The 72089-nt window shown below is 50.2% G+C and overlaps 1 long non-coding RNA gene across 1 annotated transcript; it reads right to left on the bottom strand.

Annotated features, from left to right (window-relative positions):
- Window positions 1-30581: 30581 nt before the first annotated feature.
- Window positions 30582-56018, bottom strand: LOC141161667 (uncharacterized). Its single transcript, XR_012250669.1, has 3 exons — window positions 55817-56018; window positions 55063-55155; window positions 30582-31064 (listed from the first exon to the last, which is right to left on the bottom strand). It is a non-coding gene; the product is annotated as an uncharacterized lncRNA (long non-coding RNA).
- Between the last annotated feature and the right edge of the window lie 16071 nt (window positions 56019-72089).

The raw sequence follows: 72089 nt of genomic DNA, 5'->3' as shown, positions 1-72089 counted from the left end.
CATCACACAGCCACCCCTTTATTACTGGGGTCACAAAAACACACACACCCCTTCAGTGCTGGGGATACAAACACAAACCCCATTAGTGCAGGGACACACAAACCATCACACAGCCATCCCTTTATTGCTGGGGTCACAGACACACATCCCTTTAGTGCTGGGGTCACACAAACCATCACACAGGCACCCCTTTATTGCTGGGGTCACAGACACACACACACACTCCTTCAGTGCTTGGGACACAAACACACCCCATTAATGCAGGGACACACAAACCATCACACAGCCACCCCTTTATTGCTGGGATCACAGACCCACATCCCTTTAGTGCTGGGGTCACATAAACCATCACACAGCCACCCCTTTATTGCTGGGGTCACAGACACACATCCCTTTAGTGCTGGGGTCACACAAACACACACCCCTTCAGTGCTGGGGACGCAAACACACACCCCATTAGTGCAGGGACACACAAACCATCACACAGCCACCCCTTTATTGCTGGGGTCACAGACACACATCCCTTTAGTGCTGGGGTCACACAAACCATCGCACAGCCACCCCTTTATTACTGGGGTCACAAAAACACACACACCCCTTCAGTGCTGGGGATACAAACACACACCCTATTAGTGCAGGGACACACAAACCATCACACAGCCACCCCTTTATTGCTGGGGTCACAGACACACATCCCTTTAGTGCTGGGGTCACAAAAACCATCACACAGGCACCCCTTTATTGCTGGGGTCACAGACACACATCCCTTTAGTGCTGGAGTCACACAAACCATCACACAGCCACCCCTTTATTGCTGGGGTCACAGACACATCCCTTTAGTGCTGGGGTCACACAAACCATCACACAGCCACCCCTTTATTGCTGGGGTCACAGACACACATCCCTTTAGTGCTGGGGTCACACAAACCATCACACAGCCACCCCTTTATTGCTGGGGTCACAGACACACATCCCTTTAGTGCTGGGGTCACACAAACCATCACACAGCCACCCCTTTATTGCTGGGGTCACAGACACACATCCCTTTAGTGCTGGGGTCACACAAACCATCACACAGCCACCCCTTTATTGCTGGGGTCACAGACACACATCCCTTTAGTGCTGGGGTCACACAAACCATCACACAGCCACCCCTTTATTGCTGGGGTCATAGACACACATCCCTTTAGTGCTGGGGTCACACAAACCATCACACAGCCATCCCTTTATTACTGGGGTCACAGACACACATCCCTTTAGTGCTGGGGTCACACAAACACACACCCCTTCAGTGCTGGGGACTCAAACACACACCCCATTAGTGCAGGGACACACAAACCATCACACAGCCACCCCTTTATTGCTGGGATCACAGACCCACATCCCTTTAGTGCTGGGGTCACACAAACCATCACACAGCCACCCCTTTATTGGTGGGGTCACAGACACACATCCTTTTAGTGCTGGGGACACAAACACACACCCCATTAGCGCAGGGACACACAAACCATCACACAGCCACCCCTATATTGCTGGGGTCACAGACACATCCCTTTAGTGCTGGGTTCACACAAACCATCACACAGCCACCCCTTTATTGCTGGGGTCACAGACACATATCCCTTTAGTGCTAGGGTCACACAAACACACACCCCTTCAGTGCTGGGGACTCAAACACACAACCCATTAATGCAAAGACACACAAACCATCACACAGCCACCCCTTTATTGCTGGGGTCACACACACACCCCTTCAGTGATGGGGACGCAAACACACACCCCATTAGTGCAGGGACACACAAACCATCACACAGCCAGCCCTTTATTGCTGGGGTCACAGACACACATCCCTTTAGTGCTGGGTTCACACAAACCATCACACAGCCACCCCTTTATTGCTGGGGTCACAGACACACAAACCATCACACAGCCACCCCTTTATTGCTGGGGTCACAGACACACATCCCTTTAGTGCTGGGGTCACACAAACCATCACACAGCCACCCCTTTATTGCTGGGGTCACAGACACACATCCCTTTAGTGCTGGGGTCACACAAACCATCACACAGCCACCCCTTTATTGCTGGGGTCACAGACACACATCCCTTTAGTGCTGGGGTCACACAAACCATCACACAGCCACCCCTTTATTGCTGGGGTCACAGACACACATCCCTTTAGTGCTGGGGTCACACAAACCATCACACAGCCACCCCTTTATTGCTGGGGTCACAGACACACATCCCTTTTAATGCTGGGGTCACACACACAGCCCTTCAGTGGTGCATTTCAGGGGACATGTACACGTATGCCCAAACACACTCACACACACATGCACGCCCACCTACCTTCTATGCAGGACCCCAAGAAGTCTTCTCACTTGATAATTGGAGGCCCTATGATAGTTTATCCACAGATCTCAGAACAGCCCTGGGGAAGGTCAGGAAGAAGAAAAACAAAACAATGCAGCTAATAATCATCTTCCTGGTCCTGCTGTGCTGTTTGTGCTGTGCACAATGCTGTGCAGCGAGTCCTCCTCCCTCTCCGATGTGACCCGATCCTCAGCGTTCAGTGAAGAGCTACCTACCTGGACTCGTCCTCTTCAAGCTGTGACACAAGATGGTTCAGGACTAGAACACTGTTCATTCTATAGCGATTGTGATGTCACGTGAGGTCTATGATATCAAGCACTCTGTGATGTCATGTGCCTTATGATGTCATCATAACTGACACTGTTGTCTTTTCTATCACGTTTACAACTTCAGAAAATAAAAAAATAAAAATCACTGACTGCAAATAACTATTTATTTATTTTACTCATATAGCACCATTAATTTCACAGCACTTTACAGTCAATGTGCAGACATCACTGTCTCCATAGGGAATCTAGATTGTGAGCCCCTATCAGTATGTCTTTGGAGTGTGGGAGGAAACTCACACAAATATGGGGAGAACATAAAAACTCCTTGCAGATGTTGTTTTTGGTGAGATTGGAACCCAGGACCCCAGCGCTGAAAACTTACAGAGCTAATCACTAATCACTGCCAATCACGTTCATGATACCTATTTCAACTTAAAGTTTTTATTGTCCAAATAACTCACATATTAAAGGCTGCTTTATCCTCCGGATCGCAGCCGGGACCTCCAATACAGTCAGTATAACACAACCTCATTGCCGTGGGCGACTGCACCGCCGTGTTACTCAAGGTGCATCAGGTACGTTGCCTTCACAGGCCTGTGTTCATCTTCACACAGGCTGGTAGTGCAGAGCCTCCTATTCTGCTGCTAGCAAACACCACACTGTCACACCCAAAATCTAGGCTGCAGGTTTTTAAATGGAATCTGTGGCCATGAGTCAATTGTAAGACTTGGCTGGAGGGAGTGACCTGCCCCACTTCCACTCCCAAAATAAAAGCCCATACCAGATTTCCTTAACTCCAACTTTGCCAAATAGTTTGACCATGTCCAAACTTTATTTTTATTTTGCACTGCAACCACAGCTGTTTCTGTGATTGCAATGCACTCCAGCGGGTTCAATATGCGTCTATGCGCATCCCGGGGGATACATACCGTCCCTCGCCTATAATTCCCCTCACTATCTCACAGAGTGTATATACAGTACAGACCAAAAGTTTGGACACACCTTCTCATTTAAAGGTTTTTCTGTATTTTCATGGCTATGAAAATTGTACATTCACACTGAAGGCATCAAAACTATGAATTAACACATGTGGAATTATATACTTAACAAAAAGGTGTGAAACAACTGAAAATATGTCTTATATTCTAGGTTCTTCAAAGTAGCCACCTTTTGCTTTGATGACTGCTTTGCACACTCTTGGCATTCTCTTCTTCCAACAATCTTGAAGGAGTTCCCACAGATGCTTAGCACTTGTTGGCCCCTTTGCCTTCACTCTGTGGTCCAGCTCACCCCAAACCATCTCCATTGGGTTCAGGTCTGGTAACTGTGGAGGCCAGGTCATCTGGCGTAGCACCCCATCACTCTCCTTCTTGGTCAAATAGCCCTTACAGAGCCTGGAGATGTGTTTGGGGTCATTGTCCTGTTGAAAAATGAATGATGGTCCAACTAAACTCAAACCGGATGGAATAGCATGCCGTTGCAAGATGCTGTAGTAGCCATGCTGGTTCAGTATGCCTTCAATTTTGAATAAATCCCCAACAGAGTCACCAGCAAAGCACCCCCACACCATCACACCTCCTCCTCCATGCTTCACGGTGGGAACCAGGCATGTAGAGTCCATCCGTTCACCTTTTCTGCGTCGCACAAAGACACGGTGGTTGGAACCAAAGATCTCAAATTTGGACTCATCAGTCCAAAGCACAGATTTCCACCGGTCTAATGTCCATTCCTTGTGTTCTTTAGCCCAAACAAGTCTCTTCTGCTTGTTGCCTGTCCTTAGCAGTGGTTTCCTAACAGCTATTTTACCATGTAGGCCTGCTGCACAAAGTCTCCTCTTAACAGTTGTTGTAGAGATGTGTCTGCTGCTAGAACTCTGTGTGGCATTGACCTGGTCTCTAATCTGAGCTGCTGTTAACCTGCGATTTCTGAGGCTGGTGACTCGGATAAACTTATCCTCAGAAGCAGAGGTGACTCTTGGTCTTCCTTTCCCTGGGGCGGTCCTCATGTGAGCCAGTTTCTTTGTAGCGCTTGATGGTTTTTGCAACTGCACTTGGGGACACATTATTAAAATAAGGAACTCTGGGTCGGATTTTCTAGGAAAATTTCTATTGCAAATCTATGGAAATTTCCAGGGAAATCCACAACACCAAATTTGCACAAATTTGTGCAAATTTTGCTGTGGATTGTAAAAGATGATCAACTAAAATAAAAAGCTTTAATTTTTCTACTCCTGTGACCATGTTTTATTGGTCCCCCAATAGGTCTCCGTTTAGCTACTGCAATGATGTGACTTCATATTTGCTTCATATAACACTGCCATTGACGCGCCCCCTGGGCCGCGTGTGTGTGGGGATACCCGGAACCGGACCTTTTGTGGATTCTGGGGGTGGTAGTCTCGGTGGCGGCGATCCGGTCCGTGCCCAGGGCGGTCAAACCAAATGGCAGTCTATATGCTGAATGTCCGACTACACCACCCGTGGATTGCAGTCAAAGTGAACCGTCGCTGCAGGGCAGACCGCTGAGGCTGGTGTTGTGGGTGCAGCAGACGATAGTATTACTCCCCACGGGAGGAGTATAGCCTCAGGGCAGCAAGTGAGGATGTTGGGGGTGATGGTGTGCGGGAGCAGCAGTAACAACACATAGTCCTGTAATGCAGTCCAGGGTATTTACTCACAGTTCTTTATCCACCTTACTACAGCTGGTCATAACATCCCACGTCGCACTTTGGAGCGTTTCACAGGACCCCCTTTGTGTGTCCTTTCTCTGGCCTGTCATACCCCGCCAGTGACCTCGCTTCTGTCCGGCTGCCTCGGGCCTTCTCTGGTAAACCTTGGCTCCAGTTTCCCTGACCCTATGTGGTGCCTTCCTAGCGGGTGTAGCGAGGGGCTGCGCCACATGAAATGTCACAGCCTCCGGTTTCTAGCTGAGGGTAGTTCCCCGCCTCCACTAGTTTCAGGGACCGGTCTCCCCCTTTGGCCTGACCCTTCTACGCAGGTAGATTCGGGTGTGCGGTGGCGACTCGCCAGTCCACACCCCTGGGGTCCCTTCGTTCCTTGTTCCTGGAGCCTCCTCCGCTCCTCTTCCTTCCTTCTCCTTCCTTCTCCTTCCTCCAGGCTCCGGCAGCCCTCTCCGGCCTGCCTGCGGAGCAGAGCCCATGCAGAGCCTCTGCTCCCAGCCTCCTTCTCTCCCAACTACTGAACTGACTGACTTCACATAGAACTAAGATGGTGCCCACCTTTTATACCTCCCTCTAGGTGTACCCAGGAACTGCCCTCTCCCTCCTATGCACTACAGGGTCCCCCCTTCCTCGGTGTTCCCTCCCCCCCACTCCAGCCAGGGACAGGGACTGTCGTGCTCTACTTGGAGCATATCGGTCGCCCTGCCCCCCGGAAATGTGGTGTAATGCATGCAGGTGTCGGGGTCCTGACTCACACTCCATCCTTACCTGGAAGTGAGATATCGCACATCTGGATGAGATGCAATACCTCTGTGGCGCCCCTGAGGGTTCGACCGCCACAGGAACACTTCTTCAATGGAGTGTGGTGTTCCTCCTCTGAGGTAAGGCCAGTGTGATGGTTGTGACCTAACCTTTTGCATCCAACACCACATTTCCACCAGAGGGAGCTAGTATGCACTAGGTGCTGCTCACCTGGTTACAGGGAGACTGGGGAACACAAAGTGGTAGGAACCAGTTAGTGGGTGTGGGTGGAGGAACACTAGTTAGTTACACTTCAAATTTCATATTTAATAGAATGCCATCTTTGATCTTGTTTCTGTTCTGTCCTTGGTCTCTGGCAGTCTGTCGGCTGTCACTGTGCTGTCAAACTACTGTGTGTAATGTGACTTCCCTCCGGGAGCGCAGATCCTGTGTAGGCCTGCACCGGCATGGGACACAGCCCTCGTACCCCGATCTTTGGGACGAGAGGTAGGTTGCAGACAAGGAATGTCTCAACCCGGCCGAGGACCAGGACCAAGAAGGCCCGGGAGCTTTAGAGTGTGGCTCCCTAGCAAATGGGTCCCGGGGAGGATGCAGACGGAGCGGAGCACGCCACCTGTCCTCGCCTACCTGATCTATTCAGAGGGATTCCGGCTGCAAGAGGGGTACCGGCCCCCGACACCCGACCTTGTACTCCACGTCCAGGACGGGAAAGCCTGGTTAGGCCCTGAGGATCCCGTCGGGCGTCGGATGGAGAGGAATTGCCACCCGAGCCCTACACCTGAGAGGAGCTCAGAGGGAGACCCGGCCTATCTACACACGCACAGACGGGAAAGGGTGAAGTCTGTAGTGCAGGAACACTCTGGTGTAGGGTCGCTACCGAACACTGGACTACCTCGGAGGTAGTCGGACCCCCGTTCCTGGTGGCCACAGGACTACGCGAGGAGCAAGGAGTCGCCTTCCCGCTAACATCTCTGAGTGAGTAAAGCTTTGGAAGTTCACCCCTATTGCCTCCGGACTGTTCATTACGCGCCATACCATGCGACGTGGTGCCCGTACTCTCCGCGCTACTGCTTCCCCCCTTCGTCCTGCCTTGCCTGCCCTGAGGCCTTGCTCCGCCTGTGGGGAGCAGTAATAACTTTAGCCGCCATGACATCGGGCCTCTGCGGACTGCTAGCAGCGCTGGCGGCCCTTCACCAAACACCACAGGTGGCGTAGTTGTAAAAATCAGCCACTCAACCCGGAATAACCCACACCATCTATTTCTAATGTGACGGCCCTGAGCACGGGTCAGGCCCTGGCCACGGCTGCATCCCATCTCTTCAACGCAGGGCCCGACACCGAGTCCCCCAACACCCAGGGTAAAACAAGGGCTTTCTGAGTAGAGGCGTCACAACCTGGCGTAGTCGGCAGGATATCGTGCCCGCAGCAACGGAGAAGAGTGCCCTTTGCTATCGGGTACTGTGTGCCTTACACCTTGAACTGTTATTTTACACTTAAAATGGCGCCCTCCCAAGAAGAACAGGCGCCATAATGCTGTGAAAAGACTGTCTTTGAACGCCTCCCATCTTGGGCTGGGCTCCCGCTTGGCGCCAAAAATGTCGACTGCCCCTTCCATCAGAGACTGTCCGCGGGGTAATGCCCGTCAAACTGGATGGGCTGAACGAAGGCGGGCTTGTCAGCATGCCACCCAGGAACCGCCCCAAAAGAGGAGGAAGAAGAAAAGCAACAAGGTGCGGCCATAGCAGTCGGAGCTTGGCAGTCAACGGAGGCAGACATGGATGCCTCTGGGGAACAAGACCATGCGTCTACTGAACCCGTTTCAGGCCCTTCACCCGGCAGAGAGCAAGGCGGCAGCGTATTGACCCCGGGAGATATTGAATTTCTCCATCAAGAAGCTCCAGAACTCCTAAGAAGGCAGAAAGAGGCCCAGGAGGCGGCGACGGCAGCGTGGCGGGAGGAGATGCTGCTGCGTATCAGAGACCGCCGCCAAGGAGTAGAGGTTCCAGGACCAGTCGACTCGGTGACAGAGGTCGAGGGTGACCTCGTGGCGGGTGAGTGTGCAACCCCTGCCCCGGCTGCAGAGCCAACTGAGACTATTCTGGACCTCATGGTGGAGTACTTAGTTCCCCACGCGGTCACCTGGGAGCAAGCGTTAGCTCCTGAGCTGCAATCGGCAGCCATCGGTGGGGACCTGCGATGCCGCCCAAATTCTGATACGGAGGTGCCTGAAGCTGCGGAGGAAGCTACCGGCTCCAACCCGGACTGGTCCGCATCTACCGAGGACTCGCAGCAACCCGTCCTCACCCCGCTACCCGTCCCAGCAGTAACCTGGCCCGAGGCTGAGGAGTGGGCCTGGGAAAACCAGGGGGGCGACCTAATGGGCTTCCCTCGGGAGACCCGGTCTGAAGCGCGAAGGAGGAGCCAGTGGTGCAGCGACCAGATCTTCCAGCTCGCAAGGGAACAGCGACGGCGGGAGCAGCGCCGCGAGCGCCTCGAAGTCAGGACCAAAGCTGCAAAGACTCGGGCGCGTCAGGAGGAGGCCACCCGTCCCAGTCCCTGGTACGAAGGCCAAATCGTCCGATTTCATCATGAGGCGGGGTGGGGGTTCATCCGGTGTCCCCTGTTCCTGGACGATGTGTTCGTCAGCCGGCGGGACGTTGAGCCGCGCCTCAAGAAGGGACACCCCGGTCGGAACCTCCTCCCGGGCGACACGATGACTTTCTCTCGCCACCAGGGGGAGCGTGGGTGGTATGCCCTGGACGTCCCCAAAGTGTCTGGCAGCGACGCCACCCCGCCCTCAGCCTCAGGTGACCGGCTAGCCTCCGTCGGGAGGAATGAGCCTTTCCCAAGACGCGAGCCTGAAGTCTAAGGCAGCCCCCGGCTGCTGCTGTTGTTAAAGTTTTAAGTTGAATGCTTCTATTTTATGTTTTTCCCCCTTTTTCAGAGACTTTGATCCCTGCGGACTATGGCAGGCGGCGGACTGTGTGTGTATATAGTGTGAGGCAGTGACAGGGATCATATACGAGGGACGTTATATATCCCCCAGAATGTGTACAGAGACCTATTAAATCCATTGGAGTGCATTGCAGTCACAGACACAGCTGCGGCTGCAATGCAGGAATAAAGGTGAGCAATCACCTGGTCAGACTACCTGGCCAAGGCAGATTAAGTAAAACCCAGCAGGGCCTTCATTTCTTGGAGGAGGTCTCAGGAGGCAGTGGGGCGGCCTCCTCCCTCCAACTCGGATTTTCCAGTGGCTCTTGCCACAGGTTCCTTGGCATCCTTGGGTATTACCGCCGGTTTATACCTAATTTTGCTGGGCGAACGGCGGCCCTGACCGATCTCTTGAAGGGAAAAAAATCGGTAATGGTTCGGTGGAACCCTCAGGCAGAAGAAGCTTTTTAGTCCATGAAGTTGGCCCTGTGTGGACAGCCGGTCCTCATCAGCCCCAACTTCAATGAAACCTTCATTGTACAGACAGATGCCTCGGAGGTAGGCTTAGGGGCGGTATTGTCGCAAAAAGTGAATGGTGAAGAGCACCCGGTCACCTACTTGAGTAGAAAACTTGTCCCGGCAGAGAAAAACTATAGCGTGGTAGAGAAGGAGTGTTTGGCTATTAAGTGGGCCTTGGAATCACTACGCTATTATTTACTCGGGAGTCAGTTCTGCTTGGTGACAGACCACTCACCCTTGGTATGGATGAGGAATGCTAAGGAGAGGAATGCACGAGTCACTAGGTGGTTCCTGTCACTGCAAAATTTCAGTTTCTCGGTAGAACATCGCCCTGGGAAGTCGCAGGGAAACGCGGATGCCCTGTCCCGTGCACCCTGTATGGTGGCAAATGTTCAACCCCACAAGTTTGAACAGAGGGGGGGGATATGTTAGGCAGTGACGGGGATCATATAAGAGGGACGTTATATATCCCCCAGAATGTGTACAGAGACCTATTAAATCCATTGGAGTGCATTGCAGTCACAGACACAGCTGCGGCTGCAATGCAGGAATGAAGGTGAGCAATCACCTGGTCAGACTACCTGGCCAAGGCAGATTAAGTAAAACCCGGCAGGGCCTTCATTTCTTGGAGGAGGTCTCAGGAGGCAGTGGGGCGGCCTCCTCCCTCCAACCCGGATTTTCCAGTGGCTCTTGCCACAGGTCCTTTAAAACTCCTTCACTAAGGTTTAGTGTTGTTCTATGTTGCAACCTGCTAGGAGCACAGCAGGTTAGCTCAGCAGGACTGAGTGTGGCTGAACCACCGCCTAGGAAGGCTCTGCACCTGTCAGGCTCTGCGCAGTCCGGTGTGGCCGTTGTCCCCGGCAACCGTTGTTTATGGACTCATGTTAACCCGGCTGCGAACCGGAGGACTTTCTGTTTAACCGTGAGTTGCTGAATAAAAGCTGTTTAAGTTGGACTTGCTTGGGTCACTGCCTCAGTTACTGCACGGTGTGAACACCGCCGCCTTACAGCTTGGTGGAGAATGCGGGCGTAGTGACTTAGGCATACCCCACAGGCCGCTGCATGACCACAATCCGGCCTGCCACCTTTCAGTTCCGCTCCATGGACAAAATGGAGGAGCTATTAAAGCAGCTCGCACTCGCCCAGCAGCAGCTGCTGCAGTCTCAGCGGCAACAGCAGGAGCAGCACCTGAGTCTCCAGCGGCAACAGCAGGAGCAGCACCTGAGTCTCCAACGGCAACAGCAGGAGCGGGAACAGCAGCTGCTGCAGTCTCAGCGGCAACAGCAGGAGCGGGAACAGCAGCACAATCAGCAGCAGCAGCTACTGTACCAGCAGCAGCAAAAAACAAATGAACTGATGAAGCAACAGATTGCTGCCCTGCGGGAGACACCGACAGCATCAGCCCCGGAACGTCGAGACGCCCGGGACAAGGTTCGATCAGCGTTGAGGAAGATGGGACCGGAGGACGATGTGGAAGCCTTCCTTACCATCTACGAATGCACAGCAGAGCAGGAAAACCTACCAGCTGACCAGTGGGCGGAATTGGTGGCTCCATTTTTGGTTGGCGATGCCCAGAAGGCCTGTTTCGACCTCAGTCAGGAGGACGCCTGGGACTACCAGAGGCTCAAAGGTGAGATCCTTGCCCAGCTGGGGGTCAATACATACGTGAGGGCTCAGCGTGTGTTTTCGTGGGCCTATGTGGAGACCCGACCCGCTCGGTCTCAGGCTTATGACCTCCTGCAGCTGGTAAAGAGGTGGCTCCAACCTGAGACTTTGTCCCCAGCCCAGATAATGGAGAGGGTGGTGGTTGACCGGCTGGTCAGGACTCTGCCAGTCGCTATCCAGCGTTGGGTGGGGCAAGGGGACCCCGGCACCCTCGACCAGGTGGTCAGTTTGGTCGAGCGCTACTCAACTACTCAGGACTTAACTCGAGACTCCGCCCCCTCTCGGCTGTCACGCCGATCCCTGCCAACACAGGAGTCGGGGAAGGGGTCCCGTCCCTCTGCTGGGGACAGTCAGCACCGTGCCCGTGCTGAAGGGGAACCCCGGAGTGAGAGCGGCAGGAGACTGGTTCCCTCCCAAACTGCCATAAGACCTAACAGTACCTCCACCCTTAGGTGCTGGCGGTGTCAGGGGCCGGGACATGTGATTGCTAATTGTCCCCTGACTACAGAACCCATGGACTGCGGATATAGCCGCCGTGTCTCAATGTACTCCCAGACCGTCTGCACAGCGAGCCCCGAACCCCGGGACAATGAACTCCAAATATGTCAGGTACTGATTAATGGGTACCCCACGGAGGCTCTCCTGGACTCAGGGAGCCTCGTGACTCTGGTACATGGGTCGCTGGTGGCAGGAGACAACCCCGGTGGACGGCCAGTCTGGGTTGTGTGTATCCATGGGGACCTCCGAGAGTACCCAACTGAGGAGGTAGTCTTGTCCACGCCGTGTGGAGACATAAAACATGTGGTGGGAGTGGTAAAAACTCTTCCCTATGGGACTGTGTTGGGAAGAGACTTGCCCCTGTTCTGGACTCTGTGGAAAAACAAAATCCACTCTCCCCCGGTAAACTGTATTACAGACACTGTACCCGACGAACCTGCCGTAGGGGTGTCCAACCTAGGGACAGAGTGTGAACCCGATAGGTTTCCCTTAGAGGTGCTGGCAGGAGAGGTCGAGGAGACCCCATCGATCCCTGAGCTGGAAGTGTCCCGGGACACGTTTGGGACGGCTCAGCTACAGGATCCCACCCTGACTCAGGCGCGGGAAAGGGTGTAAGAGGTAAACGGCGTAGCCCAACAGCCCAATGCAGATACTGTATTTCCACGCATGGTAGTCAACGGTGAGTTGCTCTATAGGATAGATAAGATAAGGGACGAGGTCGTGGAACAGTTGGTGGTACCTCAGTCGTACCGTTGGGTGGTTCTAGATTTGGCACACACACACTTGCTGAGTGGACACTTAGGGGTAAAGAAAACGCAAGAACGTCTCTTGCAGCGGTTCTTTTGGCCGGGGGTTTATGCGGAGGTCAAAAGGTACTGCGAATCCTGTCCCGAATGTCAGTTGACCTCACCCACTGCAAGTTTCCGTAGTCCATTGGTACCCCTGCCAGTGATAGAGGTACCTTTTGAACGGATTGCAATGGATTTGGTAGGGCCCATTGTAAAATCCGCCCGTGGCCACCAACATATACTGGTGGTCGTCGACTATGCCACCCGGTATCCGGAGGCTATAACACTACGCCACACATCAGCAAAACTGATTGCACAGGAGCTGTTTGCTATGTTCTGTCGCCTTGGACTACCTAAGGAGATCCTGACAGATCAAGGGACCCCTTTTATGTCCAAAGTGACAAGGGAACTGTGCAAATGACTAAAAATTAAACAATTGCGCACCTCGGTGTACCACCCTCAAACCGACGGGCTAGTAGAAAAGGTTCAATAAAACCCTCAAATCCATGTTAAAAAAGGTGGTTTCTAAGGACGGGAGGGATTGGAACATGTTGCTACCCTATCTGATGTTCGCCGTCCGTGAGGTACCCCAGGCTTCCACAGGGTTCTCTCCCTTTGAGTTATTGTACGGCAGACACCCTAGGGGTCTGTTGGACGTAGCCAAAGAGACATGGGAACAAGAGCCGACTCCACATAGGAGTATAATTGAACACGTGGCTAGTATGCAGGACCGGATCGCAGCGGTCATGCCCATCGTGAAAGAACATCTGTTAGATGCCCAGGCAGCCCAGAGGCGCACATATAATAAAAGAGCCAGAGTCAGGTCTTTTAACAAGGGCGATCGGGTGTTAGTTCTGGTACCCACAACCGAGAGTAAACTCATGGCCAAGTGGCAAGGGCCATATGAGGTTCGAGAAAAAGTGGGGGAGGTAAATTACCGGGTGTATCAGCCCGGAAGGAGGAAACCTGAGCAGCTTTACCATGTAAACCTGCTAAAACCTTGGAAAGACAGAGAGTGTTTAGTTACAGACGTCACCCCGGGCGTATCACCAGAGAGTTCTCTACCTTCAGCCAGGGAAGCATACGAGGGGGAGGTCAGGATAAGTGACGCCCTCACTAAACAGCAGCGACGGGAGGCTCGCTCGCTGGTGCAGCACAATACCGACGTGTTCTCAGAGCTACCAGGTAGGACTACGGTTATCAAACATGACATTGTCACCGAACCTGGGGTAAGGGTACGAATAAGACCGTACCGGGTACCCGAGGCCCGGAGGCAAGCCATCACGGCTGAGGTAAAACAAATGCTTCAGTTAGACGTCATAGAGGAATCAGGGAGTGAGTGGGCTAGCCCCATCGTACTGATCCCAAAACCAGACGGATCGTTACGCTTCTGAAACGATTTCCGGAAATTGAATGAAGTGTCAAAGTTTGACCTTTATCCAATGCCCCGGGTGGACGAGCTGATTGAGAGACTGGGGCAGGCCCAGTACTTTACCACGCTCGATCTTACCAAGGGTTACTGGCAGGTACCTCTCACAGATTCAGCGAAGGAAAAGACCGCCTTCGTAACTCCAGAGGGTCTATATCACTATGTGGTCTTACCTTTTGGGTTACATGAGGCCCCGGCTACATTCCAGAGGTTGATGGACATAGTGCTCAAGCCTCATCAGGAGTACGCGTCCGCGTATCTAGATGATATTATCATCTTTAGCACCGACTGGCATACGCATCTATCACAGGTACAAGCGGTGCTGGATTCTCTTAGAGCTGCAGGGTTAACGGCAAACCCAAAAAAATGTGCGATAGGGCTAGAGGAAGCCCAATATTTGGGGTATGTGATAGGCCGAGGAGCTATCAAGCCCCAAATCAATAAAGTTAAGGCTATAAAAAACTGGCCTAAACCGTCAAGTACAAAACAGGTGAGGGCGTTCCTTGGCATCCTTGCGTATTACCGCCGGTTTATACCTAATTTTGCTGGGCGAACGGCGGCCCTGACCGATCTCTTGAAGGGAAAAAAATCGGTAATGGTTCGGTGGAACCCTCAGGCAGAAGAAGCTTTTCAGTCCATGAAGTTGGCCCTGTGTGGACAGCCGGTCCTCATCAGCCCCAACTTCAATGAAACCTTCATTGTACAGACAGATGCCTCGGAGGTAGGCTTAGGGGCGGTATTGTCGCAAAAAGTGAATGGTGAAGAGCACCCGGTCACCTATTTGAGTAGAAAACTTGTCCCAGCAGAGAAAAACTATAGCGTGGTAGAGAAGGAGTGTTTGGCTATTAAGTGGGCCTTGGAATCACTACGCTATTATTTACTCGGGCGTCAGTTCTGCTTGGTGACAGACCACTCACCCTTGGTATGGATGAGGAATGCTAAGGAGAGGAATGCATGAGTCACTAGGTGGTTCCTGTCACTGCAAAATTTCAGTTTCTCGGTAGAACATCGCCCTGGGAAGTCGCAGGGAAACGCGGATGCCCTGTCCCGGGCACCCTGTATGGTGGCAAATGTTCAACCCCACAAGTTTGAACAGAGGGGGGGGATATGTGAGGCAGTGACGGGGATCATATACGAGGGACGTTATATATCCCCCAGAATGTGTACAGAGACCTATTAAATCCATTGGAGTGCATTGCAGTCACAGACACAGCTGCGGCTGCAATGCAGGAATGAAGGTGAGCAATCACCTGGTCAGACTACCTGGCCAAGGCAGATTAAGTAAAACCTGGCAGGGCCTTCATTTCTTGGAGAAGGTCTCAGGAGGCAGTGGGGCGGCCTCCTCCCTCCAACCCGGATTTTCCAGTGGCTCTTGCCACAGGTCCTTTAAAACTCCTTCACTAAGGTTTAGTGTTGTTCTATGTTGCAACCTGCTAGGAGCACAGCAGGTTAGCTCAGCAGGACTGAGTGTGGCTGAACCACCGCCTAGGAAGGCTCTGCACCTGTCAGGCTCTTCGCGGTCCGGCGTGGCCGTTGTCCCCGGCAACCGTTGTTTATGGACTCATGTTAACCCGGCTGCGAACCGGAGGACTTTCTGTTTAACCGTGAGTTGCTGAATAAAAGCTGTTTAAGTTGGACTTGCTTGGGTCACTGCCTCAGTTACTGCACGGTGTGAACACCGCCCCCTTACAATAGTTATGCATCTATTTAGGTGCTCCCTATTGGTTTATGCAAAACCGTGCTTCTTCTTCTACCTCAGACCTCAGAAGCAAAACCTGCCTGGAGTGGCTTTTGTGGAGGTCCAACTCCGGATCTTCATGCCCTGCAGCCACCCCAGGGCCCACGTAGAGGGTTTAGGGCAGGTCCCTCTTGCTACTGAACTGACCGTCGCCACTTCTAACCAGTCCGCTGCCATTGTCAAAAGTCTCTTGTCCTAATTTATGCTTTGTACTTTTATAATTTTGTACTTTTGCACTTTTACACTTTTATAGCTTGTTATGCAACCTTTAAGAAATGTGCCTCCCATAAAGGGATGATAGTTTTGTTATTATAAAAAGAAAATTTCCTGGGTGTTACTTCCTTTGCAGCCCGCGGACATGCTGTGATTCACCAGGGGGGAATGTGGCGCCCCTGAGGGTTCGACCGCCACAGGAATGCTGCACTTCTTCAATGGAGTGTGGTGTTCCTCCTCTGAGGTAAGGCCAGTGTGATGGTTGTGACCTAACCTTTTGCATCCAACACCACATTTCCACCAGAGGGAGCTAGTATGCACTAGGTGCTGCTCACCAGGTTACAGGGAGACTGAGGAACACAAAGTGGTAGGAATCAGTTAGTGGGTGTGGGTGGAGGAACACTAGTTAGTTACACTTCAAATTTCATATTTAATAGAATGCCATCTTTGATCTTGTTTCTGTTCTGTCCTTGATCTCTGGCAGTCTGTCGGCTGTCACTGTGCTGTCAAACTACTGTGTGTAATGTGACTTCCCTCCGGGAGCGCAGATCCTGTGTAGGCCTGCACCGGCATGGGACACAGCCCTCGTACCCCGATCTTTGGGACAAGAGGTAGGTTGCAGACAAGGAATGTCTCAACCCGGCCGAGGACCAGGATCAAGAAGGCCCGGGAGCTTTAGAGTGTGGCTCCCTAGCAAATGGGTCCCGGGGAGGATGCAGACGGAGCGGAGCACGCCACCTGTCCTCGCCTACCTGATCTATTCAGAGGGATTCCGGCTGCAAGAGGGGTACCGGCCCCCGACACCCGACCTTGTACTCCACGTCCAGGACGGGAAAGCCTGGTTAGGCCCTGAGGATCCCGCCGGGCGTCGGATGGAGAGGAATTGCCACCTGAGCCCTACACCTGAGAGGAGCTCAGAGGAAGACCCGGCCTATCTACACACGCACAGACGGGAAAGGGTGAAGTCTATAGTGTAGGGTCGCTACCGAACACTGGACTACCTCGGAGGTAGTCGGACTCCCGTTCCTGGTGGCCACAGGACTACGCGAGGAGCAGGGAGTCACCTTCCCGCTAACATCTCTGAGTGAGTAAAGCTTTGGAAGTTCACCCCTATGGCCTCCGGACTGTTCATTACGCGCCATACCACGCGACGCGGTGCCCGTACTCTCCGCGCTACTGCTACCCCCTTCGTCCTGCCTTGCCTGCCCTGAGGCCTTGCTCCGCCTGTGGGGAGCAGTAATAACTTTAGCCGCCATGACATCGGGCCTCAGCGGACTGCTAGCGGCGCTGGTGGCCCTTCACCAGACACCACAGGTGGCGTAGTCGTAAAAATCAGCCACTCAACCCGGAATAACCCACACCATCTCTTTCTAATGTGACGGCCCTGAGCACGGGTCGGGCCCGGGCCACGGCAACATCCCATCTCTTCAACGCAGGGCCCGACACCGAGTCCCCCAACACCCAGAGTAAAACACGGGTTTTCTGAGTAGAGGCGTCACACCTCTGTAGCGGCCGAACCCTCAGGGCGCTACACCATCCCAGAATACTATTTTATTTTGTAAGATCATCTGCACCTGCAAATTTTTAAGTTAAAAAAATCCAGAAATTCATAGCAAAAACCTGATTTCAAATTTTAGTTTTTCCAGTGAAATCAGTACAGAAAATTCCCAAAATACCCATGATATTCCCACATCAGAAATTGACATGTTGAGATTTGAATGTAAAATTTTGTACAGAAAAACTCTCCAGAATGTTGATGAGATTTGTTAACATTTCATCCAGATACCTGTCAATGTAAACTGTTGTGAATTTTACCAATACTCCTATAAGTCAAAGCAAGCCTTAGGTCAGTGCCTTTTTTTGCGGATTGATTTGAAGCTTTTGTTAGGAACATTTTACATAACATTTTGGGTCACATTTATCCTGTGCTCTATGCTGAGCACTTACATCTGGGTTTCCATCTAAGTCTCCAAGTGATGTTACGGGCACTGCTCCTGGCACTGAGTGCCGGGTGTCAACTGTCATGTCAGCTAAACACCCAGCGACGATCGCGCATGCACAGCTCCTGTGCATGCAAAGTTACCATGATGTATCTACAATTCTGACTAGCCGGCTCCCCAGAATTGCCTTTTACAATGTAACCCAATGGAGCCTTTTTCTGCCACTCCATAGCCTTACATTGTAAAAGCCACTTCCGGATCACTCATAGAGTGAGTCAGCTAGTCAGAACTGCGGTAACATCACTGGAAAGCGGAGCAGAACAGCGCTGGACACTGGTGAGAGCAGCAGTAGTTGACTATATCATTATACTCAGTGCATACTACATGCATATACACACATTTAATAAAACATATAGCTGGTACTGCTTCTTTAATAACCAGCATGGCGGTATTATCACTACTGTATGTGCTGGGTTTATTTGTCTGTTATATTGCAATAATATTATTAAATATTATATAGCGGTGTTATTTGAAATATAGGTAGTAAATCTTGATTTCCTGCAAGCAGGGTGATTTAAGTAATAGAGACCCCAATCTGAAGAAGGGGACAGAGCGGGCATGGGCCTGTGTGTGTTCAGATGGCAGGGCTGAATTTTAGTCCCTGTCCGTCTCTTTTTGGGAGGTATGGGAAACCTTACCCGACCATGACGTTCAGGTACATCAGATGTTATGAAGGGGTTAAGCAATATTGTAAAGAAAAATTGTCCAAAAATCCTCCAGAATGATTTGAGAAACTGATAAAGTCATATAGGAAACAATTGCTTTAAGTTCTTGCTGCTAAAGGAACTAAACAAGCTGTTGATTCATGAGGTGTAAATAACTTGTTTTCACCAGTCAACCCCCTTATTACCAGGATAGGCGATTACTTACTGATCACTGGTTGTCCCTCTGCTGGTTCCTGCACAAACGGAAGTGCAGGAAATTTTTATCCACTTTACAAAATGAAGGAGCAAGTCAGGTATCTGACCGCCACTCCCTTCATTCTCTATGGGTCTGCCCAAAAAAGTCAGGCGTGTAAGGTGACACCATGATGCAGTAAGGGCTATAAATTTGTCCCTCCACTTGTGTGGGTACTTATTGCTTAGGGAATGTCAGAGTTCAATTCTCCTTTTTCAGAGGGTTCGCTGCATGTGCATCTCTGTGCCCGAAGAATATTAGCTTGGTGTTACTGTGGCGCCCCTGAGGGTTCAGTCGCCACAGAGGTACTGCATCTCACCCAGAGGTGTGGTATCTCACTCTCAGGTAAGGAAGGAGTACTGCCCGGGACTCTAACACCTGCATCCAATGCTACACTACTCCAGACCAGCAGGAGGGGCAAAATGTGTCGCTTCCCTGCTGAGCCTTGTCCCTGGCTGGAGTGGGGGGTACCAAAGAGAGGTGGAACCATGTAGTGGATGTGGGTGGAGGAAGTAAATCAATAGAGCACTTGGTAGGGATAGTATATTGAAAGAAGCCATGTTGAAAGGAGAGATCAGTCTGAGAGAGAAGGAGGGAGCAGGAGCTCTGTAGGAGCTCTGCTTTGGAGGAGGGCCTAGCCAGACAGGCCCAAGACTGGAGAGAGAGAGAGAGAGAGAGAGAGAGAGAGAGGAGCAGGAAAGGCTCCAGGAACGTGGAAGGTACCCCAGGGGTACGGGAAGTGCTGGAGGCCAGGAGGTGGAGGGGTCAGGTCGCACAGTGGGGAAAGGTCCCTAAACTAGCAGTATTTCAGGTACTGCAGCCAACAAAACCACATCTAATCACCAGAAAGGTGGCCATAGAGGACCAGGGGACAGAGAAGACGTCGCCCGGCAAGGTCCGCGGCCACTGGCCTGAGACACTGGGTGTGAGGTGCAGGGAGACGGTCAGAAGAAACACACAGAAGGGGGTCCCGTTACGTAGTCCAGAGAGACCTGGGAGTTTGCTGAACCCCTCCCTGAGTGAGCACAGAACGCCATGGGAAGTTACTCTAGTACTGTTAACTGGAAGTCTAAGAAACCGTGAGTAAACCCTGAGGACTGTACCTTACTGTCTCTGTGATCATTATCTGCGCCATCCTCTTCACTACACCATAATAGCAACATCTACACTGCCCTGGAGCTAAGTTCTACCTGTGGAGAGCTAAACCAACTCTGCTGCATTCACACCAGCTCCAGAAGACCTGCTCCGCAGCGACGGCTCCCTTTAGCCGCATACCACAGGTGACGTCACAAACTGTATATAAAAACTATAAATCCCCTGTAAATAATATTCCCCTTTTGATTGACTGCCCTGGGTCACGGATTGGGTCACCGCCACTGTGACATCTCCCCTAGCAACGACCGGCCCGGCACCGAGTACCCCAGGGCCCAGGGGCCGCGTCATTACTGTATTACTGCTGCTCCAAATTACAAGCACTTGGTTCTCTTAGAGACAGTACCTTTGTTTAAACCCACTTAGGCTTGAATTGTAAAGGCCACTGGTCTGCACAAGGACTCTGGTTGTGTACGGTGATGGTGGCATGCACGGTTTCTACGTACGTGTCTGTGTGTAGTCAGGAAAGAATTTCAATGGTGGTCTAATAACTGCAAGGACCAACGGAGGTGTTGGACAAAGGTAAACAAGTGGCTGCAGAACGGTTGGTGAAGATGGGCCACTTCATGTAACTAGTGGCCACTGATGACTGAGGCCTCCTTCCCGGTTTGTTCCTGGAGCCCCTTGGCTACTTGTTGAATATCTTTCCTGTGTTTGTTCCTTTTACACAAGACCCTGTGTCTTCTGTATTCTGTGGCTCTGTGTCCCGGTCTTCAGTCTTCTTTCTGTATTATGGTGAGTAGGACATTCTGTATACAATGTTAGTGCTGTCATCAAATAATGAACCCCATAACAAGTGTAATGTAATTTGGTACCAGAGTTGACATTATAACATCTGCTCTCTGTGTATGGAGCCCCTTATACTTCCAGATCTAGCTGTGGAATATTCAGGGTAGTAGTGATCACTCCCATCATTGTCACTGCATCAGGTGAAATCCAGGCAAAAACCACACAACACAATATATTTATATATATTTTTTTTTTATTGGAATAGCAATAAGCAACATTGAAATGAAAATATTACTGTCTCTTTAAGAAATTAAATTATGGTCACAGTCACTCTCAGATTGGCTCCGGTGGAGACCACAGAACGAGCTGCGGTCATTGGGGACCACCTGTGAGCTACTGGGACCCAAAGATCCAGAGGAAGGCAAAGAAACCCCCCAGAAGAAATCTGATGCAGGGGGAAAAAAAATTCCTTCCTGACCCCATTGCTGGCGATCGGATATTTCCCTGGATGTTGCGTGTCCTGCTGCATATTGCAGTATATAGCATCGGCTTACGTCATGTGAACAATGACCAAATAGCTGTTGGCTGAGCAATCGTCCTGTAAGATAAATTGTGAAAATAGCCAAATGTGTATAAGAACTAGTGAGTGATAAAGGAGACAATGGCTGGTAGGTAATAAATCATTACCTGTCTGCCAATATCTTGTTCTGTAAGACTTCAAGATATCATGCATTACATATTACATGGCATCCATTCTTTTGAAAGAGCACCATGTAATACCACATGTGTCCTGGAGAGGCCGCTATTTCTTCCAGCAAAAGACAGCTGATTGCTGAGGGCGTTCACTGCAGTCCCCTGACTTTCAACTTATCGCCTGCAAGTCCTCATTTAGGGACAGGAGTTGTTCACACTTGGCATATTTAGTGATTCATTGGGGGAGGACTGTGCCCGGATATAGACATTTTCTATAGGGTCAGGTTAAAGGGGTTTACAGGAATGTTTTTCTAAATATATAGGAGGTTACCATTGGTAGAAAAAAAACAAAACAGAGCTTTACTTTCTCCCTGCTACTCCAGCTCTGGACCCTCAGCACTTGCTCTGGTCTATTTTAACTGGCTGCAGCGGTGATGGGTGAACTGCAGCAGACATTATTGCTGCAGCCAATCACTAAGCTTAGAAGCTCTGCCGACATGGGCCACTGAGCCAAGTGATTGGCTGCAGAACTGCAGTCATGATGTCACTCTTGAAGCCAGTGACTAAAGATCAGAGGCAGAAGTGAAGAGCCAGGACTGGAGCGGCAGGAGGTAGTAAAGCTTCATTTGTTATTCATACACATTACTGTAAAACCCCTTTTAACCTCTTCAGTATTGGGCGATTTTTCGTTTTTGCCCTTTCGCTTTTTCCTTCCCTTATTCAAAGAACCATAACTTTTTTATTTTTCTGCCTGTATGGCCGTGTGAGGGCTTTTTTTTGCAGGACTAGGTGTAGTTTTGCATGGCACCTTCCATTTTATAATATGGTGTACTGGAAAGTGGGAACAAAATTCAAAGTGTGGCAAACAGCAAAAAACTGCAATTGTTTTTACGTTTTTTATTTGAAGCGTTGATTATACGGTAAAATTGACCTGGCAATATGATTCTCCAGGTCAGTGCGATTACGCAGATACCAAATTTGCATAGTTTTTGTTTTATTTAAGTTGTTAAAAAAATTCCGAAATTTGTATAAAGAAAAAAAAATGCATTGTGTCATCACTTTTCGAGAGCCATAATGTTTTAAAATTTTCGGGGATGGAGCTGTGTGAGGGCTCATTTTTTGCACCAGAACCGATGTTTGTATTGATATCATTTTGGGGTATATTCGATGTTTTGATCACCTGTTATTACTTTTTTTTCTCTTGTTGCAGCTGCCAAAAAACTGTAATTCTGGCATTTTATTTTCTAGTGACGCCGTTTACCGATCGGATTAATTTATTTTATATTTTCATATATCTGAGTTTTATGAACGCAGCAGTGCCAAATATGTGTATTTTTTAAATGTCTACAGTTTTTTGGGGGGGAATTGGGTGATTTGAAATTTTATATATTTGTTTTTTTAAAACATTTTTTTTACTTTTTATTGTATTTGAAAGTCCCCTTTGGGCCTAACTTTGACCTTAGTAGGGAGGATGCCCAGGAACATGGGAAGCTGAAAGGTGAGATCCTTGCACTGCTGGGGGTTAATACATACAAGTATGTGAGAGCCCAACATATTTTTCAATGGGCCTTTGTGGAGGCCCAACCTGCCAAGTCTCAGGCATATGACTTGCTGCCGCTAGTTAAAAAATGGCTCCAGCCTGAGACCTTGACTCAGTCCCAGATGGTAGAGAGGGTGGTGGCCGACCGGCTTGTGAGAACTCCGCCAGCCGCTATACAGCGTTGGGTGGGGCAAGGGGACCAGGGCACTTAAGACCAGGTGGTTAGCCTGATCGAACGGTATACAGCCACTCAGGACTTCATACAGGACTCTGCCCCACTGCGGCTATCACGCCGGACCCTGCAAGCCCTGGTGCCTGGGAAATGGACACGACCTTCTGCTGGGGTCCGTCAGGACAGAGCCCGTACGGAGGGCATAACGCCGAAGTGAGGGTGGATGGAGACCAATTAACCCAAGGCCGGTCTCGTGGTCTAACGGTGCCACCACTATCAAGTGCTGGCGGTGATAAGGGCCAGGACATGTGGCTGCCAACTGTCCCCTGACCGTTGAACTCATGGACTGCATGTTTATTTGCCGGGTGTCAATGTATGCCCAGACAGTCTGCACCGCGAATGCAGAGACTACGCGCAGTGAACTTCAACTGTGCCAGGTACAGGTCAACGGGTACCCGACTGAGGCCCTCTTAGATTCAGGGAGCCTAGTGACACTTTTTCATAGGTCATTGGTTGCAGAGGACAACCCCAATTGTTGGAAATTGGGGGTTGTTTGTATACATGGGGACCTCCGAGATTACCTGACAGCGGAGGTTACTTTTTCCACCCCGTGTGGGGAGATGAAATGTGGTGGGAGTGGTCAAGACCCTTCCTTATGGGACTGTTTTGAGAAGAGACTTTCCCCTATTCTGGTCCCTGTAGGAGAATAAAATTAACCCTCTCAGGGTAAATGTCTTTCCGGGCGTGGAACCCGAAGATCCCGAGTCAGGGATACTGTAGACCCCTCCTGTTAGTTTTTGCTATCTTGTGTTTTGCGGTCACGTGACCATCTGCCTATTTATTCCAGCTCCGCCCTTCTGGCTTTGCTGGACTTCAGTGTTGCTTGACGGTCTTTCTAGCCAGGTGCTTCGGTGCCTATCTCTGTCTAGTTCGCTTGGTCCTCTGGGACCTCTAGTACGTTTTGTCTTTTTGTCTTTTGTGCTCTGCATCTACTTCTGTTTAGGAGGTGTCCCATTTTTGTCCCAGTCCTTAGTTCTTTTAGGGACCCCTCCCGTAACTATATAGGTCTTCATTCAGACTAGCCGAGGACTAAGGCGGGTCTGTTCACAAGGCACAGGCAGCCCGCTACATAGTAGGGATTCAGCTTAGTCTTACTGTAGGGACAGCTTTCCCCTATGTTTCCTTAGTTTATGTTGCAGATCATAACAGATACATGCCGTAGGGGTTACCCACTTAGGGCAAGAGTGTGAACCCGATAGGTTTCCCCTAGAGGTCTTGGCAGGAGAGGTCGAGGGACATATTAGTCCCGGAGCTGGAAGTGTCTAGAGGTACTTTTGGGACAGCTCAGCTCCAGGATCTCACTCTAGCTCGGGCACGAGAATGGATGATAATAATAAATGGGATGGCACAGCACCCTGGTGCGGAGGAGGTTTTTCCTCGTATGGCGGTCAACCTGGAATTGTTATAGGGGTTGACCAAATCCGTGATGAAATAGTGGAAAAGCTGGTAGTACCCCAATCCTACCATAGGGCAATGCTTGAGATGGCTCACACACACGTGCTGGGTGGGCACCTAGGGGTTAAAAGATGCAAGAACGTATCTTGCAGCGGTTCTTTTGGCCTGAGATTTATGCCGAGGTACAGCGGTATTGTGAGTCTTGCCTGCAGTGACAACTGACCACACCCACTGCAAGCTTCCGTAGTCCATTGGTACCTCTACCCATTACCTGGAGGCCGTTCCGCTTCGCCAAATCTCCGCTAACCTTATTACCCGGGAGCTGTTTGCCATATTCTGTCGCCTTGGGCTACCTAAGGAGATCATTACAGATAAGGGGACTCCCTTTATGTCCAAGGTTACAAAAGAACCGTGCAAGCTGCTTAAAATTAAACAATTGTGCACGTCGGTGTACCACCCACAGACCGATGGATTAGTTGAGAGATTTAACAAAACTCTTACATCTATGTTGAAAAAAGTGGTTTCCAAGGATGGGAGGGATTGGGACATGTTACTGCCCTATTTAATGTTTGTCGTCCACGAGGTACCACTGACTTCCACGGGGTTCTCACCCTTTGAGCTATTGTACGGCAGGCATCCTGCTGGATGTAGCCAAAGAGATGTGGGAGCAGGAGCCGACTCCGCATAAGAGTGTAAAGCCACGGCCCCACACACGCACATGCACACACACACTAAAACACACAGACACACACACTCGCCTCAACACAAACACAAGTGCACACTCCCTTCAGTGCTGCAGTGCTGGGAACAGAAACAAACATACCGATAGTGCAGGGACACACAAACCATCACACAGCCACCCCTTTATTGCTGGGGTCACACAAAAAAACACACCCATTCACTGATGGGGCCAAACACACAACCCTTCAGTGCTGCATTTCAGGGGACATGTACAACTCAACACACAGATGCAAACACACACATGTATACTCACCTCAACACACGCGCACACACCCCTTCAGAGCTGCAGCGTTGGGGACACAAACACACACCCCATTAGTGCAGGGACACACAAACCATCACACAGCCACCCCTTTATTGCTGGGGTCACAGACACACATCCCTTTAGTGCTGGGGTCACACAAACACACACCCCTTTAGTGCAGGGACACACAAACCATCACACAGCCACCCCTTTATTGCTGGGGTCACAGACACACATCCCTTTAGTGCTGGGGTCACACAAACACACACCCCTTTAGTGCAGGGACACACAAACCATCACACAGCCACCCCTTTATTGCTGGGGTCACAGACACACATCCCTTTAGTGCTGGGGTCACACAAACCATCACAAACCCACCCTTTATTGCTAGGGTCACACAAACACACACCCCTTCAGTGCTGGGGACACAAACACACACCCCATTAGCACAGGGACAAACAAACCATCATACAGCCACCCCTCTATTGCTATGGTCACAGACACACATCCCTTTAGTGCTGGGGTCACACAAACCATCACACAGCCACCCCTTTATTGCTGGGGTCAAAGACACACATCCCTTTAGTGCTGGGGGTCACACAAACCATCACACAGCCACCCTTTTATTGCTGGGGTCACAGACACACATCCCTTTAGTGCTGGGGTCACACAAACCATCACACAGCCACCCCTTTATTGCTGGGGTCACAGACACACATCCCTTTCGTGCTGGGGTCACACAAACCATCACACAGCCACCCCTTTATTTCTGGGGCCACACAAACACACACCACTTCAGTGCTGGGGACACAAGCCCACACCCCATTAGCGCAGGTACACAAACACACACCCCATTAGCGCATGGACACACAAACCATCACACAGCCACCCCTTGATTGCTGGGGTCACTGACACACATCTCTTTAGTGCTGGGGTCACACAAACCACCACACAGCCACCCCTTTATTGCTGTGGTCACAGACACACACCCCTTCAGTGCTGGGGACACAAACACACACCCCATTAGTGCAGGGACACACAAACCATCACACAGCCACCCCTTTATTGCTGGGGTCACAGACACATCCCTTTAGTGCTGGGGTCACACAAACCATCACACAGCCACCCCTTTATTGCTGGGTTCACAGACACACATCCCTTTAGTGCTGGGGTCACACAAACACACATCCCTTCAGTGCTGGGGACACAATCACACACCCCATTAGTGCAGGGACACACAAACCATCACACAGCCACCCCTTTATTGCTGGGGTCACACAAACCATCACACAGCCACCCCTTTATTGCTGGGTTCACAGACACACATCCCTTTAGTGCTGGGGTCACACAAACACACATCTCTTCAGTGCTGGGGACACAATCACACACCCCATTAGTGCAGGGACACACAAACCATCACACAGCCACCCCTTTATTGCTGGGGTCACAGACACACACCCCTTTTAATGCTGGGGTCACACACACAGCCCTTCAGTGGTGCATTTCAGGGGACATGTACACGTATGCCCAAACACACTCACACACACATGCACGCCCACCTACCTTCTATGAAGGACCCCAAGAAGTCTTCTCACTTGATAATTGGAGGTCCTATGATAGTTTATCCACCGATCTCAGGACAGCCCTGGGGAAGGTCAGGAAGAAGAAAAACAAAACAATGCAGCTAATAATCATCTTCCTGGTCCTGCTGTGCTGTTTGTGCTGTGCACAATGCTGTGCAGCGAGTCCTCCTCCCAATCCGATGTGACCCGATCCTCAGCGTTCAGTGAAGAGCTACCTTCCTGGACTCGTCCTCTTCAAGCTGTGACACAAGATGGTTCAGGAATAGAACACTGTACATTCTATAGCAATTGTGATGTCACGTGAGGTCTATGATATCAAGCTCTCTGTGATGTCATGTGCCTTATGATGTCATCATAACTGACACTGTTGTCTTTTCTATCAAGTTTACAACTTCAGAAAATAAAAAAATAAAAATCACTGACTGCAAATAACTATTTATTTATTTTACTCATATAGCACCATTAATTTCACAGCACTTTACAGTCAATGTGCAGACATCACTGTCTCCATAGGGAATCTAGATTGTGAGCCCCTATCAGTATGTCTTTGGAGTGTGGGAGGAAACTCACACAAACACGGGGAGAACATAAAAACTCCTTGCAGATGTTGTTTTTGGTGAGATTCGTACCTAGGACACCAGTGCTGAAAACTTACAGAGCTAATCACTAATCACTGCCAATCACATTCATGATACCTATTTCAACTTAAAGTTTTTATTGTCCAAATAACTCACAAATTAAAGGCAGCTTTATCCTCCGGATCGCAGCCAGGACCTCCAATATAGTCAGTATAACACAACCTCGTTGCCGTGGGCGACTGCACCGCCGTGTTACTCAAGGTGCATCAGGTATGTTGCCTTCACAGGCCTGTGTTCATCTTCACACAGGCTGGTAGTGCAGAGCCTCCTGTTCTGCTGCTAGCAAACACCACACTGACACACCCAAAATCTAGGCTGCAGGTTTTTAAATGGAATCTGTGGCCATGAGCCAATTGTAAGACTCGGCTGGAGGGAGTGACCTGCCCCACTTCTACTCCCAAAATAAAAGCCCATGCCAGTGACGCGCCCCCTGGGCCTTGTGTGTAGGGGAATACCTGGAGCCGGGTCTCTCTGTGTCGTGCTAGGGGTTGTAGTCTCCGTGGCGGCGACCCGGTCCCGTGGCTCAGGGTGGTCAAACCAGTTGCGGATCTGTTTCTTTGGGTTTTAATGTTTAAATGTCCTACTACGCCACCCGTGGATTGCGGTCACTTAGAACCGCCGCTGCGGGCAGACCGCTGAGGCTGATGTTGTGTGCGGATCAGGGGGTAGTATAACTCCCCACAGGAGGAGTATAGCCTCAGGACCGTGAGTGCAGATGGTGGGGTTGATGGTGCGCGGGAGCAATAGTAATGACTCAGAGTCCAGTGATGCAGTACAGGGTCTTTACTCACAGTTTTACACTCCAAGCCACTTCTGCAGGTAATGGCTGCCCACGTCGTGCTGTGCTCACCAGGTGAGGGGCTTGGCCAACTCCCAGGTACCTTTGGAATGCTTTTCAGAACCCCCTTCGTGTGTCCTTTCTCTGGCCTGTCGTACCCCACAATTGACCAAGTTTCTGTCCAGCTGCCTCGGGTCTTGGGGGGCAAACGTATGTTCCGTTTCCCTGGGTCCTATGTGGTGCCTTCCTAACGGGTGTAGTGAGGGGCCGTGCACGTACAATACCACGGCCTCCGGTTACTAGCTGAGGGTAGTTGCTCTTCTCCACTAGATAAGGGATCCGGTTCCCTTTCTTGGCCTGACCCCCCTACTCTGGTAGCAGCGGGCGTGCGGTGGCGGCTGGCCGGTCCGCACCCATGGGGTCCCTTCACTCCACTCCTAGAGCCTCCTCTGTTACTCTCCTCTCCTTTCTTCTCCTCCAGGCCCAGGCCTTAAGACTTGGCCTGCCTGCGGAGCAGAGCCCATACAGAGCCCCTGCTCCCTGCCTCCTTCCTCTCTCTGCTCTCTCTGACTGAACTGACTACCGATCTAAGATGGTTCCCACCTTTTATACCTCTCTCATCAGTGCACCCAGGATCTGCTCTCCCCACCCACACACTACCGGGTTCCCCCTCTCTAGTTGTTCCCTCCCCCCACTCCAGCCAGGGACAGGGGCAGTTGTGCTCACTCTTGGGAGCATTGTCGCCCTGCCCCCCGGAAATGTGGTGTAGTGCATGCGGGTGTTAGTGTCCTGAGCCACACTCCATCCTTACCTGGAAGTGAGGCATCACACCTTTGGGTGAGATGCAATACCTCTGCAGCAACCGAACCCTCGGGGCGCTACACCAGATTTTCTTAACTCCAACTTTGACAAATAGTTTGACCAAGTCCAAACTTTATTTTTATTTTGCACTGCAACCACAGCTGTTTCTGTGATTGCAATGCACTCCAGCGGGTTCAATATGCGTCTATGCGCATCCCGGGGGATACACACCGTCCCTCGCCTATGATTCCCCTCACTACCTCACAGAGTGTATTTACAGTACAGACCAAAAGTTTGGACACACCTTCTCATTTAAAGATTTTTCTGTATTTTCATGACTTTGAAAATTGTACTATGGCACCCCAGGGGGTCTGGTTGCCACAGTGGTAGAAATACCATGTCTGAGAGCGAGCATGGGTTTTCCTGGTCAGGAGCACTATTGCACACAATGCCTCCTGCCCCAGTCCAGGGAGGGGAGGAACTTGCCCTTTATAAACTGGATCTGGGGCGGGGTTAGAGAGTTGAGTCGAGTAGTTCCAGAGAGAGGGACACAGGAGCAGCAAGGAGCTCTGTAGAAGACAGGAGCTGAAGGCCAGGGACTGGAGCTAGCACAGCTCGTCCTGGCCGAAGACACAGAGAACCGGACATCGGAGTTCGAGGCTGTGATGATATCCACATCCAGCAGCAGAAACCACCTGGCAGGGGATTTCAGGTCCTCTGGCCATAGAAAGCCCGGAGGCTCAGTCACAAGCAAGGGACCGGCACCGCCATCGAGGAGCGGAAGGTACCAAAGGCCCCAAGTCACCAGCCATACGAGTGAGCACCACACGGTACACTCAGGGACGTGGGCTACTACACGACTACAGCAGGGTAGCCAGGAAGAGTGCAGTCAGACGGGAAGGCCTACACCTCCACCTGGCCATGGGGACTCTTGTTCGCTCACAGACTGACCAGGCCTCTAATGTTAGCCAGTACTCCCGGCAGGGCCTTTTTCATTACCAACAGTAAAGAACCTGAACTGCACTGCACGGACTCTGAGACATTTCTGCTGCGCCTATGCACCACAACCCTCACCTTCTACACACGCTGCCCTGAGGCTATACTCCTCCCGTGGGGAGTTATACTACCCTCTGCTGCGCACCCAACATCAGCCTCAGCGGTCTGCCCTGCAGGGGCAGTTCTCAGTGACCGTAATCCACGGGTGGCGTAGTCGGACATTTAAACATTAAAAACCAAATAAACAGATCCGCCACTGGTTTGACTACCCTGAGCCACGAGACAGGGTCGCCGCCACGTAGACTACAACCCCTAGCATTACACAGAGACCCGGCTCCGGGTATTCCCCCGCACACGGCCCAGGGGGCGCGTCAGTTCATTCACACTGAAGGCATCAAAACTATGAATTAACACATGTGGAATTATATACTTAACAAAAAAGTGTGAAACAACTGAAAATATGTGTTATATTTTAGGTTCTTCAAAGTAGCCACCTTTTGCTTTGATGAATGCTTTGCACACTCTTGGCATTCTCTTGATGAGCTTCAAGAGGTAGTCACCAGAAATGGTCTTCCAACAATCTTGAAGGAGTTCCCAGAGATGCTTAGCACTTGTTGGCCCTTTTGCCTTCACTCTGCGGTCCAGCTCACCCCAAACCATCTCGATTGGGTTCAGGTCTGTTGACTGTGGCAGCCAGGTCATCTGGTGTAGCACCCCATCACTTTCCTTCTTGGTCAAATAGCCCTTTCACAGCCTGGAGGTGTGTTTGGGGTTATTGTCCTGTTGAAAAATAAATGATAGTCCAACTAAACGCAAACCGGATGGAATAGCATGCCACTGCAAGCTGCTGTGGTAGCCATGCTGGTTCAGTATGCCTTCAATTTTGAATAAATCCCCAACAGTGTCACCAGCAAAGCACCCCCACACCCCCACACCTCCTCTTCCATGCTTCACGGTGGGAACCAGGCATGTAGAGTCCATCCGTTCACCTTTTCTGCGTCGCACAAAGACACGGTGGTTGGAACCAAAGATCTCAAATTTGGACTCATCAGACCAAAGCACAGATTTCCACTGGTCTAATGTCCATTCCTTGTGTTCTTTAGCCCAAACAAGTCTCTTCTGCTTATTGCCTGTCCTTAGCAGTGGTTTCCTAGCAGCTATTTTACCATGAAGGCCTGCTGCACAAAGTCTCCTCTTAACAGTTGTTGTAGAGATGTGTCTGCTGCTAGAACTCTGTGTGGCATTGACCTGGTCTCTAATCTGAGCTGCTGTTAACCTGCGATTTCTGAGGCTGGTGACTTGGATATGTAGCACCCTGAGGATTCGGCTGCTACAGGGGTATTGCACCTCGACCCAGAGGTGTGGTATTCCACTCCCGGGTAAGGATGGAGTGTGGGACTGAGCTCAGTAGGCTGTATGCACTACATACATCCCATTTCCGGGGGACAGATCAACGGTATTCCCACCAAGTATATGTGCAGGTACGACAGCGTCTGTCCCTGGCTGGAGTGGGAGGGGGGTGGAACATCCCAGTAGTGTAGGGGCAGATAGGGGGAGTAGTCTGGGTAAAGCTAGGAGCTCATTGGGTGCTAGTCACCTGGGCTCACACATAGAGGGAGTTTATAAGGTGGGCACCATCTTAGGACAGAGTCTTTTTAGCCTGAGGAGCAGAGCAGAGGAGTTCAGCCAGGAGGGCTGACAGGGAGCTGTGGCTCTGGCTGGGCCCAGCTCCAGAGCCAAGCCTGCAGAAGAGAGAGGAGTAAGAAGGACCCAGAGAGAAAGACAGAGGGAACCCCAAGAACCCAGAAACAGACCAGAAAGGGTGAAGGGTTGGCGGACACGGGTACCGGAACCCGAACTGGTGGAGGCCACTTATCCTCAGCCAGGAACCGGAGGTCGTGGTCAAGATTTGCCACGACCCTCACCAAATCCACCAGAAAGGCACACCAAGTATAGGGTCAGGGAGCCCAGAGGAGGCTTGACCACTAAGAGACCCGAGGGAGCCGGCCAAAGGTGGATCCCTGGTGGGAACGGCCAGAGACAGAGAGAGAGAAGGGAGCTCAGGACCACGCTTCAGAACTGCCTGGGGGTTAGCCGAGTCCAGGACCTGGTGGACGCAGCACGGCTCGGGTGGTCACTCAAGGCCAGAGTGACTGAGAGAACACTTGTGAGTAAAACCCCTGAAACTGCATCTCCTGACTCTGACTCTTCTTACTGACCGTCACAACCCCCATCATCTTCACCTGCTGCCCTGAGGCCATACCCCTCCCGTTGGGGGTTATACCATCATCGCTGCACCCATACCACCGGCCTCAGCGGACTGTTCTGCAGCGGCGGCTGCAAAGCCGTACTCAACGGGTGGCGTAGTCGACATCCAAGTTAACATCTACTGCCATAGAGTGCCACTTACTTTGACACCCTGGGCACGGACCGGGTCACCGCCACAAGGACTACTACCCCTATCCAGATCCGGCTCCGGGTATCCCCTGAACATGGCCCAGGGGGTGCGTCAACTTTTGGCGTAGTCGGCAGGATAACGTGCCCGCAACCACCGGGTACTGCGTGCCTGAAGAAAAGTTCATATTTACCGTAAAAAGAAGTCTCCCGCCAATTCCGGAGGGTCCCCGCCATCGGACGCCATCTCGGATCGTTTCCCGCCGTTTGCCCGTCATCTGCAGTCTTTTCCCGCCATCTGCAGTGTTTCCCGCCACTGGGAAGCGGTTCCCGCCATCTGAGAGGATTTCCCGCCCTGGCAGAGCGGACGCCATTATGGGCGTGCCAGAGGGTGGTAAGAGACGACCTCCCATCGTGGGCCAGGACCAAGAATGGCGCCAAAAACGAAGACCGCCCCCACCAGCAGAGACTGCAATGATTGAGATGTCCATCAGCGTGGGGGGTCTGCCCCTGGAACTGACAATCACCAAGTTGCTCGAGGACCGCCCTCAATGGGGGCGGAGACAGAACAAAAGAGAGAAGATGGGAGCAGCTTGGAGAAGTCTGGAGGAGCCGTACCCGGAGATGGAGGGAGAGGCAGGCAGCACCGACCCTGTGGTCAGGAGCCTGATGCAAGCTACCACTCCACAAGACCTGGTGGAGATCCTGGCACAGCTTCCCCGAGACCGGGAGCATGCACAGACCGCGCTGGAGGGCCTCGCACGGAGGATGGCCCAAGTGCAGCGAGAAACGCTGACGGAATGGAGCAGGGAGATGGCCCAGCAGGCTGGAACCCGCCAGCGGAGCACACCACCCGCAACGAGGAGCACGCCTGCCCCTGAAGAGGATGCAGAAGGGACGGAGGCCGGAGACGACGCCGCAGAGGGAGCTGAAGAGACGGAGGCAAGTAAAGGGGACGTTACTACCCCGAGCCCAGCCACCGTAAGCCTACCCCCGCTCCCCGTCGCAGAGCCCGAAGTCCCACTGATCGTGCCCGTTGCCGCACCGCTACCACTCCAGACTAGGCCCCAAGCAGGAGCCGCGACCACGCCCCCTGTGACGTTACGCGCCTCAACCCTGAGCGCGGCCAAGCAGGAGACGCCACCGGCCTGGTCGCAAGGCCGAGTGCCCCCGGGCGCCGCCGTCTTCACGGTGCCCTTTACCTTCAGGGTACCCCAAGCCTGGTCGCAAGGCCTAGTGATCCCGGGCGCCGCTGCCACCACCGCGCCCTCAACTTCCACTGTGCCGCACCTGGGTGAAGACTTGTTTGCCCAGCACACTTGCCCGGATGGGCAGCCCTTTGCGTGGCCACCGGAGTACCACCATCCCCGACTCCGGAAAGAAAGACCCCTGGATGAGCCCCTAATCCCGGTTCCGGCGCCCGTCAAGATGACCCCGCTCTCGTTAGAGGAGGCGCAGTTTGAGTGGGACCCCACAGGAGGAGACCTCATCGGGTTCACTCAAGAGACCCGGGCGGCTGCAACTGAGCGTGCGGAGTGCTGCCGCCAGCAGTTGGAAGTCTTTGAGCGAGAACGGAGAGAGAGACGGGTCCGCGAGGAGCGGCTGCAAGTAAAGAGTGCAGAACAAAAGAGCCGGACCCGAAGGAACCCCCGTGCAGCCCACGGTCCCCGTGCCACCGGGACTGTAATCAAATTCCAACTGCAGCACGGTTGGGGCTTCATCAGAGATCATCACACCCCCGGCGACGTCTTCGTGACCAGAAGAGATGTCGAGTCCCACCTACCGGAGGGACACAGAGGTCGTGACCTTTACCTGGGTGATGAGGTCACCTTCACCCGGCACCAATGTGCCAAAGGACCCTATGCCTTTCATGTACACCGACTGACAGAGAAAGAGCTGAGGTGTCAGGAGGAGCAAGAGGACCCGGACGGGTCTGAAGGGTACACGGAGGAAGGAGCTGGAGGACATCGCCACTGATGTACAGTAGGAGCACTGTAAATAGTTACCCGTGAAGGTACAATAACTGTTACCATTATAGTCCCCGTTGGGACCAGTGAACTGTTCCAGTGTGTCCCATCTCCCCACAGGCTGAGGACTGTGAGCAGCCATCCCTTTTTCCCCACTGGCCGAGGACTGAGAGCAGCCATATCCCTTGTAAATAGTTGCGCTTCCTAAAGTGCCCCCTACCGGTTTTATAGGAAACTGTTTTTTTTTTTCTACCAGAGACTGTGGCACTTACCTGGTCACAATTTGCACAAGTGGCCAGAGGTCAAAAATGTTTTATATGAAAAGTTTTATTATGATGAAAGAGTTAATATTATTTTATGATGTGTCCGTAACATTTTAAAAGCGAAGTACCTCCCATAAAGGGATGATTGAAGGTTACTGTTTATATATTTTATATGTAGTGCACTTTAAAAAGCTTGTATGTTTTATGTTTTTGCTCTTTTACAGCCCGAGGACGTGCTGTGATTTACCAGGGGGGAATGTAGCACCCTGAGGATTCGGCTCCTACAGGGGTATTGCACCTCGACCCAGAGGTGTGGTATTCCACTCCCGGGTAAGGATGGAGTGTGGGACTGAGCTCAGTAGGCTGTATGCACTACATACATCCCATTTCCGGGGGACAGATCTACGGTACTCCCACCAAGTATATGTGCAGGTACGACAGCGTCTGTCCCTGGCTGGAGTGGGAGGGGGGTGGAACATCCCAGTAGTGTAGGGGCAGATAGGGGGAGTAGTCTGGGTAAAGCTAGGAGCTCATTGGGTGCTAGTCACCTGGGCTCACACATAGAGGGAGTATATAAGGTGGGCACCATCTTAGGACAGAGTCTTTTTAGCCTGAGGAGCAGAGCAGAGGAGTTCAGCCAGGAGGGCTGACAGGGAGCTGTGGCTCCGGCTGGGCCCAGCTCCAGAGCCAAGCCTGCAGAAGAGAGAGCAGTAAGAAGGACCCAGAGAGAAAGACAGAGGGAACCCCAAGAACCCAGAAACAGACCAGAAAGGGTGAAGGGTTGGCGGACACGGGTACCGGAACCCGAACTGGTGGAGGCCACTTATCCTCAGCCAGGAACCGGAGGTCGTGGTCAAGATTTGCCACGACCCTCACCAAATCCACCAGAAAGGCACACCAAGTATAGGGTCAGGGAGCCCAGAGGAGGCTTGACCACTAAGAGACCCGAGGGAGCCGGCCAAAGGTGGATCCCTGGTGGGAACGGCCAGAGACAGAGAGAGAGAAGGGAGCTCAGGACCACGCTTCAGAACTGCCTGGGGGTTAGCCGAGTCCAGGACCTGGTGGACGCAGCACGGCTCGGGTGGTCACTCAAGGCCAGAGTGACTGAGAGAACACTTGTGAGTAAAACCCCTGAAACTGCATCTCCTGACTCTGACTCTTCTTACTGACCGTCACAACCCCCATCATCTTCACCTGCTGCCCTGAGGCCATACCCCTCCCGTTGGGGGTTATACCATCATCGCTGCACCCATACCACCGGCCTCAGCGGACTGTTCTGCAGCGGCGGCTGCAAAGCTGTACTCAACGGGTGGCGTAGTCGACATCCAAGTTAACATCTACTACCATAGACTGCCACTTAGTTTGACACCCTGGGCACGGACCGGGTCACCGCCACAAGGACTACTACCCCTATCCAGATCCGGCTCCGGGTATCCCCTGAACATGGCCCAGGGGGTGCGTCAGATAAACTTATCCTCAGAAGCAGAGGTGACTCTTGTTCTTCCTTTACCTGGGGCGGTCCTCATGTGAGCCAGTTTCTTTGTAGCGCTTGATGGTTTTTGCAGCTGCACTTGGGGACACATTATTAAAATAAGGAACTCTGGGTCGGATTTTCTAGGAAAATTTCTATTGCAAATCTATGGAAATTTCCAGGGAAATCCACAACACCAAATTTGCACAAGTTTGTGCAAATTTTGCTGTGGATTGTAAAAGATGATCAACTAAAATAAAAAGATTTACTTTTTCTACTCCTGTGACCATGTTTTACTGGTCCCCCAATAGGTCTCTGGTTAGCTACTGCAATGATGTGACTTCATATTTGAATGCTGCCATCCCAGAATACTATTTTATTTTGTAAGATCATCTGCACCTGCAAATTTTTAATTTAAAAAAATCCAGAAATTCATAGCAAAATCCTGATTTCAAATTTTTGTTTTTCCAGTGAAATCAGTACAGAAAATTCCCCAAATACCCATGACATTCCCACATCAGAAATTGACATGTTGAGATTTGAATTTAAAATTTTGTACAGAAAAACTCTCCAGAATGTTGATGAGATTTGTTAACATTTCATCCAGATACCTGTCAATGTAAACTGTTGTGAATTTTACCAATACTCCTATAAGCCAAAGCAAGCCTTAGGTCAGTGCCTTTTTTTGCGGATTGATTTGAAGCTTTTGTTAGGAACATTTTACATAACATTTTGGGTCACATTTATCCTTTGTCTACGCTGAGCACTTACATCTGGGTTTCCATCTAAGTCTCCAAGTGATGTTACGGGCACTGCTCCTGGCACTGAGTGCCTGGTGTCAACTGTCATGTTAGCTGAACACCCAGCGACGATCGCGCATTCACAGCTCCTGTACATGCAAAATTACCATGATTTATCTACAATTCTGACTAGCCGGCTCCCCAGAAGTGGCTTTTACAATGTAAGCCAATGGAGCCTTTTTCTGCCACTCCTTAGCCTTACATTGTAAAAGCCACTTCCGGATCACTCATAGAGTGAGTCAGCTAGTCAGAACTGCGGTAACATCACTGGAAAGCGGAGCAGAACAGCGCTGGACGCTGGCGAGAGCAGCAGTAGGTGACTATATCAATATACTCACTGCATACTACATGCATATACACACATTTAATAAAACATATAGCTGGTACTGCTTCTTTAATAACCAGCATGGCGGTATTATCACTACTGTATGTGCTGGGTTTATTTGTCTGTTATATTGCAGTAATATTATTGAACATTATATAGCGGTGTTATTTGAAATATAGGTAGTAAATCTTGATTTCCTGCAAGCAGGGTGATTTAACTAATAGAGACCCCAATCTGAGGAAGGGGACAGAGCGGGCATGGGCCTGTGTGTGTTCAGATGGCAGGGCTGAATTTTAATCCCAGTCCGTCCCTTTTTGGGGGGTATGGGAAACCTTACACGACCATGAGGTTTAGGTACGTCAGATGTTATGAAGGGGTTAAGCAATATTGTAAAGAAAAATTGTCCAAAAATCCTCCAGAATGATTTGAGAAACTGATAAAGTCATATAGGAAACAATTACTTTAAGTTCTTGCTGCTAAAGCTATTAAACAAGCTGTTGATTCATCAGGTGTAAATAACTTGTTTTCACCAGTCAACCCCCTTATTACCAGGATAGGCGATTACTTACTGATCACTGGTTGTCCCTCTGCTGGTTCCTGCACAATCGGAAGTGCAGGAAATTTTTATCCACTTTACAAAATGAAGGAGCAAGTCAGGTATCTGACCGCCACTCCCTTCATTCTCTATGGGTCTGCCCAAAAAAGTCAGGCGCCGCCTCATATGGAATGAATGGAGCAGCATTTGAGCATGCGCACCACCGATCAAATCTAAAGGGGATAAAGGTTCCTGTAGATTGGAGCTTGTTTTTAACCCCTTTAATTTTTCACACACTGTTTCTGCATTCAAGTCTATTTTTTGGTAAATAAATGATGGCCCGGTATAATTTGTCATGTGTTGTTGTACATCCAAGGTTGTATTGACCTCATTTTATACCTTCTAAGGACCAGACTTTTTTAATACATATCCTGAATATAACACAATAGAATTGTTTGGAAAATATTATTGGGTTCTTCACAATTCAATGTACCGTGCCCTTATGAGATCTTTTTCCTGAAGGTACGTGGTCCTCAGATTTTTTATCACCATGCAATCTAAAGATCCAACTTAGATCAAGAGTAGCCACCACTGGACATACACCATGATGCAGTAAGGGCTAGAAATGTGTCCCTCCACTTGTGTGGGTACTTATTGCTTAGGGAATGTCAGAGTCCAATTCTCCTTTTTGAGAGGGTTCGCTGCATGTGCTTCTCTGTGCCCGAAGAATATTAGTCTGGTGTTACTGTGGTGCCCCTGAGGGTTCAGTCGCCACAGAGGTACTGCATCTCACCCACCCAGAGGTGTGGTATCTCACTCTCAGGTAAGGAAGGAGTACTGCCCGGGACCCTAACACCTGCATCCAACACTACACTACTCCAGACCAGCAGGAGGGGCAAGATGCATCGCTTACCTGCTGAGCCCTGTCCCTGGCTGGAGTGGGGGGAACCAAAGAGAGGGGGAACCATGTAGTGGATGTGGGTGGAGGAAGTAAATCAGGAGAGCACTTGTTAGGGATAGTATATAGAGAGAAGCCATCTTGAAAGGAGACATCAGTCTGAGAAGAGAAGTAGAGGGAGCAGGAGCTCTGTAGGAGCCCTGCTCTGGAGGAGGGCCTAGCCAGACAGGCCCAAGACTGGAGAGAGAGCGAGAGAGAGAGAGAGAGGAGCAGGAAAGGCTCCAGGAACGTGGAAGGGACCCCAGGGGTACGGGAAGTGCTGGAGGCCACCCGCATGCCCGAATATACCAGGAGGTGGAGGGGTCAGGTCGCACAGAGGGGACCGATCCCTAAACTAGCAGAGTTCTTTAAGCCTCAACTAGGAAACCGGAGGCTGCAGTATTTCAGGTACTGCAGCCAACAAAACCACATCTAATCACCAGAAAGGTGGCCATAGAGGACCCAGGGGACAGAGAAAACGTCGCCCGGCAAGGTCCACAGCCACTGGCCTGAGACACTGGGTGTGAGGTGCAGGGAGACGGCCAGAAGGAACACACAGAAGTGGGTCCCGTTACGTACTCCGGAGAGACCTGGGAGTTTGCTGAACCCCTCCCTGAGTGAGCACAGAACGCCGTGGGAAGTTACTCTAGTACTGGTAACTGGAAGTCTAAGAAACCGTGTGCAAACCCTGAGGACTGCACCTTACTGTCTCTGTGATCATTATCTGCGCCATCCTCTGCACTACACCATAATAGCAACATCTACACTGCCCTGGAGCTAAGCTCTACCTGTGGAGAGCTAAACCAACTCTGCTGCATTCATACCAGCTTCAGAGGACCTGCTCCACAGCGGCGGCTCCTTTTAGCCACATACCACAGGTGGCATCACGAACTGTATATAAAAACTATAAATCCCCTGTAAATAATATTCCCATTTTGATTGACCGCCCTGGGTCACGGACCGGGTCACCGCCACTGTGACATCTCCCCTAGCAACGACCGGCCCGGCACCGAGTACCCCAGGGCCCAGGGGCCGCGTCATTACTGTATTACTGCTGCTCCAAATTACAAGCACTTGGTTCTCTTAGAGACAGTACCTTTGTTTAAACCCACTTAGGCTTGAATTGTAAAGGCCACTGGTCTGCACAAGGACTCTGGTTGTGTACGGTGATGGTGGCATGCACGGTTTCTACGTACGTGGGTGGGTCAGTTCCTGAGGGCGAGGCGGATCTGCTCCTCGGACTCCAAATTTGAAGAGCAAGCTGTTGCTCTAAAGTCTAGATTTACATCCCGAGGATATAGCAATAGATGTATCAAGAAGGGGTACGAACGAGCAAGACACACCTCAAGAAATTATCTACTTTATCCAAACACACAACGCCATAATCGTGACGGACAGAGCAAAATTAGATATGTATCCACCTACAATCACGAGTGGGAGAATATGAGGGGCATTATGATGAAACATTGGAGTATATTGGCGACCGATTCCTCTCTGGGATCTATTCTTGGTGACTATCCTCTAATGACCCCTAGGCGATCCAGTAATCTTAGAGACATTTTGGTATCTAGCCACTATGTTCCCGCTAGACCAAGTCTCTTTGGCTCCCGTGGCCCTGTTGTGGGAAACTATCCGTGCGGTCGCTGTCGTGCCTGCGCCAATGTCCTGCGATGCACCACGTTCGCGTCCTCGGATGGCTCAAGACAATTTAAGATTAAGCAGTACGTTTCTTGTGGTACTAGTAATGTAATTTACTATGCGACTTGCGACTGCTCATTGATCTACATTGGTCTAACGTCCAGAGAGCTCCGAGTACGTGTGCGGGAGCATGTGCGGGACATTGGCGCGGCCAGGACGGCGAGCGATATCACGGAACTTAAAACCATCCCTAAGCATTTTAAGATGGCTCACAATTGCGACCCCGGATGCCTTAAAGTTCGTGGCATTGATGTTATACATATGGGCACCCGGGGTGGCAATGTGAAAAAGATGCTGGCCCAGGCTGAAGCACGATGGATCACCATTCTAAATACCCTTTCCCCTCATGGCCTTAATGAATCCCTCTCTTTCTCATCCTTCTTATAAATCCATGGTCACACCTGATTATTTATTTTATTTTATTGTGTTATCGTCCTGCCCCTATCTTATGGATATGAACGTTTTGACTTAGTTTTTATCAATGGTTGTTCTTATCATTATTTTTTCTTTTTTTATATTCTGTTTTCTTTATTTCAGTTCTTTTAAATTTTCTTCACTCAGACCGGATATTCCCCAGGAGAGATATATAGCCTGGGCTGGAGGATATTAAATAATATACAGTGGACTCAAGGATCGAGTTGTCAATGCTTTAAAATCTATTGGGACGTCACCATGGCTGGATCTATGTATTTATTTGTATCTTGGGCCTGGGATGAATCCCTGGCAGTATGTTTCTGATTCACTATCTATTTGGAACTTTGTGGGGACGAACATTATTGCTTTTGACACTCTCCTCACACTATGTGTTTATTGTGTATTTGATTTTCCAGCCGGACTTACTTTGCAGGTGCTGTGCGCGCGTGTTGTCTCCTCTGCCCGTGGACATGCGATCAGCTGTCTCTGTGGTGTGGGTGCGCGCGCGGGCGCTCGTGCACAATTTTGTGCTGCGCGCCCGTGCTTTGCGTGCCTGCTCCTGACGGCTTGGTCGCGTCTCTACGGGCGGATCATGACAGCGCGTGCGCCGTCTATAGGCACCGCCCATAATTATCAGGTGATCGGTCACGTGGGGCCACACGTGACCGACATCATGGGGTATATTTAGGCCGGTTTCCTTTTTATACATCACTTCCCCTTGAGGAAGCGGTCGTTGCGGACCGCGAAACGCGCGTTGGGGCTGCCATTGTGCGTTCTTTCATGCACCTCACTCTCCTCCTGACACTCTCTGTGGTATGGGATTACTTTTTTATGCTTTATGCGATATATATTCGATTACTGGTGTGTGGGTACATTACCTAGATGGATACTTGATGCATATGGCTAGTGTCAATTCAATGACTACGGGATTTTGATGGAATACTTCCTGATCCATTACTATGTCTATCAGGATTGTCTTGATGTACTTGCCTTATGTTATATCATCTAGGTTCAGTTATGTCCCACTGTAGCCATTCGCATGATTATATATGTATTTTCTGCTATACACTTGCCACAGTGGCAATCTAATTAGTGTCTCTACACTAGGGACTGCTATGTGGTGGGATACAATTTTTTGGACATTTTTTGTGACACGTGTTGACTATTTGTGGGCGGGAGCATCATTTAGATGGACATCTGATATATAGGGTAATTGTAAAATCCAATGACTGTGGAATATCTATGGACTATTTCCCGATATATATTATTATATTCATTGCATTATTTTTGATATACTAACCTGATGTTTCATTACTTATGTTGCTCATGACCCACTTCGACCCTATGCGTGATCATATATGTATATATTTTTTGTTACATATCTTACCACATTGGCAGTCCAACTAGTGTTTCCATACTATCCGAATTATGTCATCTTGTCTTCTATTATGTATGTTTTTAAATATTTGATGTAATAAAAAATTTATATGTTTTATGCCAATTAACTCGTTATTCTCCTATATATGTATGTGCCTCATGAGTTGGCTTGGGTTAGCAAATCGGGGGTATATTTCTTCCCGGATTTGCCAACATTACCCCTATAGGGTCTATTTAGTTGCAGTACGTGTCTGTGTGTAGTCAGGAAAGAATTTCAGTGGTGGTCTAATAACTGCAAGGACCAACGGAGGTGTTGGACAAAGGTAAACAAGTGGCTGCAGAACGGTTGGTGAAGATGGGCCACTTCATGCAAATACTGGCCACTGATGACTGAGGCCTCCTTCCCGGTTTGTTCCTGGAGCCCCTTGGCTACTTGTTGAATATCTTTCCTGTGTAATACCACATGTGTCCTGGAGAAGCCGCTATTTCTTCCAGCAAAAAAACAGCTGATTGCTGAGGGCGTTCACTGCCATCCCGTGACTTTCAACTTATCACCAGCAAGTCCTCATTTAGGGACAGGAGTTGTTCACACTTGGCATATTTAGTGATTCATTGGGGGAGGACTGTGCCCGGATATAGACATTTTCTATAGGGTCAGGTTAAAGGGGTTTACAGGAATGATTTTCTAAATATATAGGAGGTTACCATTGATAGAAAAAAAACAAAAAACAGAGTACTGTAAAACCCCTTTTAACCTCTTCAGTATTGGGCGATTTTTCGTTTTTGCCCTTTCGCTTTTTCCTTCCCTTATTCAAAGAACCATAACTTTTTTATTTTTCTGCCTGTATGGCCGTGTGAGGGCTTTTTTTTTGCAGGACTAGTTGTAGTTTTGCATGGCACCTTCCATTTTATAATATGGTGTACTGGAAAGTGGGAACAAAATTCAAAGTGTGGCAAACAGCAAAAAACTACAATTGTTTTTTATTTGAAGCGTTGATTATACGGTAAAATTGACCTGGCAATATGATTCTCCAGGTCAGTACGATTACGCAGATACCAAATATGCATAGATTTTGTTTTATTTAAGTTGTTAAAAAAATTCAGAAATTTGTTTAAAGAAAAAAAAAATGTATTTTGTCGTCACTTTTCGAGAGCCATAATGTTTTAAAATTTTCGGGGATGGAGCTGTGTGAGGGCTCATTTTTTGCACCAGAACCAATGTTTGTATTGATATCATTTTGGGGTATATTCGATGTTTTGATCACCTGTTATTACTTTTTTTTCTCTTGTTGCAGCTGCCGAAAAACTGTAATTCTGGCATTTTATTTTCTAGTGACGCCGTTTACCGATCGAATTAATTTATTTTATATTTTGATAGATCTGAGTTTTATGAACGCAGCAGTGCCAAATATGTGTATTTTTTTAGTTTTTTATATTTCAACAGTTTTTGGGGGGGAAATTGCGTGATTTTAAATTTTATATATTTGTTTTTTAATTTTTTTAAATATTTTTTTTTACTTTTTACTGTATTTGTTAGTCCCCTTTGGGCCTAACTTTGACCTTAGTCGGGAGGATGCCCAGGACTATGGGAAGCTGAAAGATGAGATCCTTGCACGACTGGGGGTTAATACATACAAGTATGTGAGAGCCCAACATATTTTTCAATGGGCCTTTGTGGAGGCCCAACCTGCCAAGTCTCAGGCATATGAATTGCTGCAGCTAGTTAAAAGATGGCTCCAGCCTGAGACCTTGACTCAGTCCCAGATGGTAGAGAGGGTGGTGGCCGACCGGCTTGTGAGAACTCCGCCAACCGCTATACAGCGTTGGGTGGGGCAAGGGGACCAGGGCACTTAAGACCAGGTTGTTAGCCTGATCGAACGGTATATGTCCACTCAGGACTTCATACAGGTCTCTGCCCCACTGCGGCTATCACGCCGGACCCTGCAAGCCCTGGTGCCTGGGAAATGGACACGACCTTCTGCTGGGGTCCGTCAGGACAGAGCCGGTACGGAGGGGATAACCCGGAGTGAGGGTGGACGGAGACCAATTACCCCAAGGCTGGTCTCGTGGACTAACGGTGCTACTACTATCAGGTGCTGGCGGTGATAAGGGCCAGGACACTTTTCCATGGGTCATTGGTTGCAGAGGACAACCCCAATTGTTGGAAAGTGGGGGTTGTTTGTATACATGGGGACCTCCGAGATTACCTGACAGCGGAGGTTACTTTTTCCACCCTGTGTGGGGAGATGAAACATGTGGTGGGAGTGGTCAAGACCCTTCCTTATGGGACTGTTTTGAGAAGAGACTTTCCCCTATTCTGGTCCCTGTGGGAGAATAAAATTAACCCTCCCAGGGTAAATGTCTTTCCTGGCGCGGAAACTGAAGATCGCGAGTCAGGGATACCTGCCGTAGGGGTTACCCACTTAGGGCAAGAGTGTGAACCCGATAGGTTTCCCCTAGAGGTCTTGGCAGGAGAGGTCGAGGGACATATTAGTCTCGGAGCTGGAAGTGTCCAGTGGTACTTTTGGGACAGCTCAGCTCCAGGATCTCACTCTAGCTCGGGCACGAGAATGGATGATAATAATAAATGGGATGGCACAGCACCCTGGTGCGGAGCAAGTTTTTCCTCGTATGGCGGTCAACCTGGAATTGTTATACGGGTTGACAAAATCCGTGATGAAATAGTGGAACAGCTGGTAGTACCCCAATTCTACCATGGGGCAATGCTTGAGATGGCTCACACACACGTGCTGGGTGGGCACCTAGGGGTTAAAAGATGCAAGAACGTATCTTGCAGCAGTCCTTTTGGCCTGAGATTTATGCCGAGGTACAGCGGTATTGTGAGTCTTGCCTGCAGTGTCAGCTGACCACACCCACTGCAAGCTTCCGTAGTCCATTGGTACCTCTACCCATTACCTGGAGGCCGTTCCGCTTCGCCAAACCTCCGCTAACCTTATTGCCCAGGAGCTGTTTGCCATGTTCTGTCGCCTTGGGCTACCTAAGGAGATCCTTACAGATCAGGGGACTCCCTTTATGTCCAAGGTTACAAAAGAACTGTGCAAGCTGCTTAAAATTAAACAATTGTGCACGTCGGTGTACCACCCACAGACCGATGGATTAGTTGAGAGATTTAACAAAACTCTTACATCTATGTTGAAGTGGTTTCCAAGGATGGGAGGGATTGGGACATGTTACTGCCCTATTTAATGTTTGCCGCCCGCGAGGTACCACTGACTTCCACGGGGTTCTCACCCTTTGAGCTATTGTACGGCAGGCATCCTAGTGGTCTGCTGGATGTAGCCAAAGAGATGTGGGAGCAGGAGCCGACTCCGCATAAGAGTGTAAAGCCACGGCCCCACACACTCACATACACACACTAAAACACACAGACACACACACACACTCGCCTCAACACAAACACAAGTGCACACTCCCCTTCAGTGCTGGGGACACAAACACACACCCCGAGGGTTTGTGTGTCCGTGCACTAATGGGGTGTGTGTTTGAGTCCCCAGCACTGATGGGGTGTGTGTTTGTGTGACACCAGCACTAAAGGGATGTGTGTCTGTGACCCCAGCAATAAAGGGGTGGCTGTGTGATGGTTTGTGTGTCCCTGCACTAATGGGGTGTGTGTTTGAGTCCCCAGCACTGAAGGGGTGTGTGTTTGTGTGACCCAAGCACTAAAGGGATGTGTGTCTGTGACCCCAGCAATAAAGGGGTAGCTGTGTGATGGTTTGTGTGTCCAATCACACAGCCACCCCTTTATTGCTGGGGTCACAGACACACATCCCTTTAGTGCTGGGGTCACACAAACCATCACACAGCCACCCCTTTATTGCTGGGGTCACAGACACACATCCCTTTAGTGATGGGGACACAAACACACACTCCATTAGTGCAGGGACACACAAACCATCACACAGCCACCCCTTTATTGCTGGGGTCACAGAAACACATCCCTTTAGTGCTGGGGTCCAACAGCCACCCCTTTATTGCTGGGGTCACAGACACACATCCCTTTAGTGCTGGGGTCACACAAACAATCACACAGCCACCCCTTTATTACTTGGGTCACAAAAACACACACACCCCTTCAGTGCTGGGGATACAAACACACACCCCATTAGTGCAGGGACACACAAACCATCACACAGCCATCCCTTTATTGCTAGGGTTACAGACACACATCTCTTTAGTGCTGGGGTCACAAAAACACACACAGCCCTTCAGTGCTGGGGACACAAACACACACCCCATTAGAGCAGGGTCACACAAACCATCACAGAGCCACCCTTTTATTGCTGGGGTCACAGACACACATCCCATCACACAGCCACCCCTTTATTGCTGGAATCACACAAACGCACACCCCTTCAGTGCTGGGGACACAAACACACGCCCCATTAGCGCAGGGACACACAAACCATCACACATCCACCCCTTTATTGCTGGGGTCACACAAACCATCACACAGGCACCCCTTTATTGCTGGGGTCACAGACACACACACACCCCTTCAGTGCTGGGGACACAAACACACCCCATTAGTGCAGGGACACACAAACCATCACACAGCCACCCCTTTATTGCTGGGGTCACAGACACACATCCCTTTAGTGCTGGGGTCACACAAACCATCACACAGCCACCCCTATATTGCTGGGGTCACAGACACATCCCTTTAGTGCTGGGGTCACACAAACCATCACACAGCCACCCCTTTATTGCTGGGGTCACAGACGCACACACAACCCTTTAGTGCTGGGGACACAAACACACCCCATTAATGCAGGGACACACAAACCATCACACAGCCACCCCTTTATTGCTGGGATCACAGACCCACATCCCTTTAGTGCTGGGGTCACACAAACCATCACACAGCCACCCCTTTATTGCTGGGGTCACAGAAACACATCCCTTTAGTGCTGGGGACACAAACACACACCCCATTAGTGCAGGGACACACAAACCATCACTCAGCCACCACTTTATTGCTGGGGTCACAAACACACATCCCTTTAGTGCTGGGGTTACACAAACTATCACACAGCCACCCCTTTATTGCTGGGGACACAGACACATCCCTTTAGTGCTGGGGTCACACAAACCATCACACAGCCACCCCTTTATTGCTGGGGTCACAGACACACATCCCTTTAGTGCTGGGGTCACACAAACCATCACTCAGCCACCCCTTTATTGCTGGGGTCACAGACACACATCCCTTTAGTACTGGGGTCACACAAACCATCACACAGCCACCCCTTTATTGCTGGGGTCACAGACACACATCCCTTTAGTGCTGGGGACACAAAAACACACACACCCCTTCAGTGCTGGGGACACAAACACACAACCTATTAGCGCAGGTTCACACAAGCCATCACACAGCCACCCCTTTATTGCTGGGGTCACATACACACACTCCCCTTCAGTGTTGGGGACACAAACACACACCCCATTAGTGCAGGTACACACAAACCATCACACAGCCACCTCTTTATTGCTGGGGTCACAGACACATCCCTTTAGTGTTGGGGTCACACAAACCATCACACAGCCACCCCTTTATTGCTGTGGTCACACAAACGCACACCCCTTCAGTGTTGGGGACACAAGCACACACCCCATTAGTGCAGGAACACACAAACCATCACACAGCCAACCCTTTATTGCTGGGGTCACAGACACATCCCTTTAGCGCTGTGGTCACACAAATCATCACACAGCCACCCCTTTATTGCTGGGGTCACAGACACATCCCTTTAGTGCTGGGGTCACACAAACCATCACACAGCCACCCCTTTATTGCTGGGATCACAGACACACACACCCCTTTAGTGCTGGGGACACAAACACACACCCCATTAGTGCAGGGACACACAAACCATCACACAGCCACCTCTTTATTGCTGGGGTCACAGACACACATCCCTTTAGTACTGGGGTCACACAAACCATCACACAGCCACCCCTTTATTGCTGGGGTCACAGACACACATCCCTTTAGTGCTGGGGACACAAACACACACCCCATTAGTGCAGGGACACACAAACCATCACTCAGCCACCCCTTTATTGCTGGGGTCACAGACACACATCCCTTTAGTGCTGGGGTCACACAAACCATCACACAGCCACCCCTTTATTGCTGGGGTCACAGACACACATCCCTTTATTGCTGGGGTCACACAAACCATCACACAGCCACCCCTTTATTGCTGGGGTCACAGACACACATCCCTTTAGTGCTGGGGACACAAAAACACACACACCCCTTCAGTGCTGGGGACACAAACACACACCCTATTAGCGCAGGGACACACAAACCATCACACAGCCACCCCTTTATTGCTGGGGTCACAGACACACACACCCCTTCAGTGTTGGGGACACAAACACACACCCCATTAGTGCAGGGACACACAAACCATCACACAGCCACCTCTTTATTGCTGGGGTCACAGACACACATCCCTTTAGTGCTGGGGTCACACAAACCATCACACAGCCACCCCTTTATTGCTGGAGTCACAGACACACACACACCTTCAGTGCTGGGGTCACAAAAACCATCACACAGCCACCCATTTATTACTGGGGTCACAGACACACATCGCTTTAGTGCTGGGGTCACACAAACACACACCCCATTAGTGCAGGGACACACAAACCATCACACAGCCACCCGTTTATTGCTGGGGTCACAGACACACATCCCTTTAGTGCTGGGGTCACACAAACCATCACACAGCCACCCCTTTATTGCTGGGGTCACAGACACACATCCCTTCAGTGCTGGGGTCACACAAACCATCACACAGCCACCCCTTTATTGCTGGGGTCACAGACACACATCACTTTAGTGCTGGGGGTCACACAAACACACACCCCTTGAGTGCTGGGGACACAAACACACACCCCATTAGTGCAGGGACATACAAACCATCACAAAGCCACCCCATTATTGCTGGGGTCACAGACACACATCCCTTTAGTGCTGGGGTCACACAAACCATCACACAGCCACCCCTTTATTGCTGGGGTCACAGACACACATCCCTTTAGTGCTGGGGTCACACAAACCATCACACAGCCACCCCTTTATTGCTGGGGTCACAGATACACATCCCTTTAGTGCTGGGGTCACACAAACACACACCCCTTCAGTGCTGGGGACACACAAACCATCACACAGCCACCCCTTTATTGCTGGGGTCACAGACACACATCCCTTTAGTGATGGGGACACAAACACACACTCCATTAGTGCAGGGACACACAAACCATCACACAGCCACCCCTTTATTGCTGGGGTCACAGAAACACATCCCTTTAGTGCTGGGGTCCAACAGCCACCCCTTTATTGCTGGGGTCACAGACACACATCCCTTTAGTGCTGGGGTCACACAAACCATCACACAGCCACACCTTTATTGCTGGAGTCACAGACACACATCCCTTTAGTGCTGGGGTCACACAAACAATCACACAGCCACCCCTTTATTACTTGGGTCACAAAAACACACACACCCCTTCAGTGCTGGGGATACAAACACACACCCCATTAGTGCAAGGACACACAAACCATCACACAGCCATCCCTTTATTGCTAGGGTTACAGACACACATCTCTTTAGTGCTGGGGTCACAAAAACACACACAGCCCTTCAGTGCTGGGGACACAAACACACACCCCATTAGAGCAGGGTCACACAAACCATCACAGAGCCACCCTTTTATTGCTGGGGTCACAGACACACATCCCATCACACAGCCACCCCTTTATTGCTGGAATCACACAAACGCACACCCCTTCAGTGCTGGGGACAAAAACACACGCCCCATTAGCGCAGGGACACACAAACCATCACACATCCACCCCTTTATTGCTGGGGTCACACAAACCATCACACAGGCACCCCTTTATTGCTGGGGTCACAGACACACACACACCCCTTCAGTGCTGGGGACACAAACACACCCCATTAGTGCAGGGACACACAAACCATCACACAGCCACCCCTTTATTGCTGGGGTCACAGACACACATCCCTTTAGTGCTGGGGTCACACAAACCATCACACAGCCACCCCTATATTGCTGGGGTCACAGACACATCCCTTTAGTGCTGGGGTCACACAAACCATCACACAGCCACCCCTTTATTGCTGGGGTCACAGACGCACACACACCCCTTTAGTGCTGGGGACACAAACACACCCCATTAATGCAGGGACACACAAACCATCACACAGCCACCCCTTTATTGCTGGGATCACAGACCCACATCCCTTTAGTGCTGGGGTCACACAAACCATCACACAGCCACCCCTTTATTGCTGGGGTCACAGAAACACATCCCTTTAGTGCTGGGGACACAAACACACACCCCATTAGTGCAGGGACACACAAACCATCACTCAGCCACCACTTTATTGCTGGGGTCACAAACACACATCCCTTTAGTGCTGGGGTTACACAAACTATCACACAGCCACCCCTTTATTGCTGGGGACACAGACACATCCCTTTAGTGCTGGGGTCACACAAACCATCACACAGCCACCCCTTTATTGCTGGGGTCACAGACACACATCCCTTTAGTGCTGGGGTCACACAAACCATCACTCAGCCACCCCTTTATTGCTGGGGTCACAGACACACATCCCTTTAGTACTGGGGTCACACAAACCATCACACAGCCACCCCTTTATTGCTGGGGTCACAGACACACATCCCTTTAGTGCTGGGGACACAAAAACACACACACCCCTTCAGTGCTGGGGACACAAACACACACCCTATTAGCGCAGGTTCACACAAACCATCACACAGCCACCCCTTTATTGCTGGGGTCACATACACACACTCCCCTTCAGTGTTGGGGACACAAACACACACCCCATTAGTGCAGGTACACACAAACCATCACACAGCCACCTCTTTATTGCTGGGGTCACAGACACATCCCTTTAGTGTTGGGGTCACACAAACCATCACACAGCCACCCCTTTATTGCTGTGGTCACACAAACGCACACCCCTTCAGTGTTGGGGACACAAGCACACACCCCATTAGTGCAGGAACACACAAACCATCACACAGCCAACCCTTTATTGCTGGGGTCACAGACACATCCCTTTAGCGCTGTGGTCACACAAATCATCACACAGCCACCCCTTTATTGCTGGGGTCACAGACACATCCCTTTAGTGCTGGGGTCACACAAACCATCACACAGCCACCCCTTTATTGCTGGGATCACAGACACACACACCCCTTTAGTGCTGGGGACACAAACACACACCCCATTAGTGCAGGGACACACAAACCATCACACAGCCACCTCTTTATTGCTGGGGTCACAGACACACATCCCTTTAGTACTGGGGTCACACAAACCATCACACAGCCACCCCTTTATTGCTGGGGTCACAGACACACATCCCTTTAGTGCTGGGGACACAAACACACACCCCATTAGTGCAGGGACACACAAACCATCACTCAGCCACCCCTTTATTGCTGGGGTCACAGACACACATCCCTTTAGTGCTGGGGTCACACAAACCATCACACAGCCACCCCTTTATTGCTGGGGTCACAGACACACATCCCTTTATTGCTGGGGTCACACAAACCATCACACAGCCACCCCTTTATTGCTGGGGTCACAGACACACATCCCTTTAGTGCTGGGGACACAAAAACACACACACCCCTTCAGTGCTGGGGACACAAACACACACCCTATTAGCGCAGGGACACACAAACCATCACACAGCCACCCCTTTATTGCTGGGGTCACAGACACACACACCCCTTCAGTGTTGGGGACACAAACACACACCCCATTAGTGCAGGGACACACAAACCATCACACAGCCACCTCTTTATTGCTGGGGTCACAGACACACATCCCTTTAGTGCTGGGGTCACACAAACCATCACACAGCCACCCCTTTATTGCTGGAGTCACAGACACACACACACCTTCAGTGCTGGGGTCACAAAAACCATCACACAGCCACCCATTTATTACTGGGGTCACAGACACACATCGCTTTAGTGCTGGGGTCACACAAACACACACCCCATTAGTGCAGGGACACACAAACCATCACACAGCCACCCGTTTATTGCTGGGGTCACAGACACACATCCCTTTAGTGCTGGGGTCACACAAACCATCACACAGCCACCCCTTTATTGCTGGGGTCACAGACACACATCCCTTCAGTGCTGGGGTCACACAAACCATCACACAGCCACCCCTTTATTGCTGGGGTCACAGACACACATCACTTTAGTGCTGGGGGTCACACAAACACACACCCCTTGAGTGCTGGGGACACAAACACACACCCCATTAGTGCAGGGACATACAAACCATCACAAAGCCACCCCATTATTGCTGGGGTCACAGACACACATCCCTTTAGTGCTGGGGTCACACAAACCATCACACAGCCACCCCTTTATTGCTGGGGTCACAGACACACATCCCTTTAGTGCTGGGGTCACACAAACCATCACACAGCCACCCCTTTATTGCTGGGGTCACAGATACACATCCCTTTAGTGCTGGGGTCACACAAACACACACCCCTTCAGTGCTGGGGACACAAACACACACGCCATTAGTGCAGAGACACACAAACCATCACACAGCCACCCCTTTATTGCTGGGATCACAGACACACATCCCTTTAGTGCTGGGGTCAGACAAACCATCACACAGCCACCCCTTTATTGATGGGGTCACAGACACATATCTCTTTAGTGCTGGAGTCACACAAACCATCACACAGCCACCCCTATATTGCTGGGGTCACAGACACACATCCCTTTAGTGCTGGGGACACAAAAACACACACACCCCTTCAGTGCTGGGGACACAAACACACACCCTATTAGCGCAGGGACACACAAACCATCACACAGCCACCCCTTTATTGCTGGGGTCACAGACACACACACCCCTTCAGTGTTGGGGACACAAACACACACCCCATTAGTGCAGGGACACACAAACCATCACACAGCCACCTCTTTATTGCTGGGGTCACAGACACACATCCCTTTAGTGCTGGGGTCACACAAACCATCACACAGCCACCCCTTTATTGCTGGAGTCACAGACACACACACACCTTCAGTTCTGGGGTCACAAAAACCATCACACAGCCACCCATTTATTGCTGGAGTCACAGATACACATCCCTTTCGTGCTGGGGTCACACATAAACACACACCCCTTCAGTCCTGGGGACACAAACACACACCCCATTAGTGCAGGGACACACAAACCATCACACAGCCACCCGTTTATTGCTGGGGTCACAGACACACATCCCTTTAGTGCTGGGGTCACACAAACACACACCCCATTAGTGCAGGGACACACAAACCATTACACAGCCACCCGTTTATTGCTGGGGTCACAGACACACATCCCTTTAGTGCTGGGGTCACACAAACCATCACACAGCCACCCCTTTATTGCTGGGGTCACAGACACACATCCCTTCAGTGCTGGGGTCACACAAACCATCACACAGCCACCCCTTAATTGCTGGGGTCACAGACACACATCACTTTAGTGCTGGGGGTCACACAAACACACACCCCTTGAGTGCTGGGGACACAAACACACACCCCATTAGTGCAGGGACATACAAACCATCACAAAGCCACCCCTTTATTGCTGGGGTCACAGACACACATCCCTTTAGTGCTGGGGTCACACAAACCATCACACAGCCACCCCTTTATTGCTGGGGTCACAGACACACATCCCTTTAGTGCTGGGGTCACACAAACCATCACACAGCCACCCCTTTATTGCTGGGGTCACAGACACACATCCCTTTAGTGCTGGGGTCACACAAACCATCAAACAGCCACCCCTTTATTGCTGGGGTCACAGACACATCCCTTTAGTGCTGGGGTCACACAAACCATCACACAGCCACCCCTTTATTGCTGGGGTCACAGACACACATCCCTTTAGTGCTGGGGTCACACAAACACACACCCCTTCAGTGCTGTGGACACAAACACACACCCCATTAGTGCAGAGACACACAAACCATCACACAGCCACCCCTTTATTGCTGGGATCACAGACACACATCCCTTTAGTGCTGGGGTCACACAAACCATCAAACAGCCACCCCTTTATTGATGGGGTCACAGACACATATCTCTTTAGTGCTGGGGTCACACAAACCATCAAACAGCCACCTCTTTATTGCTGGGGTCACAGACACACATCCCTTTAGTGCTGGGGTCACATAAACCATCACACAGCCTCCCCTTTATTGCTGGGGTCACAGACACACATCCCTTTAGTGCTGGGGTCACACAAACCATCAACAAGCCACCCCTTTATTGCTGGGGTCACAGACACACATCCCTTTAGTGCTGGGGTCACACAAGCCATCACACAGCCACCCCTTTATTGCTGGGGTCACAGACACACATCCCTTTTAATGCTGGGGTCACACACACAGCCCTTCAGTGGTGCATTTCAGGGGACATGTACACGTATGCCCAAACACACTCACACACACATGCACGCCCACCTACCTTCTATGCAGGACCCCAATCAGTCTTCTCACTTGATAATTGGAGGTCCTATGATAGTTTATCCACAGATCTCAGAACAGCCCTGGGGAAGGTCTGGAAGAAGAAAAACAAAACAATGCAGCTAATAATCATCTTCCTGGTCCTGCCGTGCTGTTTGTGCTGTGCACAATGCTGTGCAGCGAGTCCTCCTCCCTCTCCGATGTGACCCGATCCTCAGTGTTCAGTGAAGAGCTACCTACCTGGACTCGTCTTCTTCAAGCTATGACACAAGATGGTTCAGGAATAGAACTAGGTACATTCTATAGCGATTGTGATGTCACGTGAGGTCTATGATATCAAGCACTCTGTGATGTCATGTGCCTTATGATGTCATCATAACTGACACTGTTGTCTTTTCTATCAAGTTTACAACTTCAGAAAATAAAAAAATAAAAATCACTGACTGCAAATAACTATTTTTTTATTTTACTCATATAGCACCATTAATTTCACAGCACTTTACAGTCAATGTGCAGACATCACTGTCTCCATAGGGAATCTAGATTGTGAGCCCCTATCAGTATGTCTTTGGAGCGTGGGAGGAAACTCACACAAACATGGGGAGAACATAAAAACTCCTTGCATATGTTGTTTTTGGTGAGATTTGAACCTAGGACCCCAGCGCTGAAAACTTACAGAGCTAATCACTAATCACTGCCAATCACGTTCATGATACCTATTTCAACTTAAAGTTTTTATTGTCCAAATAACTCACAAATTAAAGGCAGCTTTATCCTCCGGATCGCAGCCGGGACCTCCAATACAGTCAGTATAACACAACCTCGTTGCCGTGGGCGACTGCACCGCCATGTTACTCAAGGTGCATCAGGTACGTTGCCTTCACAGGCCTGTGTTCATCTTCACACAGGCTGGTAGTGCAGAGCCTCCTGTTCTGCTGCTAGCAAACACCACACTGACACACCCAAAATCTAGGCTGCAGGTTTTTAAATGGAATCTGTGGCCATGAGCCAATTGTAAGACTTGGCTGGAGGGAGTGACCTGCCCCACTTCCACTCCCAAAATAAAAGCCCATGCCAGATTTTCTTAACTCCAACTTTGCCAAATAGTTTGACCAAGTCCAAACTTTATTTTTATTTTGCACTGCAACCACAGCTGTTTCTGTGATTGCAATGCACTCCAGCAGGTTCAATATGCGTCTATGCGCATCCCGGGGGATACATACCGTCCCTCGCCTATGATTCCCCTCACTACCTCACAGAGTGTATATACAGTACAGACCAAAAGTTTGGACACACCTTCTCATTTAAAGATTTTTCTGTATTTTCATGACTTTGTACAATTGTACATTCACACTGAAGGCGTCAAAACTATGAATTAACACATGTGGAATTATATACTTAACAAAAAAGTGTGAAACAACTGAAAATATGTCTTATATTCTAGGTTCTTCAAAGTAGCCACCTTTTGCTTTGATGACTGCTTTGCACACTCTTGGTATTCTCTTGATGAGCTTCAAGAGGTAGTCACCGGAAATGGTCTTCCAACAATCTTGAAGGAGTTCCCAGAGATGCTTAGCACTTGTTGGCCCTTTTGCCTTCACTCTGCGGTCCAGCTCACCCCAAACCATCTCGATTGGGTTCATGTCTGGTGACTGTGGAGGCCAGGTCATCTGGCGTAGCACCTCATCACTCTTCTTCTTGGTCAAATAGCCCTTACACAGCCTGGAGGTGTGTTTGGGGTCATTGTCCTGTTGAAAAATAAATGATGGTCCAACTAAACGCAAACCGGATGGAATAGCATGCCGCTGCAAGATGCTGTGGTAGCCATGCTGGTTCAGTATGCCTTCAATTTTGAATAAATCCCCAACAGTGTCACCCCCACACCATTACACCTCCTCCTCCATGCTTCACGGTGGGAACCAGGCATGTAGAGTCCATCCGTTCACCTTTTCTGCGTCGCACAAAGACACGGTGGTTGGAACCAAAGATCTCAAATTTTGGACTCATCAGACCAAAGCACAGATTTCCACTGGTCTAATGTCCATTCCTTGTGTTCTTTAGCCCAAACAAGTCTCTTCTACTTGTTGCCTCTCCTTAGCAGTGGTTTCCTAGCAGCTATTTTACCATGTAGGCCTGCTGCACAAAGTCTCCTCTTAACAGTTGTTGCAGAGATGTGTCTGCTGCTAGAACTCTGTGTGGCATTGACCTGGTCTCTAATCTGAGCTGCTGTTAACCTGCTATTTCTGAGGCTGGTGACTCAGATAAACTTATCCTCAGAAGCAGAGGTGACTCTTGGTCTTCCTTTCCTGGGGCGGTCCTCATGTGAACCAGTTTCTTTGTAGCGCTTGATGGTTTTTGCAACTGCACTTGGGGACACTTTCAAAGTTTGCCCAATTTTTCGGACTGACTGACCTTCATTTCTTAAAGTAATGATGGCCACTCATTTTTCTTTACTTAGCTGCTTTTTTCTTGCCATAATACAAATTCTAACAGTCTATTCAGTAGGACTATCAACTGTGTATCCACCAGACTTCTGCACAACACAACTAATGGTCCCAACCCCATTTATAAGGCAAGAAATCCCACTTATTAAACCTGACAGGGCACACCTGTGAAGTGAAAACCATTTCCGGTGACTACCTCTTGAAGCTCATCAAGAGAATGCCAAGAGTGTGCAAAGCAGTCATCAAAGCAAAAGGTGGCTACTTTGAAGAACCTAGAATATAAGACATATTTTCAGTTATTTCACACTTTTTTGTTAAGTATATAATTGCACATGTGTTAATTCATTGTTTTGATGCCTTCAGTGTGAATGTACAATTTTCAAAGTCATGAAAATACAGAAAAATCTTTAAATGAGAAGGTGTATCCAAACTTTTGGTCTGTATTATATATTTATATTAGATGAAAAACAGCACAAGAAAAAGATTATTTAGAAAAAAGGTACAAAGCCCCCCAGGTACACACCAGTCCTTTAAATATCCAAGAAAAAGGATGGAAGCAGCATGCTTGAAAAAGGTCCATACCTTGGGACCGAAACGTTGCTACAGCCACATGGGCTATTAAAAGACAATTTTTTCATCATCTTTTTGAGTGCTGCCTCCATTCTTTTTCTTGTATATATATATATATATATATATATATATATATATATATATATATATATATATATATATATACATACACTGCTCAAAAAAATAAAGGGAACACTCAAATAACACATCCTAGATCTGAATGAATGAAATATTCTCATTGAATATTTTGTTCTGTACAAAGTTGAATCAATGGAAATATAATTTATTAACCAATGGAGGCCTGGATTTGGAGTCACCCCCAAAATCAAAGTGGAAAAACACACTACAGGCTGATCCAACTTTGATGCCATCCTGGATGAGCCGCAGTACGTGAGCAACTTCTGTGGGTTGTAGAGTCCATCTCATGCTACCACGAGTGTAAAATCACAACCAACATTCAAAAGTGACCAAAACATCAGCCAGAAAGCATTGGTACTGAGATGTGGTCTGTGGTCCCCACCTGCAGAACCACTCCTTTATTGAGTGTGTCTTGACAATTGCCAATAATTTCCATCTATTGTCTATTCCATTTGCACAGCAGCATGTGAAATTGATTGTCAATCAGTGTTGGTTCCTAAGTGGACAGTTTGATTTCACAGAAGTTTGATTCACTTGGAGTTATATTCTGTTGTTTAAGTGTTCCCTTTATTATTTTGAGCAGTGTGTGTGTATATATATATATATATATATATATATATATATATATATATATATATATATATATATATACACACACACATATACATATGTACACACATACACACACATGCGCTTCTCACAAAATTAGAATATCATCAAAAAGTTTATTTATTTCAGTTCTTCAATACAAAAAGTGAAACTCATACATTATATAGAGTCATTACAAACAGAGTGATCTATTTGAAGTGTTTATTTCTGTTAATGTTGATGATTATGGTTTACAGCCAATGAAAACACAAAAGTCAATTAATTAGAATAATTAACGAAAAATACCTGCAAAGGCTTCCTAAGCGTTTAAAAAGGTCCCTTAGTCTGTTTCAGTAGGCTCCACAATCATGGGGAACACTGCTGACTTGACAGATATCCAGATGACAGTCATTGACACACTCCACAAGGAGGGTAAGCCTCAAAATGTCATTGCAAAAGAAGCTGGCTGTTCACAGAGTGCTGTATCCAAGCATAATAATGGAAAGTTGAGTGGAAGGAAAAAGTTTGGTAGAAAAAGGTGCACAAGCAACCGGGATAACCACAACCTTGAAAGGATTGTTAAGAAAAGGCCATTCAAAAATTTTGGGGAGATTCACAAGGAGTGGACTGCTGCTGGAGTCATTGCTTCAAGAGCCACCACACACAGACGTATCCAGGACATGGGCTGCAAGTGTCACATTCCTTGTGTCAAGCCACTCATGACCAATAGACAACGCCAGAAGCATCTTACCTGGGCCAAGGAGAAAAAGACCTGGACTGTTGCTCTGTGGTCCAAGGTGTTGTTTTCAGATGAAAGTAAATTTTGCATTTCATGTGGAAATCCAGGTCCCAGAGTCTGGAGGAAGAGTGGAGAGGCCACAATCCAAGCTGCTTGAGGACTAGTGTGAAGTTTCCACAATCAGTAATGGTTTGGGGAGCCGTGTCATCGGCTGGTGTAGGTCCATTGTGTTTTATCAAGACCAAAGTCAGCGCAGCCGTCTACCAGGAAATTTTAGAGCACTTCATGCTTCCCTCTGCCGACAAGCTTTTTGGAGATGGAAATGTCATTCTCCAGCAGGACTTGGCACCTGTCCACACTGCCAAAAGTACCAAAACCTGGTTTACAAACAACAGTATCACTGTGCTTGATTGGCCAGCAAACTCGCCTGACCTTAACCCCATAGAGAATCTATGGGGTATTGTCAAGAGGAAGATGAGAGGCACCAGACCCAACAATGCAGACGAGCTGAAGGCTTCTATCAAAGCAACCTGGGCTTCCATAACACCTCGGCAGTGCCACAGGCTGATCGCCTCCATGCTACACAGCATTGATGCAGTAATTGATGCAAAAGGAGCCCCGACCAAGTATTGAGTGCATTTACTGAACATACATTTCAGTAGGCCAAGATTTCAGATTTTAAAAACATTTTTCAAGCTGTTGTTATAAAGTATTCTAATTTACTGAGATAATGACTTTCATGTTTTCATTGGCTGTAAGCCATAATCATCAACGTTAACAGAAATAAACACATGAAATAGATCACTCTGTTTGTAATGACTCTATATAATATGAGTTTCACTTTTTGTATTGAAGAACTGAAATAAATTAACTTTTTTTATGATACTCTAATTTTGTGAGAAGCACCTGTGTGTGTGTGTATATATATATATATATATATATATATATATATATATATATATATAATCAGCTGGCCCTTTGAAGGTCTTAATATTAGATAAATACAATCAGATGAACATCTTCAATAACCTCAGATGAAGAACATAAGATGCCAATTTGTACCAGATCATTATTCTTTTTCCAAAAGCTTTGCCAAGATACAAAACAGTTAGTGTTTGAAAATGTAAGTACACCCTTACTGCTTCCATAGATACTAAGAGGATGAGTAGCAGCTTATCAAATGCCTTTGATTAACTGTTCATCAGCAAGTGTTACCACCTTTTTAAAAGTAGAAGTTTGAGCACTTTGCTCTTTTGGAGTATTTAGGCGTATATTAAGGGGGTTGTCCACTATTAGGACAACCCCTTCTCGACCTGAATGTTTGCTTCCATAAAAAAAAAAACACCTATACTCACCTCCCGTGCCGGCGCTGTTCCAGCGGTGTCGGTATTCTCGTTCCCTGGGCCCACACGAGGTTGTTATGACACGTGAGCCCTACGTCCAATCAGAACTGGCGTCACTGTCCCTGCCTTCGGACTTATTAGTAATCAAGAGGAAATGAGAGCTATGGCTGGCCGCTCACCTCCTCTGGATTACTAATACGTAGTGGATTGCTCCTAGTAGTGGACAACCCTTTTAACACATGCCAAGATGGAGAGACATCAGCAATCATCTTAGAAAGTAATTGCTGCTGCCCATCAATCTATGAAAAGGAATAAGGCTGTTAAATGATTTGAGGATCATTATTTTATGTAACGGGTCTGGGAGGCGGAACCTCTGAGCAACTTATACAAGGGGGCGGTCCTTGTAGGGAAGCGGGTGGCGACCAGGGAAGACAGGCAGGCAGTCACAGCAGGTGACCGGGACAGTCTCTGGGTAAACGGGCAGGAGGTCACGGCAAGTGACGGGACAGTCTCTGGGTAAACGGGCAGGAGGTCACAGCAAGTGACCGGGACAGTCTCTGGGTAAACGGGCAGGAGGTCACGGCAAGTGACCGGGACAGTCTCTGGGTAAACGGGCAGGAGGTCACGGCAAGTGACCGGGACAGTCTCTGGGTAAACGGGCAGGAGGTCACAGCAAGTGACCGGGACAGTCTCTGGGTAAACGGGCAGGTACGACCTGTGACGGCTGAGCCTCCAGGTAGGCTAGCAGGCAGATGGCAGATGAGTGTGACGCGCCCCTGGGCCTGTGTCGCGCTGCGTTGCGCACGCGGGAGCTTACCCGGAGCCGGATCTCTTGAGGGTTGTAGTCTCGTGGCGGCGACCCGGTCCGTGCCCAGGGAGTCAAACTGAGCGGCGATGTACTAGCAGTAGATGGTTGGTGACTACACCACCCGTTGAATGCAGCTATGGAGCTGCCGCTGCAGGGCAGACCGCTGAGGCCGGTGGAAGGATGGTGCAGCGTGGATGGTATAACCCCCAACGGGAGGGGTATGGCCTCAGGGCAGCCGACGTGGATGATGGGGGTAGCAGGAACCACTCAGAGACGGTGCGGTGTAGTTCAGGGTCTTTACTGGTGACAAAGATAGACCCTCCCGGAGTACTTGCTAGTGATAGGGGCCTGGTCAGTCCTTGAGCAGATGGGATCTCCCCTGGCCAGGCGGAGTTGTAGGCCTTCCCAACTAACTGTACTCTTCTGGCTACCTTGCTAGAGGCGGGAATAAGTAGCCCACGTCCCTGAGTGTACCGTGTGGTGCTCACCCGTATGGCCGGTGACTCGGGGCCTTCTAATGGCTTCCGCTCCACGATGGCGGTGCTGGTCCCACGCGTGTGACCGTGCCTTCGGGCTTCTGGGCCAGAGGACCTGAAATCCTCTGCCGGACGGTTTCTGCTGCTGGGTAGGAGTTAGTCCCCACAGCCTCGGACTCCGGGTCCGGTAAGAAATCTTCTCAGTCAGGGCGAGCTCTGCAGCTGCCAGCCCCTGACTCGTTGTAACACTGCTCCCCACAGAGCTCCTGATGTTTCTTGCTATGCTGCTTCTCTTCTCTACTCTTGTTCTGTCTTCTTTCTCACTCACCCTGCCTCAGCCCCGGGTTTATATAGGGGAAGTCCTTCCCCTCCCAAGACTGGGCAGGAGGTGTGGCATGCACAGGATCCCTGACCAAAGGACCTCCCACCTGCTCTCAGACGTAATCTCTCTATCACTGTGGCAACCAGACCCCTGGGGTGTCACATTCCCCCCTAGTGAAATTTAGTACTCCGGGACTAAACATATTTTTTTAGAAAAACATAACAAGGTATAACAATAACAATACAATAAGAAAAACACATAAGATGGTTACGGCGTGTCCGCAACCGGGTGCAGTTTTGAAAAGCAAGGTGTCCATTTCACCAAAACAGGGAGACGTAACCAGGTAGGGGCCTGTCCTGCCCCGAGTCCTTAACAGTCTTTAGTCCATCCTGGGTTACGCTCCAACTATGTACAAGGATTCCCGGTAAATCCACCAAGGACTCCTAAAAAGAACTAGAAACACAAAATTATACACAAGCAACTATAAACAAGTAAACATTATAAGATAGCTTAAACATTTAGATCCTCCAACGTGCGGGTAGCTGGCCTCTAGTGGCCCTAGTGGACCTACGGAGCTGACTGTCTGGCCCTGAACTACAGGGTGTAGGAGCTGTCAAGGGTAAACTGGGCAGCTGTCTATGGGCCCTCTGGCTCACTAGGGGTATGGCAGGCTCACTATAAGCAGAGGGTTGATTTTCCGGGTCTGCTTGTGTAGAGTCTTCTGCCTCCTGGACCGGCTGTTCTTCCAGCTCTACCGGTTGCTCCGTAGGTTCTTGGGATGATGGTTGGAGGAAGGTGAGTACGGGTACCACAACTGCACCATTGACTTGAGTCCAAGACCGAGGGAAGTCCCCGAGCACGGTACTAACCATATCTTCCCTTTCCTCTACGGGTCGATGGTCTTCTTGTTCCTCTTCAGGGTTCCTCAGTTGTTCGGGACACTTCTTCAGGTGGTCCCGGGATACAATGGCTGTGGTTTCCCCTCCGTCTTTACTGATGGTACAGACCTTCGGGTTTTCGTGGCTTGAGGGCAGTACGGTGTACGGGTCCTTCTCCCACTGGTCGTCCAACTTGTGGAGCCGTCTCTTCCTCTTCAAGACCTGCTCTCCGGGTACCAGGGGAACAGCGGGAGCATACTGGTTGTAAGTTTTCTCTTGTCTTTCCCTAGCCTGACAGAGACTTCGCTCCACGCTCTCCTGTACTCTCCGGTACTGCTGCTGCCTCTCTGTGTCCCAGTCTGTTTCTGGTGAAGTGTCCTCGGGTGTCAGGACTCCCATTTCCAGGTCAACAGGTAACTTACCAGGTCTTGCCCTCATTAGGTAAGCCGGGGTACAGTTGGTGGAACCTACCGGGATGTGGTTGTATAGGTCCACCAGATCGGGCAACTTTTCAGGCCACAGACTGCGTTCTTCCAGGGACAACGTTTTTAGAAGATCCATTACCACCTGGTTCATTTTTTCACAAAGTCCATTAGTCTGCGGATGGTAGGGTGTCGTCCTTATCTTCCGGCAGCCATACAGATTGCAGAATTCCTGGAAGACCTCCGCTTCAAAGGCAGGTCCCTGGTCCGTCAGCACTTGGTCCGGGTACCCGTGTGGACGGCAAAAGTGCTGCTGGAAGGCTCTAGCTGCTGTTTGAGCCGTTAAGTCCTTGACGGGGACGACAACCAGAAACCGGGAGTAATGATCCACGATGGTTAACGCGTAGACGTAGCCACTTCTGCTTGGGGTCAGTTTTACATGATCCAAGGCTACCAGTTCCAACGGTTGCCGGGTGACGATGGACTGCAGGGGAGTCTTCTGGCTGGCGCGGTCCTTCCTTCTCAGGTTGCACGGGCCACAGTCTCTGCACCACTTCTCAATGGTTCCCCTCATGCCTACCCAGTGGAATCGCTCGCGCAGCAGGAACTCCAGCTTCTTCCACCCGAAGTGTCCAGCTCCGTCGTGGTATGCCTCCATCACCATGGCTGCGTCTCTTCGTGGCACCACTACTTGCCAGAGTAATTCATGCGTCCGGGAGTTAACCATTCTGCGGCACAACTTCCCTTTGTAAAGGAACAGTCGACTCTTCTCTGCCCATAGTTGTTTGGCTTCCTCAGGAGCGTCTGGTTCAAGGCGAGCCTCCGGCCGAGTCAGCATCTCCTTCACCAGTCGGACGGCAGGGTCGCTGTCTTGCGTTTCCGCCCAGTTGTAGTGAGGTAAGGGGTTCAACGTAGCAGCCTGCTTACTCCTTACCCGGTGGGAATACTGGATAGTCCCATGACGGTGGAACGCAGGGAGTTCAATTTCTTCCAGTCCCTCCGGATCTTCTCCTTCGTCCGGCAGGTTGGGCATCCTGGACAGGGCGTCCGCGTTAGTATTGGAGCGCCCTGCCCGATATTTGATTATGAACTCGTAGTTGGACAGACGGGCCATCCACCTCTGCTCCAGGGCACCGAGTCTTGCCGTGTCCAGGTGTGTCAACGGGTTGTTATCCGTGTACACGGTGAACCGAGAAGAAGCAAGGTAATGCTTAAAGCGCTCAGTGACTGCCCATACCACGGCCAGGAACTCTAGCTTAAATGAGCTATAATTCTCGGGGTTCCTTTCGGTGGGTCGCAGTTTTCGGCTGGCGTAGGCGATTACTCGTTCTTTCCCCTGCTGGATCTGGGACAGTACGGCTCCTAGCCCGATGTTACTGGTGTCGGTGTAGAGGATGAAGGGCTGGCTATAATCCGGGTACGCCAAGATTTCATCCCCCGTGAGGGCCATCTTCAGCTGGCGGAAGGACTCTTCTTCTAGCTCTTCCCATTTGAAGGGCGGCTTCTGGTTCTTGGCCTTCCGGGACTGGCCTATCAGGAGGTCCTGCATAGGCGCTGCCTTTTTGGTGAAACCGGGAATAAACCTTCGGTAGTAGCCTACCAACCCGAGGAACTGCCGCACTTCTTTTACGCTGGAGGGGCTTGGCCATCCCTTAATTGCGGTGATCTTATCGGGGTCGGGAGCCACTCTGTCAGCGCTCACCACGTGTCCCAGGTACTGCACCTTTGGTTTCAGGAGGTGACACTTGGAGGGTTTCACCTTTAGGCCGTAACTCGCCAGAGCTTCGAACACCTCCGCCAGGTGTTTCAGGTGGTCCTCATAAGTTTTGGAGTATACGATGACATCGTCCAGGTACAACAGGACCGTCTCGAAGTTTCTGTGGCCCAGACAGCACTCCATTAATCGTTGGAAGGTTCCTGGGGCGTTGCAGAGTCCGAACGGCATGCAGGTGAACTCGCTAAGTCCCATCGGGGTGGTGAATGCGGTCTTCTCCCGGTCCGCCTCTGCTACAGGAACCTGCCAGTACCCGCTAGTGAGATCCAAGGTAGAGAAGAAGTTAGCAGACCTTAAAGCAGCCAATGACTCCTCTATCCTTGGTAAGGGGTACGCATCCTTGTGTGTGATACGGTTGATTTTCCGGTAATCTACACACATCCTCATGGTGTTGTCTTTCTTTTTGACTAAAACTAGCGGGGCTGCCCAGGGGCTACAGCTATCCCGGATTACCCCAGCCTCCTTCATGTCTCTAAGCATCCCCTTGGCATGTTGGTAATGTGCAGGGGGTACGGGTCGATACCTCTCTTTTATGGGAGGATGATCTCCCGTGGGGATGCGGTGTTCTACCCCCTTGACTCGCCCGAAGTCTAACGGGTGTTTACTAAACACTCTCTCATACTCTTGAACCACCCGGTAGACTCCCTGTTTCTGGTGGGAGGGAGTGGAGTCAGTTCCCAAGTGTAGTTGCTGACACCAATCCTCCATTACTTTCTTAGAGCCGTTACCTTCCTCCGGGTGAGATGGAGGCAAGGGTTCCACAGACTGTATAGAGTTTTGGTTGATGGTATATAATTTTGCTAGCGTGGCATACCGGGGCAGGTACACTTCCCTCTCCCCGATATTGATTATGCGAACGGGCACCCTCCCATGGCGTACATTGACCACCCCCCGTGCTGTCAAAATGGTGGGTCTACTGTCTGAGTAAACTGGTTCTACCATTGCCTGGTAATCTCTACCTCTCAGACCAATAGCTGCCCGGCACCAAATCATCATTTCACTTTTTGGGGGCATGGCAATAGGGAAAGGGTCACACATTCTTACGCTACCAATCTCACCGCCGGAGAGTTCCACCTGTTGCCGTCGCATCAGTGCCCGGATCTCTTTCTGGAGCACTCGCTGCTCGCCGGAGCTGGCGTTCTTGGCAACCTGCTGTAGAAGGAAAATCACCTCTGCAAGACAATTTTCAATTACATTAGTTCCTAGAGTTATTTTTGGGTGGCTCTCATGTTTGTCAATGTCTACAATGATCAGTCCCTGTGCTGCCAGTTCGACTCTACCGATTTTGATGGTCACCTCTTTAAATCCGATCTGTGGCACGGGCTGGCCATTGCTGGCGATGATACTCAAGTCGTCGTCAGGGTAGCGGGTAATATCCGAGTCATTCCAGTACTGCTTAAAGAGCACGTACGGGATGGTGGTGACCTGTGACCCGGTGTCCAGTAGGGCACTCATGGGAATGCCATCCAGTACCACAGGCAAGACTGGACGTCCTCCCACATATCTGTCGCGCCAGTTCGATGGGCCTGGTGATCTTTTTCCTGGGGGTTGGCCCTCTACCCCAGGTTGTGCCCGTTTAAAGAACAGTACCTTTCCATATGTCCGGGTTGATTGCAGCGGCGGCAGATGGGTCGTCCGTCCTCGCTGTATCGGTCACTGGGTCTTCCTCTGGCCGGTGGGGTCCTCCTTGGTCGACGCCACGGGATGTCCTCCGGTCCGGATGCCAGCTGGATCTTCCCTGGGGTGGAAACCTGTAAAGACTGCACAGTTCGGGTTAGCGCAGCAACGCTCTTAGCTAGCTCTTGGACCTGATGGCGTAGGTCTGGAGCCGGGTCATTGTCCAAAGCCTGCGCATCAGCTCCCACAGGCCCTGCCGACAAGGGCGCCGCCTCCTGGTGGTAAGTGATAGCTGGGCGCCTGTGGGTCACAACGCCACCCGGTGCCGGTTCTCGGAGCACCCGGATGGCTCTGTCCTTGAACTGTGCAAAGTCCAGATGGGGATCCTGTAAGGCCATTGCCCGCAACTGGGTTCGGTGGGCATTGCAATATAAACCCTCTATAAATTGTTCAGTCAACAGCCTGTCCTCGTTTCCCACCCCATCAGGGTCGGTCTGCTTTATGGCCCTCAGGGCCTCTTGTAGGTTTAGTGCATAGTCCCTTATACTCTCATGCGCTCTCTGCTTGCACCCGTAGAATCTAAGCTTAATCTCGGCTGAGGTGCGGGTATCAAAGGTGTCCTTCAGCCAGGTTAGTATCCCTGCGACAGTCTTCCTCCCAGGTGGCCAGGATTTTACTTCCCTTTTGGCTGCCCCAGTTAGTTGGGCCACCAGGATGCTCACTTTTTGCTCTTCTGTGAGGGGGTACACCTGGAAGAGGCTATCCAGCTTTTCTCTAAAGTCATGCAGGGTATGTGACTCCCCTGAGTACTGGGGTAGCCAAGCTGCTCCCGGGATATAGGGCATGGTGAAGGGCATAACTGCAGCAGCGGTGGCGCTGGCGGGGGTTGAGGCAGTGAAGCTCTCCTCCGTATCCGACATCTTCCTCCCCCCTAGTGGACCGTGGCCTACCTTGCGATGATCCTGTTCCGTAGGCCGCGGCTCCGCAGTGGATCGTCAGGGTTGAGGACCTTCTGTCGCGCTCCGGTGACGTCGGCGTCTGCTGGGCTCCTTCCAGGACCTTACGCAACGTCCGGACGTGAGGCGGGGCTTCAGTTCTCGCGCGCTTTCGGAGTCCACGCCCCTCTTCTTCCCGCGCGGCGTCCTCAAGATGGCGTCCAATGGCGGGAAAACTCCACGGATGGCGGGAAGAAGGTCGAAGATGGCGCCGGATGGCGGGAAAACTTCGCGGATGGCGGGAAGAAGGTAGAAGATGGCGCCGGATGGCGGGAAACCTCCACGGATAGCGGGAATCTTCACCACTGGTAAGTTTGAACAGTCTTTGCTTTTCAGGCACGCAGTACCCGGTGGTTGCGGGCACGAAATCCTGCCGACTACGCCAAAGTTGACGCGCCCCTGGGCCTGTGTCGCGCTGCGTTGCGCACGCGGGAGCTTACCCGGAGCCGGATCTCTTGAGGGTTGTAGTCTCGTGGCGGCGACCCGGTCCGTGCCCAGGGAGTCAAACTGAGCGGCGATGTACTAGCAGTAGATGGTTGGTGACTACGCCACCCGTTGAATGCAGCTATGGAGCTGCCGCTGCAGGGCAGACCGCTGAGGCCGGTGGAAGGATGGTGCAGCGTGGATGGTATAACCCCCAACGGGAGGGGTATGGCCTCAGGGCAGCCGACGTGGATGATGGGGGTAGCAGGAACCACTCAGAGACGGTGCGGTGTAGTTCAGGGTCTTTACTGGTGACAAAGATAGACCCTCCCGGAGTACTTGCTAGTGATAGGGGCCTGGTCAGTCCTTGAGCAGATGGGATCTCCCCTGGCCAGGCGGAGTTGTAGGCCTTCCCAACTAACTGTACTCTTCTGGCTACCTTGCTAGAGGCGGGAATAAGTAGCCCACGTCCCTGAGTGTACCGTGTGGTGCTCACCCGTATGGCCGGTGACTCGGGGCCTTCTAATGGCTTCCGCTCCACGATGGCGGTGCTGGTCCCACGCGTGTGACCGTGCCTTCGGGCTTCTGGGCCAGAGGACCTGAAATCCTCTGCCGGACGGTTTCTGCTGCTGGGTAGGAGTTAGTCCCCACAGCCTCGGACTCCGGGTCCGGTAAGAAATCTTCTCAGTCAGGGCGAGCTCTGCAGCTGCCAGCCCCTGACTCGTTGTAACACTGCTCCCCACAGAGCTCCTGATGTTTCTTGCTATGCTGCTTCTCTTCTCTACTCTTGTTCTGTCTTCTTTCTCACTCACCCTGCCTCAGCCCCGGGTTTATATAGGGGAAGTCCTTCCCCTCCCAAGACTGGGCAGGAGGTGTGGCATGCACAGGATCCCTGACCAAAGGACCTCCCACCTGCTCTCAGACGTAATCTCTCTATCACTGTGGCAACCAGACCCCTGGGGTGTCACAAGTGCTCCCAGGTGAGCAGGCGAGAGACTCTGGATAAGCAGGTGGTCACAGCATGTGACGGCGGAGCCTCCAGGTAGGCTAACAGGCAGGTAGCAGATGAGCGCTCCCAGGTGAGCGGGCAAGAGTCTCTGGACTGGCAGGTGGTCACGGCACGTGATGGCGGAGCCTCCAGGTAGGCTAACAGGCAGGTAGCATATGAGCGCTCCCAGGTGAGCGGGCAAGAGTCTCTGGACTGGCAGGTGGTCACAGCACGTGACGGCGGAGCCTCCAGGTAGGCTAACAGGCAGGTAGCAGATGAGCGCTCCCAGGTGAGCGGGCAAGAGTCTCTGGACTGGCAGGTGGTCACGGCACGTGACGGCGGAGCCTCTAGGTAGGCTAACAGGCAGGTAGCAGATGAGCGCTCCCAGGTGAGCGGGCAAGAGTCTCTGGACTGGCAGGTGGTCACAGCACGTGACGGCGGAGCCTCCAGGTAGGCTAACAGGCAGGTAGCAGATGAGCGCTCCCAGGTGAGCGGGCAAGCTGGTCCATAGACAGACTGACAGGAGTCGGAAGGCAGACCGTCGGACCTCAGGCTAGCAAACGGGTAAGCGGATAACAGGCAGGAATCAGACAGCAAACTGGCAGGAAACTGGCAGGTAACTGGAAACGGGACCTGAGGGCTGAAGCAGAGTAATGAACAGTGCAACAACATTGCTCGGGCACCTCCATTTTGGAGGAGGTGCCTTATATATGGAGGGATCCTCCGGCCATTGGCCGGGGACTCCTTAGGGCGACGCGCGCGGCCCCTTTAAGAGAGGGGGAGCGCGCGCGCCCTAAGCACAGTGACCGGGGGAGAGCGGGCGCTGCAAGCAGAGCGGGAGGAAGCCGCCGGGCACGGAGCAGAGAGGTGAGGGGAACAGCGTCCCTGCCTAGCAGGAGGCAGGGACGCCGACGCTACATTTTACAATGAGAAAAAAATATTTACAAGTGGAAAGCATTTATGAAAACTGACCCCAAGTGGACATGCCCCCAAATTCACTCCATGGTTAAACCATACAATTCTCAGAGAAATTGCAAACAAACTTAACAGCTACAGCTGAGACTATAAAGGCTTTAGTATGTTAAATGTTCAAGTTCTTGACTGTATAGTTAGAAAATGACTGTACAGGTACAGCTTGTTTGGAAAGGTTACCAGGAGAAAGCCTCTTATTTCTAAAAAAAAACAAAACAAAACATGGCAGCAAGGCTAAAGTTCACAAAGTTGCATATGAGCAAGACACAAAAAATGTAAGGCCATCTACACAAAGGTTAAAGTTTAGGTGAAAATGGGTCAGGCAACAGGACAATGATCCCAAGCACACCAGCAAATACAAATCAGAATGGCTGGAAAGTAAAAGACTCAAGGTGTTATAATTCCCCAGTCAAAGTTCATACCTCAACTCAATTGAAAGGATGTGCGGAGCATAAATAAATGACCACAAGCCTCAATGAACTTAAATGGTTTGTGCCATGAACAAAAGTTCTGTTTAATTGACAGATAATAGAAAGATAAGTATTTTTACAATTTGATTTGTTTAAACAGATGCTTATGTGCAGAGATATAATTATAACAGTGCCCTTTCTATAGCCTGTGTTACTGCCTGTGTCCGACCATTTAGAGATTCTATAGCTATGTATGATGATCCCCTGATAAAGTTGAACATGAAACGTGCGTTGGGGTACTGTGCAGTGTGGCTTAATATCATGGCACATTATTTGTACTTCTTTGGATCAATTCACTTTTTATCAATGGTGGTTGCCTTGTGATATAGGGGTATTGATGGTTATTGGGCAACCCCTTTGTGATTGTATTATCTGAATGTACCCTATGTGTGGCATTTTTTGTATGTAACTACCTGTATGTATATATATATATATATATATATATATATATATATATATATATATATATATACGGTATATGAAAATTTGATAACTACTGGTTGTATATTCATGGTAATCATTGCTTATATGGTATTTTGGAATTTCTTCTGGTTATAATTATTAGCTACATATAAATTAATTGTACTATTAACTATACATATGCCACATATATTATATGTATAGTATATTACCTTCTGTGAATTACCTATGCCATTTAATTATTGTCACCTTCAACCACAATGCCCATATATTTTAAACTGGGTTTTTTAGGGGCTTTTATCGGGTTTGTGAGTGTGGTTTTAATTTGAAACTAATAAACTTTATGATACTTGAAATAGTTGTATATGATAGCTTTATATTACGTATTCTTTGAATGGCGGTAATAGTCAGGATATGTAAGAGATGTTGTCTAAGAGATAGGTCACCACCAGAGATGTCTGACAGCCTTCTCAGAGAACACAGAAGAATTCGGAGAAGTGATTGCTCCTTTGTATGGGAGACACGGACTAGATAGCTGCCACTGAACCATCGTTTAGCTGACAGTTTTCTAAAGTGTATGGCTTTAGTCAAACACTTTTACTCATACTGTATTGGGCAGCATGGTGGTTCAGTTCAAATCC

This window comes from Phyllobates terribilis, unplaced genomic scaffold, assembly GCF_046119375.1.
Source record: "Phyllobates terribilis strain yellow unplaced genomic scaffold, ASM4611937v1 Scaffold_9__5_contigs__length_417890890, whole genome shotgun sequence".
Taxonomy (NCBI): domain Eukaryota; kingdom Metazoa; phylum Chordata; class Amphibia; order Anura; family Dendrobatidae; genus Phyllobates; species Phyllobates terribilis.
The sequence above is the reverse complement of the archived record's forward strand: the minus strand, read 5'-3'. Positions and strand labels throughout refer to the sequence as shown.